This window comes from Phoenix dactylifera, unplaced genomic scaffold, assembly GCF_009389715.1.
Source record: "Phoenix dactylifera cultivar Barhee BC4 unplaced genomic scaffold, palm_55x_up_171113_PBpolish2nd_filt_p 001469F, whole genome shotgun sequence".
NCBI classification, from domain to species: Eukaryota; Viridiplantae; Streptophyta; class Magnoliopsida; order Arecales; family Arecaceae; genus Phoenix; species Phoenix dactylifera.
In genome coordinates this window covers 36,922-98,414 of record NW_024068783.1, presented here as the reverse complement: position 1 = coordinate 98,414, position 61,493 = coordinate 36,922, and the positions used below count along the sequence as shown (strand labels likewise).

The following is a 61,493-nucleotide window of genomic DNA, read 5'->3' as shown; positions in this document are numbered from 1 at the left end:
TTCTAGTAGTTTTGTCGTTGGAAGAGAGAGATCTCCCTGGAACATGACACCTACTGGAATTGTCAAGAATTATGAAAAAACTTCTTTATTTCGCAAAGAAATTGGATGTGCACTTTGGAAACATAATATTTGAAAGAAAGAAGGTCCTACAAGAAATATTATCTAAAACTTAAATGTTAAAAAAAAAAGACCATTCCTAGTAGTTAGGAATCATTGACTTTGTAGCCAAACACCCGTCATCGCATGTGCCAGTTATTTTCTTTTTTAAAATTTTCCACACCGAAAAAGTTGATTCCAAGACCGGCATTTTCCAACATCAAATCCAGAGTGGAGCCCACGCCATGTAGAAATTAAAGAAGCACGCCAGCGTTTCTAGCCTTATCTTTTGTTCTGATGTTATGTTTTTTTTTTTTTGTCCGTTACTTCAAGCACCGTTCCACGAAAGGACAGTTAGGGGCCTGTTTGGTAATTAAATGTAGGATTGCTGCTCGTTGAAAGATTTTCTATGGACCAGCAGACTTTTCCACTAGTGTTCTTGTTAGTGGTGCAGCTGGATATGCTTATACCAAAACTGTATAAATAGCTGATTTACTAAAAAAAATATATAGCATTAGTGGGGTGGCCCAGCACAAAGAGACAATATGAAGCTTGCTTGCCGGTTCAATCAAAAACTTATAACAATACTTATTTACGAGACAAGTTTTAAAAAAACATTCAACAAAATAAAAAATCTCTCTGAGCTAGCTTGGTCATTTGGATTGAAAATATTATTTTACTTAGATGAATCAGGATATCAAATAAACCATTGATCTTGTTATTTGATTCTATCTAAAAGAAAAGCAACTATTATTTGAATTCATATTGTCGAGTAATGGGAGGTCTCTAAAACTACATCCTTTAACTATCACATTTCGAACCTTTAGCCCCTCCAGTATTTTTTGTATAAAATAATAGCTACTAATAGCTGCCATTAGCTGATGAAAAATAATACAAGGTGATGAAGAGATAATGCTATGATTGATTGTCATTTTTCATCAAAAAATATTAAGTTTTATCTCTAGATATCCTTATTTTAATAAGATGCATGGATAGTGAACAAGCCAAATTCCATTTAATTGTATAATTGCTAAAATATAGCTAATATCCAAATATCTATTGTACATAGGCATAAATTATTAGACAATGAATTTTGCTCCTACACCCTATCCAATCCTAGTCATAGTGGCCAAAGTAGTCCACATCACGTCTGAAGATTTTTTAGATCAATATATACATCTATGAGAACCAACATACAAACTTTCCACAAGAAGAGAAGGAAGATGAGGATGGAATGATACCCAATGTAATCCCAGCATGATTGATCGCATAAGATAGCAGGTGTTTGATGACTCAAAATCATTATATTGTCCTAATGATATTCATTGTTTCAAAATTTTCTAGACGTGGCCCAAAAAAGATTTGGACATAAAATTCCAGTGTGGGTAAAGTAATTTCTGTGTGGATGTGTGTAGTCCCGAACATCTGAATATATGAAGTTTTTCCTTAATATATATCTTAACCTTGAAATTTTGTCTAGTTCATAAGTATTTATCTTAATAATATTTAGCCAACGATAATGTATTTTCTACATGGTTGAAATGCTTGTCTAAATTAAGAAAATAATTACGACTTATGTTCTTTCCTTTTTTTTAATGACGTGCTTTAGTTATCATTATGGTGCTGTTTTTCATATGTCATCACATGTATGTGCATCATCAACCTATCTTGCCTTCACATCTAACGTATGGCTGATCGCATTATCGTGCCACCTCGCTGCATGCATGTCTGCCAACTCGCTACATGCATGCCAGCCGAGAGAATTGAACAGTAACAAGCAATGGACTTGTTCCTTAGCTAATGTGTGAGTATACACCTAAAACTTGGCTACACTCTCCAGTAGAAATAACCTTAGCTTACACTCTTCTATCGGACCAAGTAACAAGGGGCACATATAAATTGGTGCGCTTTTATTTCAACGAAATCAATGGTAGCTTCTCTTGGGAGCCCAGAGTTGCAAGGTTCACATGTATTTCCTAGAACCAAGTTTAATTTTAAAGCATTCCCAATAAATGCATGAGGATAAGGCCAGTTACAACTATGGTGCGACTAAGCCAAGCGAATTGGAATAGTTAGAGGGCTCCCACACAACTCGATTCTAGACATCGGAGCTTGAAATTGACTCAAAATTGATTAAATCTTAATATCCAAACTCAAATATGATCCTATCAAAATAATAATAATAATAATAATGCCTGAGGTCGATTTGATTCGACTCAAATATCGACTAATCCATACTCACGCAGGTGTTCGAGACTTCAAGCCTTAGTTATAATTAAAAAAAATATAGTTAAAAGTTAGAAGTTAAATCAAATTAATTAAAAATATACAAATATTATAATTTTAAATATTAAATTAATAATATATTATAAATATAATATTATATTATTAAAAATATATATTCAACGAGATTCTAGAATTTTTGAATAAAATATTTTATTCAAATTCGACTAAGCACGATAATAATTAAATCGCGACCATGAGGCAACTCATAAACTACTCGGGCCTATTCACTTTTTCTTTTTGATACAATGACGGCTCACACCCGATAGGTGTGAGTGCAGCCAACAAAATAAAAAAAAAGGAGATTGCATAAGGGATCAAGCACACACACATGGTTCTCCTAGATAAAGCCTTCGGAGTGGTGAGCTGCATAGAAGGCAACTTAGTCAGCAGTACCGTTTGCCTACTTATAGACATGTGTGGCCGATAGGAACCACACTCTTCCAAAAGTCTAAGAATGTCGTGGATGAGCGGTTTTCTGCCAGTAGCGGCATTTTCGACCTCGAACCCACTCGATCATTGTGACCGAGTCTTCTTCGAGGAGAATGTAGTCCGCATCCAGCACAATTCTCGCATAGATGATATCCTCTCATATCGTTCTGAGCTTGACACTGATGATAGACATATTGAAAATTCATCGACTCCGGCCGCCACTAGCCTGGCATCATAGTCTATGATAATAAATTTTATATCTTTATTATTATTATTTTTTTTTTGAGAACACTGCCGTCCAAGCTCGCCGCGCCTATTCACATTGCTAGTCACGCCCAGTCCTTTAGAGTCTGCGTGCACGACACAGTCTTAGGGTCGGCGAGACCAGGCATTTAACGATCTGCCCCAAGGCAAGTGAGAACGCTGGGAATTTTCTATATCCGTCCTTTCAAATTCATTTGAGTGCATTACCATATAACGGCACGTCGGTATGAAGACAGTGGGATGCTTGTGGGCATGGGAAATCTCATAATACGGAGCATGGTGAAGGAACCCACTCTCGATCTCCTCCGCCACGGAAGGCTCGTTCGGTTCGCACAAAAAAAATACTAAAATATTTTTTTTAAAAAATAATTTTTAAATATATAATATTTTAAAAATAATTTTAGTATATTTGATTAATCATTAAAAAACATATTTTAGAGTAACCTATGCTGAGCATATAATTTTTTTTAAAAAAATTATATAAAGTACTTATTATATCTTTAATAAAGAGGAATGCATTATCTACATATTTTGATAGATTAAGAATATTTTTGAAAAAAAAAAACCCTAATTCCTAAGAAGTGGGAAAGTAGCTTTTTATATCTCTTATGGATTTTTCTTTTTCTTAAAACATGAAAATTTTATTTTCATGAAAATGCTCTACATCTTAAACCTTCTTGGGCCTGACCCATAATCTGATAGCCCAGCTCTACAGGCCCTACTTCCAAGTTCTAACCCTAGGTACACACTGAACACTATATCATATATTATCAGCATACCAACTAGAGATGAAAGTGGACCAAATAATATCTATCCGAATTAGTTTTTAAATCCGAATCTATCTGGATATAGATAAAAATTCGAACATCCAATCAATATCCGCATCTATATCTATATCTATAAACAAAATAGATATAGATATAGATAGACAATTATCTGATCCGTATCTGAATATCTGATTATATTTGTAACTTTATTGAATTTATATAGTAGTTATGAATTTTTTACCATATTAACGTACTATTAACTTAATTTATTATCAACTTAGTAATATCCTTAATTCTGTAGTCATAAAGTTTAATTATCGGACTTATATATGTATTTATATCCATATTTTTGGTATCCATTTTTATCCATATATATTTAAGATAAATATAGATTTAAAATTTTAAATTTCAATAATACCTATATCCATATATATATTCATCAAATAAACTAAATATAAATATAGATATCCATATTCAATCCCATTTAAGTTCTAGAACCAACAAACCATGTTTAAAAAAACATTCATCGTTTTGTAACATGATGGGGAAGAAGACACTAAAGATATATTTTTTTAAAAAATACATCTTTATAAATCTTTCACTTTTATTTTGCACAAGCGTGCCTTTTTACTGTTAAAAAACAGAAAAAGTATAAAAAGAAAAAAAAATGATGCTCCATTGGCGTTGCACCAAAGAGACGCTTTGCAACCTGCACACCCTAGAAGACCGTCACTCCCAGCCTTTGAGACGCTTTGCACCATCGAAGCCTTTGTGCCATCCAACGCTGTCATGGAGGCGAGATGGATCCTGCTTCTCTCTTTAATAATTTCGGATCCGGACCCACGACTGAAGCCAAAGAGAGCAATCAACCTTTGAAACCAAAAAAAATAAAAAAGCATTGCCATAACTGAACGACAAAACTAAAGGCACTCGTAAATTTTCAGCAAGTTGACTGAACCATAAATTCTGGATCATTTATTAATTAAAAAAAGATTCTGGATATCAATTACCTGGTATGTCTCTGTGGGTTGACAAGCTCCATTTGAGGCCACTGGATCACAGGCTTTTAGAGGTTTTGCATCCCATCATGGCGGACTTGAGGAGGGAGAAGTTGGTGAGGCCACTTCTCCTCGAGGGAAGTGGAAGCAGCCTTTCTAATTGAGCCTCACCAATAACTTTGGTGTTTGATATTGGAACTACAGCATTCCAGGACCTCAGCTGTGTCCATGGCCAAGCCCCCCCTTCCATCTCCCGCACCTGAATCCGGAACGAGTTTGTGTTTTAGTAATTTGGATGGTGGTTGTTGATGGAAAGGATTTTATAGAGCTAGGCAAACCTCATTAATTGGAGTGAATCTGACTGGAGATTTGGATATCAAATCTGAAAGATTGCATCAGGATATGAAAGGCAAGTTCATGGTCGCATTCCTTGGCAGATGAAACGAAGGCAAGTATATGTATAAATACTTTCTTTTGTTGATGTAAATTGGAGGAAGTGGAAAACTTTCCTAAATTTAAGTGTACATTTACGTTGCTGAAACGGTAGAGGAGGTTTATGAACGAAATCTTTCAGGATTTGGTCGGATCGGTTAGAATCTTATGGGTGGGATGCAGGGAGTGAGTTCATCGAAACCTTCTCGAAACATTTGCTGTCGTAGAGGCCAGTAAACACGAAACAATAAGGGCAAGTTTAAAATTTTGAGAAAAAAAGGGCTGATCCATAATTGCGGTCCTGAAACAAAGTTTCTATGATCTTTTGGTTAGATTGACAGAATCCCATCATAATTGAAAGGAATCTATGGTCCCTTACTACATTCGGTGCATGGTCCAGATATACCATTGTGCAAATTTACAATGTACCAATTTGTTACTATTATTTTCAGAGATTCCAAGTGCAAATTTGATGCTCCTCAAGAGTGGGTGAGAAGATTCTAGGCCATTAATCCAGGACACCACTGTCACAGAGTCCTATTCCAATATAATCCTCTCAGCTTGAAATTAAGTTGTCAGTGTTACAACCCTCCGGTTTGTCACCAGCCTCACATATGCACTCATCCAAATCAACCTCTGCTGCACAGCAAGCATCACACCTTCTAGCATCTTCCTCACATGGGAATTCAACAACTGAATCAGTTTTCCTTAACAAACTGTAACAGATCTTCCTTCCAGAAGATTCATCTTTCAGTCTATATAAGCATCTCCCCTGTATTCCATTCTGTACTACTGAAATGAAATAAAATTCTTTTCCTCCTCTTCTTCTCTTTCTGCTACTGTTCTAGAGGAGTATCAGTAACTGGCACCATGCCGTGCTAGTTACTGTTCACTAATGTTTCAGCTGTGAATTTCTCAGTTCCCTTATTCTATCATGGTATCAGAGCAGGTTCCTGAACCTGTGACGGTCAAGTTCCTTCCCTTCTTCCTTGCAGAGAGTTCATGACCTCAGAATCAATTGAGCTTGAAGTAGTTCTTCCCACCCTTCTTGACGACGAAATGGCGTCTCCAGGATCCATAAATAGATCCGACGAAGCAGCCCAAAGCTTTTCCAACCCAGCCATCTCCCCAAATCTTAAGTTTCTCATTACCAGGATTCAATCACTGGTTCCAACCCAGCTAGCAGCTGACAACTACCTCACATGGCGTTCCCAGATCATTCGAATCTTCAAGGCAAGTGGATTTCTTGGGTTTTTGCTTGAAACATCAATTCTGTCTCCTTCCAACTCGGCGGAATATGATGTTTGGTCATTTACAGACCAATTCCTGTCTAGTGCGCTAAATTCTACCATTTCCTCGCCATTACTACCTTTTGTGATCAACCTTGATCACTGTCATCAAATATGGTCCACTCTAGACAATAGGTTGAATTCAGCTACCAGAACTCATATAATTCAATTGAAAAACGAACTTCACAACATCAGGAAAAACAACTTGTCAATGCAACAATTCTTGAATGAAGTTCGCTCTAAAGTTGATGCACTGGCAGCGGCTGGATCCAATCCTGAGGTAGAAGATATCATTCTTCACATCCTCAATGGTTTACCTCCCTCTTACGACTCATTTGCTACTGCAATTCGAGTCCGGTCCTCGTCCATTTCACTGGATGAGCTATATGCTCTCCTGTGCAGTGAAGAAACCATCATGAACACAAAGGAGAAACAAACCTCTGCAGTTGATTCCTCCTTCGCCTTAATGGCTATCAGAGGACTAGGTAGTGGACGGTTCTCTTATGCAAATCGGGGACGCGGTCGGGCTCGACAAGAAGGATGGGGTCAATTCTGGACAGGCTAAAGAATACAGAACTCCTGTTGAATGTCAGATCTGCCATAAGAGGGGACATTCTGCAGTTCGATGCTGGTTTCGACTGGATACCAGCTATCAGAGTCTTCCACAGCCAAATTCTCGTCCTCAGGCCAATTTAGCTCAATCATCCTCCAGATCGTCCCCTGGTGAATGGATCATGGACAGTGGCGCCTCCATACATATGACACCGGACTCCTCCCTGGTTCATCACTCGACTCCATACTCCGGTTCAGAATCTGTCACTCTGGGCGATGGCTCCTCCACCTCTATCAGTCATACAGGTTCTGGTACTCTTCACTCTCCCTCTCACACATTTCATCTTTCCACATTGCTACATACTCCCACATCTCTCATAACCTGCTCTCTGTTCATAAGTTAGTCTCTGATAACAACTGTATTCTTACATTTGACTCCCATGGTTGTGTTATCAAGGACAAGACAACCTATCAGATTCTCTTTCAAGGACGATGCTCTGAGGGACTATACAAAATCCCTTTCGTTCAGCCGTGTTCTTCCCCTCAAGCCTACTCAGCATTAACTACTACCTCTCGCACTCTATGGCATCATCGCTTGGGACACCCAGTTGACGCATTGCTCACTTATTTGTCAAGACATCTTACAATTTCCAAGCCTTCCACCTCTTTCAGTCTCTGCGAATCATGCTGCAGAGCCAAGAGTCACCGTCTTCCTTTCAGTTCCCACTCTGTATCCACAAACCATCCACTGGAACTTATTCATGCTGACGTTTGGGGACCTCTCAGCAATGATAATAGTTTTCGTTTTTATGTTCTGTTTGTGGATGATTTCACACGCTTCTCCTGGGTTTATCCTATTGCTTTTAAATCAGATGTATATAATACCTTTCTTACATTCAAGACTCTTGTAGAAAAACAACTCCCTCATTCAATTAAACTGTTTAGGTCTGATGGAGGAGGTGAGTTTGCAAACAGCAAATTCAGATCCTTTTTCTCTTCACTTGGGATCATTCATCAATTTTAAGCTCCTTATACTCCTGAGCAGAACGGGTTAGCTGAAAGAAAACATAGACATCTTCTTGAAACTCTTCGATGTCTTCTCCTTCACTCATCTCTACCTGATAAATTTTGGGTAGATGCCTTACTCACTGCAACCTTCCTTATAAACAGGCTACCTACACCATCTCTTGGACATATATCACCTTTTGAAGCTCTTTACCATCGTTCCCCAGACTACAACTCCCTTAAAATTTTTGGTTGCCGCTGTTTTCCCTGGCTCCGCCCTCAAGCTTCCAGCAAACTCTCCCCTCGGTCAGCTCCTTGCGTCTTTGTGGGCTACTCCTCTCAACATAAAGCGTACCGGTGTTACAACCCAGCAACTGGCAACATTATCATCTCTAGACATGTACGCTTTGATGAGAGCTGTTTTCCTTTTTCCTTAGCCAAATCTAACACCTCAACTCAGCCTCCACTGCTACCCATTCCCTGCTTAGTTCCTCCATCTTTGTCTCCTACTCTTACCTTCTCTCATTCCACACAATCGGCCACTCCAGTCAGTCCATCTCCAGTCAATTCTCCCCCATTACTACCCCCTTATTCTATCAGTCAGTACACCGAATCCATGCCACGCAGCTATTAATTTTGCACTCGGAACAGAGTTCGTGAATAAAGGAATAGCAGCAGCATGCAAAGCCTTCCCTTTCCCCTGCAGTGTGAGAGTGAAGCGATCCATTAAAATTTATTTTAATAAACCCCAGTTGAGGGGATTGCCAAGGAACAAGGGTTTGAAACAAGCCTGCAAAGGATTGCAGAATGTGGCAGCCCCATATAACAGAGCCATGAAGCTAAGGCAAGTCATTAGTCTTAACATACTCCTTATCATTTGAAGTAGCAATAATCCTCCAACAAAATACACCTTTTTCTTGATAATTAGCAAACAAAATACACCTTTGATGCATGGCAAACACTAGGGCCATCTATGGACGCATGCCTCCAACAGGCTTAACAGAATATAACTTGGGAAAGCAGGAATGAACCATGGATAAGGTTTGGGGAGTTCAAATCTAGAACCATAAATTAAGTTCCAACGATTTTTTTTTTTCATAATAAACAAAAGAGGTATAAGTAAATAGAGAGAAAAATGCTATGAAGGCACTAATTCTCTATGCAAAAAAGCTCCATTTTCTAAACTGATGCTAACTTGGTGTTTTTTTATTTTAATTAATCATTCTGCACTGCACCAACTTCATATACTATTTTAATGAATCTTCATCTACAGCAATTGGATGGATTCAGAGATAGTCTAGGATGGCAGATCAACAATGGTGAGGAATTATCGCCTTGTGTGCCAGACATATCTACTGGCAGGCAAATAGGACTGCGGACTGGATGGTCTTCTACATGGCGGAGCACTCTAGTAAATTTTCAGTTAGGGACCGCTTCTTAAGAGTATAAAGGAGTGAATGTCGTCAAGTAATAAAAAGCTGCTTTTCGAGTCTCAGACGGAGAAGAGAAGAGGGAAGCATAATATTTAATACAAAGCGGTTGGAAGGTTGGGAATATTGTAGGCCAATTTTGCATCCGCTTCGGTTTCCCTCCGTGATATTTTATTTTCTAATTTTGCTGAATTTATTCATACTAGATCAGTGTAACTTGTCCGTCCTAAAAAAAAAAAAAAACTTTCCAGAGTCCTTGGCAGTTCAAACTGGAACTAAATCACAGGCCATCCGTGTAAATTAAATACTCCATAATTAAATGGGCCCATTGTTTTGGAATTGTTACAGTGGGCCTCCATTTTTTATGGCTCGGCTTCTATTGCCCTACTCTGCGGCCCAAGACTCACTGTCCTGTGAGGCGGTGCCACCGTGTGAAGAAATCCCGGCTCGGCGTCACCCGGCGCCACCAAAAAAAGCCCCTCTTCGTGGAAGAATCGAGAGAGCGCTCGACTGGAACTCGTTTTACCTTCTTCTCGTCTTCCCTCTTCATATGCTTTCTGGGTGGAATCCATGGCGGGGGTTTCTGGAAAGCCCGACCGGGATCGCTCTCTGGTAAACCCTACTCCCCTACCCTATATCTTCTTCATATGGATGATTGCGTTCTTCTTCTACTCCGGGTTTCGCGCATGGTTTCCTGTTAGTTTGGATAACTCTTGCATTTTTGATGACAAATATCATGGTTTTTTGGTTAAAAAAGAAAGAAAGATTGCATTGAGATTGTGATTGAGGTTTAGCGAGCACAGCAAACATTGAAATATCATGTAGTGGATTATGGAATTAAAGAACGGTTTCCAAAAAGATTTCTTTTTTGATTTTTTTTTAATAATGAGCAGGAGTTTCAAGGATTCCTGAATGACCTAGAAGGGTGGGATTACTTGCTTAAGGATAAAGGTGGGAAAATGAAGGGTCAATCCCATGAAAGCAACAAACCGGTAAGTTGATTACGATGTCTTTTATTTTTCCTTTGATTCTTCTTATGCTTTGATTTCAATTACAATGTGCAGCTAGCAACTGTTTCTTCTGCTGTATCATGTTTAATTGAAACTACCAAACCGAGGAGAGTTATCACGATTGTTACGACGTTCTTACTAAAATTGAAGCTACACTATATATGTGATTATTTATTTATTTATTTATTTTAACTATACATCAAGAAATGGTGATGCATCGGCTTAAATATGTCAAATAAAAAATAAGTTTCTTTTATTGAAATCGTTTTCAGGACGACCTTGATTTTTTGAGATTGATACCTATAACTGGGAGATAAGAATGCACATTTTCATAGCATCTTGTAAGAAAATTAGTGTCCTGACAGAACAACCAAATTATGCCATGCATAGGATTTGATTGTGCTGCACTATGGTTTGCCTGGTTGGGCATCAAATTTAAGGCCAAACCATAGCTTGGGCAATGCCTGGTTAATTGATCCACAAGAAACCATTTTCTGGGTTTGTTTTATTAACACTCCAAATCTTAGCTACCTTCCTTCATAAAGAAGAGATTGACTGTAAATACTTTTTCCTTTTGTTAGATCAAAAAGATACTTTACATATATTTTATGGAGACATGAATCATAGCAGTGGTGAGCACATGCATCTAATACCAGCTAAGGTCTAGATAAGAGATAAGAAGTCTGCATTGCTGGTGGGATTCTTTCATGCCTATGTATCTTAGAAGCAAGAGTAGCTTTTATTTCTCTTGCTGATGGTTAAGTTCCTCTGAACACTGCATGGTGTAATTGACCACCATTTTTGGTTGGTTTCCCCCCAGAAGGAGGTGACCCAAGGTAGCATTCTCTAAACGTTTTTGCTACACAAACAACTCTATCTAGTTTTTCTTTATTTGTCTCCTCATTTGCCCCTATTGCAATGATAGAAACTTGTCAACATCAATATATCCTCGAACTACTAAGACCAATGTAAAACACTGAACATGTGTGGTTCCTGAAAAATGCCTATGACATGTTTAGTTTCTTTGTAAAATTAATTACTTTCAAAAGCAGCAAGGTATGTGGTGCTTATTAAGCTTATGGATCTATATTGCCATTAGTTGGCATTGATTACCAATCATCCTAAACTTTATTTTCATTGAATACTATCGTTTTATTTACATCCATTATTTTGATCTTATCCTCATCTCTTCTAACCGATGAACCAAAATCAGCAGCTTCACCATAGACATATCTTTTTTCACATCATAAGTAATTTATAGTGGTAAAAGTATTGTTGAATATTAAAAATGTTCGTGTTTTAATGCATTGACATATTGACCTAGTATAGTACTATCGATTCAAGAGGTCATAATTTGATAGCATGATAAGTTATGTATGAGTCCTCAGACTCAGCTTTACACATACTGGCTTGAAGTTTCCTTTTTGCAGAGAACTCTGGAATGTAACTGCAAATGATGGCATGTCCACTTGTTTTACTATGTTATTCTTGTTTTGTTCTTTTATGCTGAAATGAATATATTTTATATAATATTATTTTTATCTGATATTGCATTCTTACATTTGTAAGTATAATTGAGTAGTTGATACTTGAGGGCTTTCAATCTTTTTTGTGTTCTCAAGAATACAATCTTGTTGAGCTGTGCTGCTTGTACGTTGTCTGTGCATGTTGTTTGAATTAGGAAAAAGAAAAACTTTGACTTTGTTCTGATAAAAAAGCTGAACTAATTTGAATATAGTACTGTTTATACAAAATAGATTCAATTTCTTTGAGCATTACATCTTCCAAAATTTTAAATGGGAGACTGTCATTATACTATCTGAATAATATAATGTGTGGTATCTGGTTTAAGTTTATGTTTGAAATAATGCAATGCTTCTTTTTGAAGGGATCCTTGAGGAATGCTGGAAAGGTCAATGAAGATAAGGGACCTTTGAAAAAGGTTCCTTCAGTTGAAGTTAAAAGTAAAACTAATGTTGTTTCAGAAGGTTCTTCTAGAAAAATTGATGAACGATACAACTATTTGAAATACTCAGATGCAATGAGCCGTATGCGTAGCAGCTTCTACAGCGAGGAAAAATTGCCTGATGCGGCTTCAGAAAAAGAGCTTGTAGGCATAAAAACTCTGATTATCTCTTGTTATATTCTCCATTTATGATATAGCTACATTATCTGAATCAAAACTGATTACTTCTATTCCTGCTTGCAGGGCAATGAGTATTTTAAGCAAAAAAAGTTCCCTGAAGCAATTGAGTGTTACTCAAGAAGCATTGCTTTATCCCCCACATCAGTTGCTTTTGCAAATAGAGCTATGGCATATCTCAAACTGAAAAGGCAAGTTTTTGTTTGAGCCTGATGTTTAGAACTGGCATATTACCTTTTGGCTCTGGAATCATGATGTACTTGATCCTTGTCTCTATAGGGGGGGAGTTCTTGTATATTGAGAAAAAATATTTTCCTTTCCATACAAAAAAATTTCCTCTGTTTCCTAGTAACTACTCATTGATAAAGCATTTCATTTCGGAACTTTTTCTTGAGGCAATTATCATATTGGCTTTTTAGTTATCTGTGTTGACCAGAACATACAGCTTATCTCAGGGTTTCTGGAATTTTTTGTGGCATGATGAGCTGGCTTTTTCGTGTTCTTTGAGAAGTTAGGCTGATAATAATTTGTTTTCTTACAGTGGATAATGGCCATCTTACTGTGAATAGACATGAGTTACAACTCCTTGGGTAATGATCAGGACTAAATAATCCAAGGAACAGGATTGTGACTTATCATCATGTATATATGACTGTATAATTCCTCGGGGAAGATACATTCAGCTGGGTTTTATTTAAGTTCCTCCTGCCAATGAGAATATAGATCTAATTATGTCCTTGTGGTTTGGTTTCTGACTGCCTTTGAATCCTTTAAATGTGTCAATTAGATTTGAAGAGGCTGAGAACGACTGCACTGAGGCCTTAAATTTAGATGATCGCTATGTTAAAGCATACTCACGTCGAGCTACAGCCAGGAAGGAACTTGGAAAACTTAAAGCATCCATGGAAGGTATCATGGATTCACACTTAATCTCTCAATATGTGAAGCCCAATTTATGCAAATAAAATTCCATCATCTTGCTTGGTGGCAAATGACATCCAAATTTTGATCACAGATTCTGAGTTTGCTATGAGACTAGAGCCTAATAATCAAGAGCTCAAGAAGCAGTATACTGAGACAAAGGCATTGTATGAGAAGGTGAGTGTTTTTTGTTTAATTGTAACTCTACAATTTTGATATTTTTCTTCAAGACCTGTTGAATCATGCCGAACTAGCCAATCTGGGGCATACCGAGCCAGACCGGTCAATTACTTGCCCGGTTCTTTCCATCAGTTCGTAACGGAAGCTCTGCCGCACTTCATGCTCCTATGGAGGGAGAAGGGAGAAGGAGAGAGAGGAAAAGAGAGAGAGAAGAAGGGAGAGGGAGAGGGAGGAAGGGAGGGAGAGAGAGGGAGAGGGATATGGAGAGAGAGGTAGAGAGAGGGCTCGAAAGCCCTCATTGATGAGTTGCCATTGTTTTGTTTCGAAATAGGGAGTCCCTATTCTTTTTTTGCCGATTTCGAATTGAAATCGGCAAATGGTTAACTGACTTTGAGTCCTCTCTCTCTCGGCCTCTCCCTCCCTCCCTCCCTCTCTTTCTTTTCCTCTCTCTCCTTCTACCTCCCCCCTCCCTCATCGGCTCTCACTGTGTTGGTACATCCTGAAATGGCGAGGTATGGATTTGTACTGTGCCGAACCAATTGCCGGCTGGTCCCCCCTCCGTTATCGGTTCGGTGAACCTAATTTTCTTATTTGGTATATGGAACTATATCCATGAAATGTTTTATGCACTTGTATCTCCCTGAATAATTTAACCATGATAAGTCTTTCTGTCATGTGGCATGTGTTCCTTTCTTAGCAGCATCTAATGCATATATGAAAAATACGGGGTGGTCTTGCCCGAGTTCTTAAATATTTAGGTGCTAGATATTTAGATTTAAATCAAATTGAGTTGTAACAAGCTTGTAAGATCGGTTGATCTCTTTAGCAAAGTACAATTTGTAGTCAATCTAGAGATAAGAAGACCTTGTCATTTGTTTATAATTGGGCTTCCAATGCACACGTCCTGCACTCTTAGCATCACATTTGCATGCAAGCACACAAACACACACATTCACATGGATACATGCATATTTACATAACTAAAGAGGTTTCTCCCAATTGTATCCATATGCCTTGTTTATTTATCTTCTAGGAATTTGCAAAGTTTTTTTCTTGGCATGACCAATTTAAGTTTACTGAAACAGGAAATTGATAAGAAAATTTCTGGACCCTTAAAAAAATCTTTTCAAGGAATTGAAGGAGTGAGTAATTCAGAGATGGGAACAAAAAATGCTCGTGGTGATCATTTAGTCTCGAGTAATTCTCAAAATGCAGCAGCGACTGCGCATGGAGCGCAAAGTAAGGTACAAAGAACATAATCTGGATTTTTCTTTTAATGATTGTTTGATGCTGATGGCTTTATCATCTGTAAATGGAGAAATGCAATTCATGAACTGCATGTAGTATTGCCAATGTATCAAATGGGAGTTACGTGGTTAAAGTATATGTATTAGTGGTGCCTTCTCACCCTCATAGATCAAGTTTACATGCAAGTAAGGTGTCCTGCTACCGGTATATCTTACTGATGTAGGACAGCCTTTATTAGGGAAAATTCAGGGATGCTTAATGGGTTATTTTGGACTAAAAGGGTAGGAAAATCGTGTAAAAAGCTAAGGTTTATGTTGGGACATGGATATGGAGCGATTTGGGTGCAAAATACAGGCAAAGAGATGAAGTTTTGGGGGCTTATATGAGCTGGTAGAAAAACAGGAATGAAAATTTGTTTGTTTTGTCAAATCGAAGGCTAATTGATGGATGAGTGGCTGCTGGTTTTGTTGCTTTTGGTTGGTAGGGTTTTGTGGGGATGGAATCAAATCTGAATTTGAGATTTTAGGATGCTGTAATTAAAGGAAAAGAAGAAGAAAAGAGAGATTTTTTAGGCATCACACCTAGAATCTTGTAGGCATCACACCTAGGGTTAAAATTGCATCACACAACTCCAAAATAAAGCATAATTGCTTAAAATAAATCTGAAATTTTAACTGCCTTCTGATAATGAGAGATTACATCCCTATTTACAAAGTTCTAATACTCCTATTAGGACTTGGACTCCAAATAACAAATCTGTAATTTTGACTCATAAAACCTAATTAAAGACCATAAATAAAATTCCAAAACATAAATAGACCTAACATATGACCTATGAACCATATGGCAACCTATGTCCAGAAAATATGGAAAATTACAAAAATACCTCTGACTCTAAAAACTTAAGAAAATATTAACAAAATTGAACCAGCATTATAGTACTGCTGATTTTAAGATTCTATAATGACTAATTGACCCTAAGCAAGAACCCAAGGAGACTCTACATCATCCAACACATTCCAAATCAAGGCGTGAGCATTTGAACCAATGCTACCCAGCTTCTATGCCTCAAGTTCTCCAAGTGCATGGCATGAATATTAGTGATCTCCCCTGGTACTCCATTCTCTGCTACCTCCTATCTCTGTGCATACACCTGCTGCTAGCCTGATGTACTCCTTTCTCCTTTGTCTAATATGTTCTTACACCTTCCTCTGTAACCTCTCCACTTGCTTTACTCTATCTATCCCATTCCTCCTCACCCCCTACTTCTTTATCTCCTCGTCATTGGTTGCACTGTGATTTGCATGATTTTTATAAATTTCTCTTTAAAATAGTTCTGAACTTGTCTTATGTTCTGGTAACATTATACAACTCAAACAGAAAGATCAAGATGTTGGCCGCAAACATGTGCTGAAAGCATCGATGCAGGATCTTGCATCTCGCGCTGCTTCTCGAGTGATGGCCACTGCTGGAAAAAGTATTGCAGCACCAAAGACTGCTTATGAGTTTGAGGTTTCGTGGAGGGCACTTTCTGATGATTGTGCTCTGCAAACTCAGTTGCTGAAGGTTTATCTTTTTCCTATTTGCATTCCATTTAGGGACCTCATTTAAGATACTGATGTTTGTTTATGCTATTTCCTATTATTGATTTCTATGATTAGTCAATCCCACCACCGGCTCTACCACAGATATTTAAAAATGCACTATCTGTTCCAATTCTGATTGATATCATCAAGTGCACCACCACATTTTTCAAGTAAGTATATTCTTTCTTAATGTTTTTTTCCTTCTGCGGTGTTGTAAACATCTAATACTTGTCTATTCATTAATTATTAAATTTGTGTATATGATTCTAGGGAAGACACTGAATTGGCTGTTAACATTTTAGATAATTTGGCCAAAGTTCCTCGATTTGACATGATGGTCATGTGCCTTTCATCTGCGGATCGTTCTGGTAATTATCCCCCACCAGCCTCTTCCTTTCCAATGTTAGGTATCATGACATGTGTTAAACTTAATGATCCTAGCTTTATGTTGCCTCTCTTGATAATGTTTTAATTCTTCTACTGCCAAGAAACTAACATGCCAAGATAGCCTGAAACTCGAGTAATATTTGATTGCATGCTTATCTCAAGGCAATTTGTGCGTCCATGGAAATGGTTAAACTTAATAGTCATTACCTTTTATGTAGTGTGCTGTTGTTTCCTCTGTCCGCTATACTGTTGATGTCCGGTCATGATACTTCAGACTATGCAAATCATCCTAGAGATGGTTCAATTCATGCTTCAGACCTTATTCATTTTTTTGGATTGAGTCTTCAATGCTTTAGAACTTTTGATTATTCACAAAAAAAAGCCATTGATTCTTGATTCATGAAATAGATAAGCAGACTGTTCTCCGAGTGTTAATATAATGCTGACAAAAAGGTGTAGCTTTAGTTTAGGAGAACCATAGTTTGTTTTGAAACAAGCATTTTTGAGAGTCCTACTTAGAAATAAAACCCAATAGCCATCCACCAAGATGGTGGAGCTTATCACTGTTAGAGTTTGGCAAGTTTATAACTACCAGAACTTGCATCTGGTGAAGCTAACCCACAATTACAATCTTTATGCCTGGTGATTGCACTGTAACTCTTAAAAGAGCTAATAGACATAAAATCTAGACAGATGTATTTAGCACATTCTTGTAATTTATGAGAGTCATGGTGTGACCACTGCATTCTGTGATATTCAAAGTGAAAAAGTTAAGTATGTCTTATGTAGTTTCTATTGCTTTTTGATGATGTGATAGAAGCATCTTTCTCTGCCTGAAGCATAACCACAAATGAAAACTGAGCATATCTTAATGTTGGTGAGTTCCACATGAAAGACATTGAGGCTAACAGTTGCCTGTTGCTTCTGACAGAACTCCAGCAGATATGGGAGGAAGTATTCTCTAGCAAGGACATTGCAGCGAATTACATCGAAACACTCAGTCGACTTCGTTCGAGATACTGCAATGGAAAATGACAGGATGACATACTTGGATCAAATGTTTGGCCTGAAGAGAAGTGATTCTATGAGTTTGTGCCAATAGAATCCAATTCGAAAGGAAGAAATGGCATGCGGATACTTGTTAATGCTATATTGTTTTATTGAGAGGGTCAATGTTGTATTCTTCAATTTGCATGCGAAGTCGTTCTCTTGAATCAACAATGCTCCTTTGTTTAATCTATCATTCTTAACCATGTTGTATAGTATTCCTGTCATGTGCTGATATAATGAAAGACTTTATGCATGCAACCCTACATTACATCCAATATTATATCTACATTCCCGGCTTGTCTGATCCTTGCACACAAACCCCATAAAAAGATATTTTATTTCACCCACAAAATAAAAAAAAAGAAATTTTCCTTGTGTATAACCTCGGATGTGCAAGGTAATAGATAACTGTGTGGACGAAACGCGGGGTGAGAAAATTGCAGTCTGATTTATCTGGTTGCCTAAGGTTAAATCAATATTATGCAGATGGTTATCAGGCAGAATCTTCTTAGGTGACAATTCTCTTGCATGCTTCCAAATGACATGCCGTGCTCTTATTGTGCATTATCCAGCACGGCGCTTGCCAAATCTTTTTTCATTTACTTGTTGCCTAAATATCTTGCTAAGCTTTGGCCCTTGCACGTCTTAATAACCTACTGCTGCTTGTCTGTTGCCTGAAGTGGATGTTACAGCAAGAATAATATGGAGGCTCCATTCGCTGGTTACTGTCATCTCTTGTAACGTTATAAATTTGTGTTTTCTACCCTCGATACTTTGTACTGGCTGTCATAAGCAGAGTATTTTTAAATTGGATATCTTCACTATACAAAACAAATCCAGCTTCTGTCGGAATCTGGATTTTCTGATGCTTAATTCTATTGGTTAACGTTCACCATCTTGTAACAAAAGGGTTGGTTTTGTGGCATTTTTTGCTACAGTATTTGTTTTCACCACGGTAATCTGTAAGCTGTCTGAGCCCATATTCTCTCATACTGCTCTTTTTGTTATGTTTGCTTTCATGGAGCTGATTTGTTGGATTAAAAAAAAAAAAAAAAGCGCATGTGGATATTGTAGGGATAATACTAAATTACAATATATTCAGGGGGACTGTTGCAGAGAGTATGCTGGATTTTGTCGCAGCATTTGCAGATCTGCTGCTTTCTTCGTACCGTCGTGAATGTTCCCGTATTTTAGAGGCTGTCGTTTTGTATTTTATTCCTCACTCGTCCTTAGTTTTGAGTCGTGTCTTGCAAATGTATCTAATGTGTTATCCTTCTCCAAATCTCCTTATCTTTATTGCTGACAAATAACAAATGCTAGGTTGATGATCAATCTTTATAAACCATCAAGGTCCTTTTTAACTATCTCCAGTTTGAGTCAAGGTCCTTTTTCCCTTGCCGCTTAAACCGTAGAAGTCTACTCCACAGATGATAACCTCTCATGCGTTGCATGATAGTTTGTAAATGCATGGATCCTATAAGGTCCATGTCATGCGTAGATCCGGTAAAGTTGATGAACTAGGGAGATCTAGTCCACTGGTCGTAACGATCACCATGATTGCATAATCCATGCATGATGATTTGTAGTTCGATGCTCCAATGTGCTTCATGGGGCCGGCACTATTGCGGTTGGCAACAGAAATATTGGAATAAGAAGAAAAAAAAACAAGTTTATACAATTGACTTATATCTATGAGCACAAACGGTGCAAATTTTCACTACTAAAAAGAAAAACTATAGAGTTCAAAATTATCTAACAAATTCTAGCCCCAGTACAAGCAATCTCTAAAGCAACCAATTGCTCTAGGCCCAGGAAATTACAAAATATATATATAATAGAGAAAATTGATTTAAATTCGAACAGATATCCTAAATAGGCTTGGATTTGATATTCTAGAACTTGTAAACTCAATATATAATCAACAACAAACGCATTCATGGACCATCATGCATCTCTAGATTTGTAGAATTTTTTTTTCAAGCCCTTTGTTACAAATACTGTTAGGAGGTTTGAAAAAATGGCATGAATCAAGAATTTTATCTTTTTATCATTTTATGTTTGTTATAATCCTTATAATAGAGATATAAGGCTCGTCACACTGCCATGGCAAGTTTGGCATATAACTCGAAAAAGTCTAAACCCATAAATAAACATCCATCTATGCTTGTTTATCTACGGACATGGCTATACTTAATAAGGCAAACTATATTGTATAAAAAAAAATTAAATGAATCAAATTCACCGTGAATCTAAATCTAGAATAAACTTATCATATTATTATTATACATACAAAAATAAAGATGAAAAAAATAAAGTGGTTTCGATCCTTGTTCAACTTATAGTTTCTCTCGTTGGACCTTCCTCCAGACCTTGGTGGGTGTGCGATTTGCCTCGGATTCTACCAGTGAAACAGTCCACTGCCACACTGTAGCAACTCAAGCTGTTGCCGCTACCGCTGGAACTTTCGATGGCTCGAGCATCTCGGAGTTCGCAGCCTGGGCTAGTTGATTTGTAGATTTAGCTGTTTGATGCTCGCAACCATACAGCTAACTGCCCCCGAGAAAGGTCTCGGTCTGAGAAAGCTGTGGTTCGGTACGTCACCACTCACCAACGTACAGTTTCATCATAGTGTTTCGTAGACACGTGGCGCGGATGTAATGGATAGCATGGTACGACCAATTCGAAGGAGTGGTCCTACGCATAGGAGTGGTATCTTTTCTTGTGTATCCTTTTGCGAAGCACTGCCATGGTCAAATTTTTAGATGTATGGCCACGGATGCTCTCGAGATTTGAACAAAAATGAGATCCAGTGAAGCAAACAAAACAAGTCAAAAGAGCATTTGTGTTACTATAAAATAATCCCATACTATTAACTAGATTCTCCAAAGGCAACTTGAGAGCAATCAAAGGCAAACAAGTGAGTTTTAATATACATTCCTTCGAGTGAAGACATCCATCTAATTAAGTTCCTAGGTTGACGAGATAACATTATTGATGCTGGCGGGCACTCCAAAAATAGGGAGGTTGGTGTGGGTTGCTTGTGCGCATCTATTACAAAGTGGTGGGGTCAAATCAATTGGATTCATTTATTTGGACATAAATGATTTTAAGTCAAATAATTAGTGGTTCCACCTAATTTTTGTATGGGTAATTTTTAGGATTGCGATATTCGTCTTTTTTCAAGTCAGATTTCATAACCACCGAATTTGGCCTTTCTCGACTCTTTTCCTTCCGCTTCTAATTGTTTCAGAGATGTTTGATCTTTCGGAAACATCAAGGAGTGTTTATCTGATTTTTTTTAGATTTTTTGAAAATTTTATTATTTCTACGATTGCGCTCTCTCTTTCTCATCTCTGCCGTAACCAATTGAAATGTGTGTTTTCTTTTCAATTTTTTTTATTTTTTTTTAGAGAGGAGGTGAGGAGCAAAAAATATGGTACTTTATCTTAATTTAACCTCTTGGGTTCAAAAGAACACCTTAGCTAAAAGGAGTACATCGGCGCCTATGCTAGGCACCTATTGACTGAAACTTGTAGATATTGTTTCGTTCTAGGTTTTATGAGAACTATTTTTCATGATAATAATTTTGCAAAAACATGTTTTGCTAGAACATGATTTATTGGATTTGTTATTTGGGCGGGAAAAATTGATATTAAATAAGATTTGGAAAGCTTTGAGAGAATCCATCTAAATCTCGCTCAACAACGCTTAGAAGAGTGCTGTGGCTTACAAGTTACAAGTACTGGAAAATAAATATGCTATGAGAGCTGAGGCATTTTGCATTAATTTATCATTTATTCTATAACAAAACTTAGTAATATATATATGCACATATAGTTCAAAAAATAATTAGCTAAAGACCAGGCATCCACTTGTCAAGTTGAAAAACCCAACAAAGATCCTTCCATTAGTGGTTTGGAGTTTGTGAAACATACAATGACAGCCAATTCACAAGGTCTCTCATAGGCACTCAATTGGTGGACCCTCTTCTGGCCATCCCACGCTTTATTCTCAAGCATTAGAGATTTCTAAGGCTCATGCCATTATAAATCAAATTAGGTTGCCACTGACCATGACACGCAAACCAATGCAGTGTTAGCGGACCTTACATTACATTACCAACTAAAACGGCCAAACTATATCTTAATTAAACTATTAAGCAAGATTACATTAAAGCAACCAATGTAATAAAATATTGCATAGATTACATTTGTATCAAAAAAAAAAAAAGGGAAAAGAAGATGATATTAAAGTAATCACATCTAGTTGCGAAAATCTATTAGATAGTGTAATAAAAATCTTTAAGAAACTTCATCCTCATTTAATTTACCAGGTGTACTCAATGAGATAACCAATATTATTAGGTAAGGACAGGCACCAATGCACCCATTCGGTAATCATGTCTTGGGTCCAAGTTTGGAAGGCTGGGGTTGGGAGCGACTTTAATTTAAGTCTAAATCAATCGCCAATAGCGGGAAAGCCAGGGAGAGTACTACAGGCCGACAGTAGCCTGCTGTCATAAGGAAATCTGAGCTTCCTTCACGTGGTCTGTTCCTCCCTGCTCTCTCTCCTTCTCTCTGTCTCAGATCTTGCCTTTTGCGCCGAAACCCCTTCTTCGCTGCCTACTCTCCCATCTCTTTGGTGGAAGAGAGCAATGGATCTGCTCTCCGGAGCACTGTAAGGCATCTCCCGAGCTCTCGGCGGGCGTTCTCTTTTTGCGGTTTCGTTTTTGTTCGTTTTTCTTGGATTTTCCCGGGGTTTTCTGGTTGTTTTCGCTTCCTGAGCTGCTTCGGCTTCTTGAGTTGGTTCGGTGATCTCTTTGTTGGGTTTGTTTCGTCTTTTGAACAGGTAAGGTGGGATCTTGGTGGGTTCTTTCTTTCTTCTCTTGGGTTCTTTGTCGAGGGTGGTCTTGGTTCTTGAAATGGGTTTTATGTCGAGAAAGATTCTCCCCGCGTGTGGGAATATGTGTGTTTGCTGCCCGGCGCTGCGGCCGAGCTCCCGGCGACCCGTCAAGCGGTACAAGAAATTGCTCGCGGAGATCTTCCCCAAAAACCTTGTAAGCATTGCGTGCCTCTGCTCATTTTTCAGTCAATCGGATGCTTTTTTGGTTTGTGCTTGTTTAATTTTGTAGGAAGTTAATGGCATTGTTGTGTTTTGTCGGGGTTTCGCCGGTTATTCGTTATTTGGGTAGTTCAAGTTCTAATTGAAGAGCGTGTGGTTTTTTTGAGGGAGCTGTGTTCTAATTCTCGCTTCTGGATTGAAAGAGACTGGTATAATGATTCAAAAAATGCGGTAGTTTTCTGGGTCTTGAAAGAAAAATAGATTCTTGGTTAAGGTTTATCTGCTCGTTCGGTCGATTTATTGAGTTACTCCATAATGAGTAGTTTCGTGTTGGATGATTCGATGTTCACTGAGTACCATAAAAGAGGAAACCTTTCCATAGCCTAGGCATGGGTTTAAGATTTCAAAATAAACTTCCCCAGTACTCAAGTGTAGTTTTGTCAGCCATGGAGGAGAGCTCAGGGCCTTCCATGCTATTGTTAATCCTATGATGGATACATTTATTTTCTCTTCAAACACGTAGAGTGTTGGTTTATATCTTCTAACATTGGATTTTCTATGTACGAAGATATGTAACTCCTGCATCATGGAGCATTTTGAGTTTTGTTTTTTTTTCCTTTTTCTTTTTGTAGTTTTTAAACCCCAGGGATATATGTCTTTTCAGTTTTCTTTGCTCCTTGACTTTCTGACTTCTTGACATTTCTCATTCTGTTTGTACACTTTCAGATTTCTTGGCAGCATCCTCTTGTTGGTCACATTTATATCCATGTGAAGATGTTAGAGCTAATAAATACCGGAGACAACATCTGTTCTTTTAGAGAGAAATCTATCCTCTAGTTTCTGTTGTATCTCAGTCTTGGTTTATCTTTGACCTAGTAGATCACTTTTTGGCCAGTAATATAATAGAACATTCATTTGAGGAACCTGCAGGATTCAGTGTAAAGGGTAAATAATTCCATGTAAGGTAACATGCACCATCTTACATGAGGTATACAGTGAACAATTCTTTGACCTGCATCTTCATGTGTTCATTCCATTTCAACGATGTATGTGTTTTAGTTTTTATACTACCTGCATCTAGAAAACACTAGCATAATTATTTGTTTCCATTTGTAGGATGGTACCCCAAATGAAAGAAAAATTATGAAACTATGTGAATATGCTGCGAAGAATCCACTTCGCATCCCAAAGGTATGGTGTTCTGGCTTAAGTATGAAGAATTTGAATAGTTACTTTTTGTGACCTTTTTTCCTGAGTAGATTGCAAAGTTTCTGGAACAAAGGAGCTACAAAGAACTGCGGTCTGAGCATATCAACTTTGTTAAAATTATTACAGAAGCCTACAGTAAATTGCTCTACATTTGTAAAGAACAGATGTAAGTTGTGGATTATATTGATACTGCATTTGAATTACTAATTTTAACCTTCTTGATTATTGGTCTTAAGCATATCTCTTGTTTAAGCTGGTTCAGTAATTGGCTAATTGCTTTACCACAATTTAAACTACTTCTTGATGCCACTCTCCTCCATATCATTGAAGAATTTGCTCGTGCTTTCCTGATTGCCTCAATCTCATGTAAAAGAAGCTTCACTTGTCCCTTTTTTTTTCACAAAATCTTTTCCAATATAATCCTTTGACGTCTAAAAAAGACAAAGGTCCCTATCTTTTCTTAGATTTTCCATCCCAAAAACACTATGTCGAACTATAAATTTCTTAGTTATTTCCAGAATGGCTTAAATAATTGGATTATCATAAGATTTCACAAAGAGTGCAAGCATTCATGTGTAATAGTGCATATTAAAGATGCGACTATTGATGAAAAACAACAGAGGCTTGTCAACAGTCCTCAAACTGCAAATGCATCGAACACTCATTCGCCGCTCAATATATCTCATTCCTCTGAAAGCGCAATATAATTGCAACTAGTTATGCAAGCCGGATGCTAATCCTTGTGCAGCTCCAGTTGGCTGCTGTAATTCCCCAAAACATAACATTTGGTTATACTAAGGATTTGAAACTTCCGTTTATTTTCATAGTTATATGCATTTTACTACATTTAGGTGATGAGATGTACTTATCCTTAAAATATAGCCCTTTTTTCCTTATATATTTTGTGATGTGAAAAATTGTCATATGATCTTGAGATATTGGAATGGCACATGCATCAACACATTTAATAAATCCTAATGTTCTGCCCTCTCTGTGTATTATACTGCTGTTATCATAAAATTGTGGGGCTTTCATGTGCATGTTGTTGCATGATTAATGCAGAGCCATTTGGTTATAAATCTTCACAACCTTTTCTTTACAGTATACTTGTCTTGGCACAGGGCATATTTTGCTATCAGCCTGTTGAATGTCATTATTGAGCTTCTGGACAACAAGCAGCGAGACAGTGTCCAAATTCTTGGATGCCAAACTTTGACGAAATTCATTTGTAGTCAGGTGAATTTTGATACTTCTCAGATGCTAGTTTCTTATATTATTTTAGATTTTAAGATCTTGCAATAGCTGGCTGCCAGCATGTACTTCGCATGTCAAGAAATGTCTCTAACTTGCTTACAGAAAGTTCTAACCATTAGGCCCACTGCTTGACTGCTCTATGAATTCCATGGCTAAGACATTAATATAAAGTAGAGATTATGGTATTGGTTTCCTTCCAGTTAGCACCTGTTTCTACTGTAATGCAGCATACATTCTCTAGCAAATACAATGAGACAAGTCATATTTCCAACTTATCAGACCTGAACTTCTAAACAAATGTTCTTTGCAATATTAATTTATTCGGTAGTGTTATGTTGATGTTATTTTGGGTTTTGTGTCATTGATATTGGTGGGGCATACATGTTCGGTAGTGTTTACGGACATCAAGAGCATTTATAGTATTATTCATCGTGCATGATATATTTATGTTAATATGGTGCTCACAAGATGGGATTATTTTGTTCTTAGCAGTAAAACGGGGCCTATATATCTTTTCATGCAAGTACATAGCGCAATATAATCTGTTTACCATTGTGTATGGGAAGTTTTTTTTTCTGATGGCTACCAAAATTTGTCAATTTTATGCTCCTAATTTGAAACGCCTTTTTGATTTTGCTCCATTTCTTTGCTAATGCTAATTGTCTTCAGTTATCGTATCTCGGTTTGACCATTTTACCTGTGCAACACTTCTTGTGATTTCTTTTTATGTTTTTGGTTTCTCATGTAATTCTTGACTAATATATGAACAGGCAGATAGTACATATGCACGCAATATTGAATGCTTAGTTCGAAAAGTATGTGTGCTCGCTTATAGGCAAGGGGAAGAACAGAAAAGTCTCCTGCAGGCTGCAAGCTTGCAATGCCTCTCAGCAATGGTTAATTCTTTTCATTTGATGCATATTTAGTGACTTCGTATGTTTGTTCTTAATGCTGTTGAATACATTTTCGATATCTCAATTACAGTTGTTCCTTCTTTTGCAGATTTGGTTCATGACTGAGTATTCTTACATTTTTACTGATTTTGATGAGGTGGGTGTGTTCTTTTTTTGGTGTCAATTAATTTTTTTGAAGATTTGTATTGATATATGGTTTTAATTTCAAACTATCTTCTAGACAATTGTTTTGATTTATGATTCTTATTTCTTTATGCAAACTGTCATTGTATAATTACCTCAGAAAACCACCTTGCTCCACACATAGGCTTTTCAGGAATCATCATTCAGAATTAAGTTTTTTTTTTTCTTTTTTTGGTTTTCGAAGGGAAAAAAGAACAGACAAATATTTGGTTCCCTTTGCTTCAACTTCTTACCCAGAACATTTTTCTGGGGATGGCTACCTTTTCATTTCAGTCTGACACTCGTGCACCTGTTGCTTTACACTTAGTCTGTTCTGGTTGAGCAGCATTTGTTGCCACATTTATCTTCACTAGCATTTACTTGGTCAAACGTCTATTTTGTTGCATTTTCATTTTTAATCCCCTTCTGCAAAATAAAATAACAAAAAGATGATATAAGGTGTATGGGCAGAGTGTTCAGGATAACAACTGCTTCTGTGGAGGCTGTGGTCTGATGCCTTAAAACCCTTAAGAAGCCATTTTGACCATGTCAATCAATTCGTTGTAGAGTTGATTTAGGTTTTTTTATATTTTGTAAAAATTCTGGTTTCTTGGTCTAAGCACAACAATAATACTGATGAATTCAGTTTTTTGATGCCTTGGCTCTGTTTCAGATCATCCATGCTATTCTTGAAAACTATCAAGCTGATGACCACATTGACATTGATAATGAAAGAAGTGACTCACACCATAACTGGGTTGATGAAGTAGTTAGATCTGAGGCAAGAGCTGGTGTAACTCTTGGGAAGGATGTCAACCTAAGCACTACAAGCTTAAGGCCACATTCAGTTCCTAGGGATTCTGCCATGCTAACGAGGTAATGAACTGCTAATAGATGTATTACCGTGGAACTCATCAATGTTCTATTAAAAAATTAAAGAGATATTCTTCCATAACACATTTTAGTTGCCTTTTTCTCATTTTTGTCCCATGCTGTTTTGTTCATTCTCATACCATTCGGCAGTTCTCTCCTTATATCTAATTGTAAGAAGAAATTACAAACAATCTCAGAATGAAATACTTGGGAGAAGGTACAAAAGGAACAACCCCCATGCAAGGGTGTATGTGTATGCGCGCCTGTGCAGGGGAAGAAAGTGGATTATCACCCTTTTTCCATTCAGTGTTGGCATGCATCCTTATGGTTTTGATAGGAATTCATAGGTGAGCACTGTTGTGTGCATGCTCACAAATTCACTTGCTCCATTTTGATGACACATCAGAAAGAATCTTCTTGTACCAGCTTTCTAGACATATTTATCATAATATGGATAGATCTGTAAATGATCATCTCCTTCATGCTTGCCTTTAACTTGTAACAGGTTAATGGTGCAGTTTCCTCATAATAGCAATGCTTCCACTAGGGGGCACAAAGGGAATAAAATGTAAAAAAGCTTGAAAATATTTATCATTCCTGCATCATCTGTCCTTGCTATACCATTTTACCTTGGAATAGATCTTCAAGACATTTTGTGCACTAGATGGCCCTTATTATGTTTAGAATAATGTTATACGAAAATAATGATATTCTGTCATATCACTTTAAATATTTTTTTATTCTTTTACTCCTAAAATAAAGTAGTTTTTATTAATCACTGTTTATGTAGGGAGGAGCGTGAATCTCCAGAAGTGTGGTCACAGATTTGTGTACGGAAGCTTGCTGAAATGGCTAAAGAAAGCACCACAATGCGTTGTGTATTGGATCCAATGCTTGCTTACTTTGACACAGGAAAACATTGGGCTTCTCGACATGGATTGGCTTTGTTTGTTTTATCTGACATGACTTACTCAGAAAAGAGCTCAGGTAATTTTGCTCGCATATTGTTTTTTACATTTTTTGGCAGGCGCTATATTCGTTAGAAAATTGAATGTGGTTTATTTTATAGAGTTGGCAAATTGATGCTTGTTGGAAACTATAGACTCCATTTATGAATCTTGATAATCTTCTTTGTGAAAAATGATAATGTTGTTCCATTGAGCATTTTGAAGCTTGAAACTTTTTGAGCAATGCACGAATAATGATTTGACTCTTTTCTTCACATTACTAAATAATCAACTTCAGTTTGTTGAGTATGCAGCTATCCCTTTATTCTGGTATTTTTGCAGCTGTCCTTTTCGTAACATCATTATATTAGTGGTCATAAAATACTTAAGTGGGAATGGTAGCTTGAACCCGACCAGACTTGATTCATAAGGCTGGTTTCTCCGGTTGGACCTGTTTGGATTTGGAGCTAGTTTTTCAATATGGGCGCTCTGGTTCATTTGGGCTTCATGCACCCTGTTTGTAATCATGTCTCAAGTCTTATATATATATTGTTTGGTATCTGGGCGCTAAATCAAACATCTTTTTTACTTTTAATTACTAGATATACGTTCCATTCTTGAACCTTGTTCAATGTATTCTATCTTCTAAATTGCTTTATTTTCCCTTTCGTAAATTTCTTTTCAAGTTCCTAATTATAATCTGTTTTCTTGAGAGAAAAGGAGGGAGGCCCACCTGCACTATAATTACTAAACAAAAAGATGCGTAGCATCAAAAAACTACAGATACATTGTTCTTGAAGGTTTCATATGATTACACTTAATGGGTTTTATTCCATGTACTTGGATTCGTGTGTGTATATGTTCTCAAACTTTTGCTGAACGCCCTTCAGAATAAAGATTCATCTTATATCATGCAGAGTGTTGTCTGTAAGACATGGAGGGATGTTTTCAGGTTAGCAGTGGCAATGGCCACCCCAGTATCCTTATTATCAAGCCACTAAATAGCCTCTTGACGAACATGTTTGATTCTCATCTCCAGTGTCGTTCAAGGAACAATAGTATTTCATTGAACATGGCCTTATAGTTAAATGTATCAGTTTTGACTTTGATCAACTAAATGCAGCCATCTCTTGGCAAGGGATCCTGCAAGGCCATTAACACTCTATAGAACATCTAAATATTGTTTTTTTTTTTTTGAGAGAGAATCCAAATTTTGAATTCTTGATGATCTCAAATCTTGTCTTCGTAGTTAAACCACCAGCATACTTTCAAGGTTTGTTTTCTCCTCACTGTTCTTTTGTTGCATTATTTGCCGTCCAAGAAATGATGCAGTGGGGGTATTCCTTGTTTATTTCATACTTATCATCACTTGGGGCATTTGCTTTTTAAGATCAAACATTGTGTTATACCTCATCTCTCATCTAGTTGGTGAAGGTGGATTTGCTTGGATATCATCAAATGGGAATAAATTATGTCATGGGCATCACACTTGGATATGGGTCCCTATTGGAGAAAATTCTTAAAAAGGATCGCGCATAGTCTTACACCTACACCCTACACTTGTACCGGGTTTGTGAACCATTGAAATTAAAACGGCAAATGCATGCCAATCTAATAAATTAGAGGCCTTGCTTTCAAGTGGGTCTTGTTACTAATGTAGACATGAGATTATGTGGAGTGCATAATACAGACTTTCTTTTCCTAGCTTATCCATCTATTTTTGTTGGCCCTTTTTTGACTCCCGTACTCTTTGCTCTTTGTTTTTCTTTAATAATATCGAAGCCTATAAAAGATAAATAACCGGAGCTTGGGAAGATATTCTAGGGAATCATCTCATACTTTCTTATTTTGATGTGAGCAGCCCTGTAAGGCATTGGCAAAAGATTGTAAAGTGGCGTATTCTCAACCAAACTCGTCTTTCATCTATGTAGTAGACATGCACAAATTGAGACTTTTTCGTCTAAGAATATATTAGGATTATTTGATATTATGTATGCTCCCCCCAGGATCGTCAAGACACCAACTTGCCTTGCACTAACACTCTTGGACAAGATTAGCGTCAACAGAAGTCAATTTTGAGATTTATCAAGTCTGTAACTTTTTCTTTTCATCTTTTTGCTGCAGTAATGTGTATGATTAAGATTGTTGAAGAACATAATTTTAGCTGTTAGTCTGTGAAAATCGTGCAATCTGAAAATAATTTAATGTAACCAACATGCAGAAAAGCTTAAATGTACTTCAGAATTTATTAATTGTCAGGTCACCTTATATTGCACCTGTTAATATTTTATTCGTGCAAGTACAGTGCTGTATTTTCTTATTGCTGGATTATCTTTTTCTCTCTTTGCAAAAGCACATGTTTCATTTGCAATTCCTGTTCACCCCTACCCCATCACAGATGATTGAAGAAATTTCTAATGACTTATACTGTCTACTTTGCTTATCTTCCAGGAAATGAACAGCTGATTTTGTCTGCTATCATCAGACATCTGGACCATAAAAATGTTGTCCATGACCCTAAGACAAAATCTGATATAGTTCAGATTGCCACTATCTTGGTTCAACATCTAAGGTCACAAGCAGTAGTTGCTGAAATTGGAGCAGTTAGTGACCTGTGCAGGCATTTGAGGAAAAGTCTGCAGACATCAGTTGAATCAGCTGGACCTGAAGAATCAAATTGGAATGACTCGCTTCAAAATTCTATCGAGGATTGCCTATTGGAGATTGTTAAAGGAGTATGTTTAGTCACTTTAGTGTCTTCACTACTTTTTCTGATTGTTAATTCTGTTTAATCCATTTAGCTGCTTGATTCTGTTCACGGAAAAAATGCAACAATGTTAATTTTCTAATTCATTTTTATTGTAATATTTATTGATGTATTTGTTTGTTTATTTTCTTTTTGGAATCTCCACATGCTAGATTGGTGATGCCCGTCCACTGTTTGACATGATGGCTATAACATTGGAGAAGATGCCAGTTATCGCAGTTGTTGCTAGGGCAACAATTGGATCTTTGCTGATTCTTGCTCACATCATCTCCTTGACATCCATCCGATCACATTCACAATCAGTGAGTTCATTGTCCATCTATATTTGGTATAACACAAAAAATGGATTTTTATATGTATCAAGTGCCTTTTGAGTTAATCCTCTTAGTTTTAGGTTATGTGTCTCTATAACCTCTTAGTTTTAGATTATGTGTCTCTACAAACTCTTATAAAGAAAATCAGGTTATGATGGGCATGCTTTATGCCCAAAACTACAGCCTAACACGAGCCAAATAGCTTATTCAGTCCTTTTGAACCCATTAGACCATGGAAGATGGATGGTTCCATTTGACTTGGTGTCATGATGCTTATTTGTGGGCCATTCAATTATCAGTTTCCAATGCCTTGGCATTTTCAAGATATGCAAGGGTAACAGAGTATTTCAGTGTTTACCAATAAGTTGCCTATGTTTGATTATCCCTGTAAATGGACTATCCCACACCTTACATGGATCATTCCTTCTTTTTTGCATTCGGTTTTATATGATGGTTCTTGAAACAGTTTCAAGACTCCAAACTTATGTTTTAGAGATATACAGTGTCTATAAGTGACATCTGTCATGTATATATTGTGATGGTTGTTGACACAGTTTCAAAATTCCAAACTTAAGTTTTAGACATATACAGTGTCTATAAGTGATATCTGTCGTATATGTATTATGAAAGTTTAGCTATAACAGTGCTTTATAATAATCTTAGTAGATGTAATTTAGTGACACCACAATTCCAGAAGTATAATGCTGTTTTTCTATAGCGATATATTGAAGTACGTTTATGGAATTATGATTTTAGTGTAAAAGATTCATACTGTGATACTACTATCTTGTACCTTTTTTAACCATTGCAAACGTTAATAATGCACTTAAACGCAATATAATCTTAATTTAGAGTGATCTCTCGAATTTTTGAATTCCATGAAATTCCATTATGTCAGTTGTAATAGCTGTGATGGCTTCAGGGAAGGCAATCATCTGCCAATAACTGATTATTGGAACCATTGTTTTGTTTTGTAAACAAAGTTTCGGGTTGAACACATGAGAAATAGCAGTCAAAAGATAAGCCCGCTTAGAGATTAGTTTAGAACTATAGTGTGGAATTCTCTATACTGCAAATTATAATGTATCCATGGCTGAAAAGCATATTCCATGTTTCACAAGCTCTAGAACCAGTTTATTTGTTATTGACCATGTAGTATAGGAAAACCAGTTTATTAAATTATTGACATTTATTTTACTGGTAACAGACTAAGGTCTGTTACCATGTTTTATTGATTTTTGCAGTGTTAGGGTAAAGCTAATCTTACAGCACTGCTGTACAGATGATGTTCAAATCTCCTATTTGAATGTGCCATTTACAGCTAGTACATAATACAGTATAGACTGTGAAACAGACCAGAAATCGAAAATTATACACCAGCTGTGCAACCATGCCCTGTGAGATTTTATTTCGTATTGAAGCATCATTTGTATATGTATTGCTTCCTTATTTGACCATTTTTATGTCACAATTTGATATGTGTACTAATTACAAGCACATCATACTTCATAGTCATGATATTTTGCATTTTGAAGAAGCTCGTGCTGAGAAAAGATAGTGCACTTGTAAAAAAAACATTTAGTGAGTTGACAGAGGGCCCCTCTTCCCCAAAATTGCCTTGCAAGGAAGAGGATACAAATGGATGGTGTTTTGTTTTAGGTTCATAATCGGCCAAGAAATGGGATAAGGATTGTTGCTCAATGTCAAGAGACTTACAGTGAAATGGAGCTTGTGAGGTTAACCTTTGATGCATGTGGCAAAAACTTGCGAGCTGTATTTATGCTTAAGTTATTTTTTCATTTCTTGCAATGAAGTTTTATTTTTTGTTGCTTCTGATTTTTTTTTCTGGATATTGTAGCATACCAGATATGGCCTTTCATTGGTTAATAATGTGTAGGTGTTTCCGGAAGAACTCCTACTGCAGCTTTTGAAGGCTATGATGCATCCAGATGTTGAAACCCGCATAGTAGCACACCAAATATTTTCAGTAACACTTGTTCAAAATCCTAATCATCCAAGACATGAATCAGAATATTTATATGAAACTAAGAAGTGGCAGTATCGAACTACATCAGTATTTGCCTCAGCTACTGCTTTACTCGAGAAACTCCGAAGGGAAAAGGGATGTCTAAATGCAGATAAGCATGCAAATGATTCCCATGAGGAGATCAAGGAAAAAAGCATGGGTGATGAAGAGTGGAAACATGGTTGGCCCCGAAAAAGTTCACCATACCTTTATAAATTGAGCTGTTCTATTATTGATAGAATTGCTGCTTTCAACCGTTCTATGGAGGCTGTAAGTACTTGCTATATCATATGTACTTGTACCACGTCACTTTGGTACCTCGGTTTGATGGTTTTCACATCAACTAATACTATTTGTGGCATACATCTTTTTTAGAAGTGTCTATGTCCAAATGACATAATTAGCTTTCAATGGGCCCCTAAATTTCTTGAATTGCATTAACTTTTACTCTTCTATAAGTTCTTTTAATTCCCTGCATTGTACTTGTTATCATCTGATGTGTCGATGTATTGATGCAGGAAACTAATATTATGGTGTTAACTGAAGATCAAACTGCCCAATTACTTTCTGCCTTCTGGATACAAGTCAATCAGGCTGATAATTTGCCTTCAAATATTGAGGCTATATCTCATTCATTCAGCTTGACACTTCTTTTTTCCCGTATCAAGGTAAGTTGCCAGCTTTATAGTTATATAAATTGTTTCATCTATTATAGATAACTTCCCAAAACTTTCCTTTTGTTTATAAGAGCAAATAAATTGCAAGTAACCATCAAAAAGTTTGCATGACAGGCAACTAGATGTGATTCATGATCCCGCTGTCAGAATTTTCCCCGTATGGATGAAAATTGCTGAAATAATCATAGTTTAAAAGTCACATTGTAAAATAGGCAAACTTTCATTCAACGGAGCTTAGAGTACATGGTTTCCATTAAGTAGAAAAACTAATATTTTAAAAGAAAATTAATATTATTCTCTTTTCTATTTCTTGGGTTTATTATTTATTTCTCTTTGTAATTCTGTTTTTGGTTTGTTGCGAGGAAGAAATCTTATTGTAACGGTATCAAAATATCAAGAAGAATATGAAATTAAAAAAGAACAAGAGGAAGAGAGATAAGAAAAGCTGCGAGAGAAAGAGGAGAGGAAATAGACATAGAAGAGAGAAGAAAAATATGCTATATGGTTTGCTTTGGTCTGTGCAGCATCTAACCTATTAAAATCAAGTGCTGGTAACTTATTAGGGCAGAAAAAGACAGTTCTGCCCTTAATAAGTGAGAGGTCATATATAGCATGAGTTTGGGCAAAGGCTCGATAACAATAAAACATACAATAGAAAATCCCAAAAGGCAAACACCCCCTTCAACCTGGAGCATATATATATATTAATCAAGCCCAACTTGACGCCAAGATTCTTTAGTTGATCTCCTCGGAGAGCCTTAGTGGGCAAATCTGCAAGTTGGGAACCAGATCAAATATGAGGCATAGTAATCTCTTTATTGGCAACTGGCTCCTGAACAAATGAAGATATAAAGATCTACTAAAATATTCTCAGTCCTCTCAAGGAAAACTGGATTAGTTGCAATGTGGATGGTAGCTTGGTTATCACATAAGAGGGGAATAGGATAGGAGATACAAATCCCAATTTCTACAAAGCCATATTAACTCCCATGTAGCTAATGCAATAGCTCTATACTCTACCTGTGCACTTGACTTGGCTACTACAAACTTTCTTGCTTTTCCAAGAACAATATATGCAATGAGAACAACCATACCATGAGATGTCTTCTTAAAAAAGAGTGAGTGATCAGCTTGACTTCTTTTGAATCCATCATCAAATAGAGCATGACTGAACTTATCAAACCGGGCATCTAGAGATTGTTTCAAATGATAAATTGATTTCTTCAATCGACAAACAAGTTTTGAATCTTTAGGTGAAGAAAACTTGGGGGTGTATCCATATAAACCTCTTCATGTAGGTCTCCATATAGGAAAGCATCTTTAACTTCAAGCTAAAACATGAACCATCCAAGATTTATAGCTACTGAAATAACAACATGAACAGAGTTGAGCTTTGCCACTGGAGAGAAGGTTTCAAAGTAATCTGCTCCATAAGTTTGGGTAAAGCCCTTGGCTACAAGTCGAGCTTTATACCTCTCAAGAGAACCATCAGGTTTATACTTAATTTTATACACCCAATGTCCAACTGTCTGTTTTCCTTTAGGTAAAGGCACTAAATCCCTGGTTCCTTTTGTTTTCTTTGGTAGTGCTCCCATATCATCTATTATAGCCTTTTTCCAACCAGGATGTGAGAAAGCTTCTTGAAAGTAACGAGGAGTATATGTGGAAGTAATTGCAAGAGAAAAAGACTTGTACATGAGATAAAGTGAAAGGTACAAGTCCTTTTTGGCTTTTAAAGAGCAATGTGTAGATCACTTTCAATGATAGGAGTATATGTAGCATCGATACCTATAAATTAAAGCTGATCATGGGCCTAGCTTGGGCACAAAAAATGTTAAATTTTACATAGACCCGGCCTGAAGCCTGATTAAAAATAAATAGAGTCTAGGCCTGAGGCCCGGCCCATGATCAGTTCTACTATAAATGTATCTCCAACCATGTTGGTTGATTGATTGAGAACTGTGTGTTCGGATGCCTTGTCTTCTTCCTCCTGGTGCAAACAATTGTCTGAGGAGACTCCTTGCCTTGAGATACACTAGATGGCTCAACCACAAGGAAAGGAGGCGTAGGGGGAGAAATGGAAGGTTCATTATTAATTTCATGAGTGTCCATAGAATGATTCTTCTTAGAGTAATATAAAGTATCTTCATAAAAGGTAACATCTAAAGCAATATTCGTTTTATGAGAGATGGGTCATAACACCTGTAGCCCTTTCATGAACGTGACTATCCTGGAAAATACACTTAAAGGATCTTGGATTTAGCTTTTCCTTACATGGACTTAGATTATGCACCGAGCAAACATAGCCAAAGACATGGGGAGTTGTTGGTAAAGTAGGTTCTTGAGGACGCAACACATAAGTGGAACTTCTATTACCTAACAAAGATGAAGGGACCCTATTATTAAATAACATGCAGTTAACATAGCATCACTCCAACAAGATTTTTGAACATTACTTTTAAATAAAAGAGCACGAGATACCTCAAGAAATGGTGGTTCTTCCTTTCAGTAACTCCATTCTGTTGAGGTGTACCCACACAAGTTGTCTGCAAAAGAAGTCTTTGGTCGAGAAGATCAAACAAAAATTCATTAGACATATTCTCATCCGTTATCGGTTCTTAAAATTTTAACATTGACATTAAGGTGCTTCAAAATTTCTTGTGAAAAAATTTAAACATAGAAAATAATTCATCTTTTCTTTTCATGAGATAGAGCCATGTCATCCTAGAGTGGTCATCGGTAAATGTAACAAATATTTAAATCCATCTAAAGATGAAGTGTTAACAGTCTAAACATTGCTATGCACAAGATTAAAAGGGTTTTGACTACATTTATTAGCATGAACATAGTTCTACGATGTTTGGCAAACTCACAAGACACTTACATATGGTTCCTGACATTTCTGGACCTGTAGAAAAATGAGATACAAAATAGAAAGTGGTGGATGTCCCAAATAACAATCCATCTAATTAAAGTCTCTTTATGGCTCAGTAAAGCTGAAGGAGAACCACCATCAAGATTGAGAAGATTTAGACCTCCTTCCTCACGTCCTCCTAATGTCCTCTTTGTATGGAGATCCTGAAATTCACAATGAGTAAGTAGGATACAATGTATCAGCACAATCCAAGGACTTAGTTAACTGGCTGATAGATAACAAGTTGCATGGAAATTTAGGAACATATAGAACTAAAGAAAATGATGAGGAGGGTTAAGTTTGGACCTCTCCTTGTCCAGAGACAGGAGATAGGATACCATCAGCCAAAGTAACATGTTTTGAAAAAGAGAGAATCAAGAGAAAATAATGGAGACGGGTGAGTCAGAAGCCCTTGAATCAATAATCCAGAGGGGTGAGCACTGAGATGCGTGGTGAGCAAACAGAGTACCTGACTGAGCAACAGTAACTTCAGATGAAGAGTTTTGCAAAAGTAGTTGGTTATATTTCTCTGAGAAATGCAGACCATATAACCTGTGAATCACAATTGGATGTTACAGTAAGCTCAGAAACAGCAGAAGCAGATTCTTGATTTGTACTTGTGGCATTAGCCCAAGCTGGCCTTCAATCACATCCCGGCAATGGTCCTTAGAGCGATTAGTGCACCCACCCTTGGTACATTTCATTGTGCTATTAACACGACTCCTGCCATGATCACTACGTATACCACGACATCTTCCACTATTTGACCTCCTGTACCTCTACCGGTGGAGACATGCAGATTTTGTCACCGATGTGCTGTGTAGCGAAGACGAGCATGCACACTGTTCAAGGAAGGAAGCTCAGTACTTCTCATGAATTGACCCTTTGCATGCTCTTAATCAGAACTAAGCCCTCTTAGAAATAGCAACATTGTACTCCTACCTTTGCTGTCTTTATTTTTCAGTAGCATCTGTGGGAGGCTGATTCACATTTTCCTCCTCCTAAAGACCTCTCAATTGACTATAGTATTCCTGAAATGATTTTATTTCCTTATTGAATCTGAAAAATCTGTTCGTGGAGAGATAATCTTTTCTGAAGAATTCACTTCTTTTGCGGTTTCCCAGATTTCTTTTGCTGTGTCCTAGAACATCAAATTACTACTGATAGTAGGCTCCATACTGTTCTATAACAAGGTCATAACTTGTTAGTTTTCTTTCTGCCATACTTTCACTTTATCATTACTTGATGGCAGGTTGTCAATGAGATAATTATGGTTTCCTTTTGCCTTCAAGAAGACTTCTACAGCTTTTGCTCATTGTAAATAGTTCTTAGTCCCAGACAGTTTGTTTGGCGTCATTTACATACCAATATATCATCCATAGAATCCATGCCTCAACGTAACTATCTTCTCCGCCATAATACAAATAACAGTAAATGGAAACAATATGCAGCAAGGAGTATAAATTGCTAGACGATGCACAACTAAGGATGAACACAATTATACCCCGGACAAGAAGATAATATGTAGACTCCCACAAATCAAGTCAAACAAGAACATGCTGATGTCTGCACCTACAGGATGGAAAACACAAAAATTCACTGATTTGAAACAACATAAGAGGTATTTTACCACAATTTGGTTGTCCTGGTATTGCATCTTGACGCTGCAATTACTTCTCAATGTAAACCAATTCTTATTTGATCATACACCGCATCCAACTGCCATCTTCCTTGGCATCATGTGCTTAATATGATAAATGAGGGCTATGATCAATAGACAACGCACTTGGGATTCACAAGAATCTCATACATGAGGAGGAAATAACAACAGCACTATCGAAATATTTCCTTGCTGCGGAGTTGTGACTTGTTTTCCATGACTGTAGAAACCTTGCAACAGAAACACAGCAGCTCTAAGATGGCTCTGATACCATGTCACGGTATCAAATAATCAAGAAGAATCTGAAATTAAAATGAATAAGGGGAAGAGAGAGTAGAGAATCTGCGAGAGAAAGAAGAGAGAAAAGACATGTAGAGGAGAGAAGAAAAATATGTCGCACAGACTGCTTTGGTCTGTGTGGCATTTTACCTATAAAAATTAAATGCTTATTAGGGCAAGAAAATGACAGTTCTGCCCCCTATAAGTGCAGGTTGCGTATAACATAAGTAATATTTTAGTTATCATGTCTGCTGGTTTAATTAGTTCTGGCTAAAAAATTGTGATGAGTGGTATGTACCACTCAAGTAGGGATTCCATTTGGAGAAGGTATCCAGATTGTGCTAACTTGAGGTTGTGTGACAAATTATGAACTTCACTTGCTTATTGAATCAGTTTATGAGCTGGATGGCTTAATTTCATTAGCTTTGATATTGTAACAATGTAGTTTCATAAAAGGGGAAAGAAAACCTAAAAGAGGTTCGTAAGAGTTAAAGACTTACAACCATTTACCATCAATGGAATCTAAGAAAAGCAAAAGCTACAATTCAATTAACTCCAGATTTTTTATAGAACTGAACTGTAGACCTACATGTTTTAGTCACCTCTTAACTAAAATTTTCCACATGATCCTGCAGAACTGGTATACTATGGTCTGCATTTCTTTTTTGTAATTAAAGAAAAACCTCAAGAAAGTCTGATAAGCTGATAGTTTTTCTGAAATATCTGCTTCATGGTTTTTTTGTCATGCTGTAGAAAGTTGATTTGAAAGGCTTCTACTGAATGCATTGGAAGAATGAAGAGAAACTGCCACTAACTTCTGCTTTGAATTTTTATAGTGATTCCAGTAAACCACATGTTTATTTTTCTTATGTGATGACTTTTTGATAAATAATTAAAGTTAGATATCATCTGTAGTTTTGACCTAATGCTGTAAGAAAATTTTCTTTCCTTGTTGCAGAATTCAAATCATAGCAACACGGTGCGATTCTTTCAGCTACCATTATCTCTAAGAATTGCCTCCCTAGACCCAAATGGTAAGATAAGCACCAACTTCTAGTGACTATGATTGATGATGCTTAAATTGCCTATCGTTTTTCCATGTGTTGGATCGATTAAAAGTGAACAATTTTAATAGAATGATGCTATGTCTTCGTTTGATCTATAGTCCAGAAGCATCCAAATCAGCTGAAATTTGATAGGTATATACTTAAATATTTAGATCAAGATCAACGGTTTGGATTTGCAAATTATACAATGTATAATATACTTTCGGCTCACTAGTTGTGTTGCTACTGTTCATTTTGTGCTTGTTTGATGCATAGGCATAAGATCTCTAAAATAAATGATTTTTAGTCCTAGTCTTTGGGCATTTATACAGCATAGATTGTGGTCAACAGTGTCGATTTTCATTTTGAGAGGTGCATTATTGAGTTCGGCTATGCACTCTAGTGAATTTGGCCCCAGTGCATTGTTGGTCAATATAATGGCTTTGCCTTTTCTGTATCCTCTTAAGGCATCATCTTTACTATCATCATTTACGGACTGCAATCTGCTATTGAACCTTTTATTTTGACAGGAATGCTGTCTCCTTCGTGTCAGAGATCTCTTTTCACTTTGGCAACAGGCATGCTAGCATTTGCAGGAAAAAGCTATCACATCTCTGAATTGACTAACTCGCTATTCTGTATATCTTCTGATGTAAGATTTAAAATTCAGAATTCTATCTAGTTCATAAGTTTTATCGGCATATTGCTAATCAGATAGTGCCAAATGTTAATATGCAAGAATTTGTGTTAAACACTCTTTCTGGGATTTGCTTTCTGCAATGCCACGTGCAAGGCCAAGCTCCCAAAAATATACACATTAAAATACCAGTAGTATTAAATATGCACCTTAGCAAGTTTCCTTTATTTGAATATGTTTTCCATTGTGTTAACCCAATTAACACCTTATATGTTACTCTTTATTATCTGCAAAAAACATGCACCATAGTGCCCCCTTCATTGGAAAAAACATTAACACATTTATAATGCCACCAGAACAATTGTCATTGCTCCAAAAATGTCCTTAATGATTTTAGTATGGCTCTTTGGTACATACACTTTCGACGTTATCAGTTTACTAAGCACCCAAGCGATTACCCTTTAATTGGCACAAGTGGTCTTATACTATGTTATAGGTTTTCAACAGGTAAAATATTAAATGCATTGCTGTATTTTCTCCTCTTAAACAATGAAAAAAGCTTCAATACCGGACCTCCCTACATAAAGCTACTCTGCTTCTAAAGTTTTTTTTTTTCTTTTTTTGTGTAATTTTTAGTTTTTGTTCCGAAGTCCTGCCTCCTCTCATAACTACATAATGTTGCTAGTACATTTAGTTGTATGGCAACTTTAATCTGCAACTATACCATCTGCATTAAGTTGGTTTTGCAACTGTTCTATAAGATAGGAAAATGTTTTGCTAACAGTTTCCTGAAAACCAGCGGGGATGTCTGGGCAACAGAGAAGCTACTACAGAAACCTGCAATGTCAGTTGGCTAACAGAAAATCTTTCTACTTCTATTGGGTGGTAGATTTATTTATTTATTTCAAGGTTTTAAGTATTGGTACTTGTACTGGTACACTGGTAACCCTTTTCGTTCGGTCAGAACAATTGTTGGTACAGTATGCTGGTCCAATACCTAATTTATCAGTATGGGGATGTACTTTGTAGTAGTTCCCCAGAAGCTTGTATGCTATGCCTGATACAGACTGGTACAGTCTGTAGCTTCAACCATGATTTATTTATTTCCTGTTGTTCTCCTTTTTGAATCTATTTGCTTGTACTAATTGACTAAATTAGTTCTGATTCTTTCTTTCTTTCTAACTAATAAAAATGTATTCCTTTTTTTTTGGAACTGACTCTACTTCATTTATCCAAATTGTGTGATGTTATACATTCATGCTTACTAATTATGGTTCTTCTTAGTCCTCTACTATAGTCCTTGTTAAATAACTTAAGATATGGCCTTTTAATTTTAGTCTTCATGTGTCCCTCTGGAAGTGCTGTTGATCATTCTTTATCAAGTTGATCCATGTTTTTAAGTGGGACAAAGTTTGTTGGTTACGAACTACTCCATATAATAATCTGGTTATTATATATTGAAACAAGGAATGAGAATGTATGGATATCACTTTTGAGGATAAATAAAATTTTAAGTGTTTTGGTTCAAAATACTTCAGGATACTTTATAAGATTCAACTTGTCTATCTAGTGTTCACTATGTAGAAATTTTCTTTCTACAGATTGACCCATATCTGAGGGTTGGGGACGACTTGCAAATTTATGTGAAGTCTCAGTCAGATTTGAATGTATTTGGTTCTGACATTGATCAACAAGCAGCTACATTGATACTAGCTGACTTGAGAAAAACAGTAGGCGACTCTGACCAGCATTTATTTGATATCATTGTTCAAGAGCTTTCAAGGATAACTGATGTAAGTTCTTAGTTGAGTGGGTCTTTTGACAATATCTGCTGCAACTAACAGAGTTTGCTGAAATTTAATGTGGCTGCATAATTGTTGCATATTTTCTTGTTTCTTCAGCTGGAAAAAGATGTCTTAGCCAAACAACTTACTGAAACTTTCACACCTGAAGATGTGCCCTTGTTTGGTTCAATGACAACTGTTGACTGGGTCAGCATACAAGCTCTTGCAGTTTCTGAAGAATCACTCTCATTTGATGAGGTATACTAATTTAAACTTCAGTTCCTTTTCCATAATAACTTGGATGGTCTTAGCTTTTCTGGTAAAAAAAGGTCATAATTTCAAATTGTTCTGCAGTCCCGCATCGGGCTTGTTGGTATGATGCTTATATTAATAATTTTATGGGACAATAATTGGTAGTTGTTCCCATATATTTATAAACATAATGAAACCTAACGAAAACAATCACTTCAACTAGAAGGTATATATTATGAAATGTCTCTAACACCATGGTTTTTGTTATCTGTGATGCCTAATCTCAGGGACTGATATTTAACGGCATCACTGCTAAAGTATACATAGTAATGTTATGATTATTCAATGTTTGATCATTTTAGGATCTCATCTTTAAAACTTCTAGCCCTTCAAATCGATTGATTAAAGTGTGTAGATCATTTGATCAATACAGATGCATTCTAGATATGATTTGTACAAGTATTGACCTATTGGATGATTTACATATGAATTTTTATCATGCGATTTTGTTAGCGACTTCTATTTGCAGAACAGTTAGAGTCACGGAACTTGTTCTGGAGTAGAGACCTATCTTCTTTATCACTAATTCACCGGGAAAAACTGTCATCTTCTCCAGAATTTTCTAGTTGCTCGTCATTTGCATATATTAGATCCACGTAGTGGATCATTATGGAGACAATGCGTACTTTATGGTGATAGTAGCTATTTGTGAGACATTAAAATGGTCAAATGACTGAATACAAAAGACAAGTTGATGAGGTTTCTGGAAATTGATCTATCCATGAATTGGCTCATCTGGAATGGAAAACTGAATGTATTAGCCCCTAGGCTACAGCAGTATCATTGGGTCATGATTGGTGCATATATGGAGTCTCTAACTGTACTATCAATGTTTCTGTTGTAACCCAGTTAAACCAAAAATTTAGAAATCGACCTTCAGACATTGATTTGAAGTAGTACTGACAGAAGATTTGGTTCTGGAAATTAATTGGGCAACACAAAAGAAGATGGCAGAATTGCTGAGCAGGTGCAGACATCTGTTTGATCTGTCGCAGTGTTGCTTCCCATTATGAATACCAGCTAATTTTTAGAATTGGACAGACGGCTGTCTGCAGTTCCTTTATGTACTTAGGTATAAATTTGTCATAGATTTTCAATTGATAATATATCAATGTTTACCCTTAGTAGGAATTTAAATTATGATTAGTGTTCATGATAGAATATAAGATCATTTCAATGGTAGAACATTATTTCTGAGCATTACCATAATTGATCTTATCGATAGTTCTTAAAAGTTGTTATCTTGCTTTGCTGTTTTCTCTATTAAAAAATTTAATGGAGTTGCGAATCTTGATGACCTAGTGAAAAGCTTGTTGGTGCCACTGTCCTTGCTTGGTATGGCTATGACGTGCACTGAAATTGAAGATTGTGTCTTTTGCATGATGTTACAGGAATGTTCAAGAAGTTCAACTATAGATGGTGATGTAGTTAGCGAATCTCCAGCAACCGATATTCACAAATTTATCCCCAGGATGCCTGCATCACCAGCCTTGCCCGATGTTATTAATGTTGGCCAATTGCTAGAATCGGTATGTTTTTCCTCTGAATAAAGCTGTGCTTATGCTTCTGATTCTGTAATAATTAATATTCTAATTTTCACAGGGTTTGGCATTGGTAAAGAATGATTGTATCATCTTAAACCATGTTTTCCAGCATTGCATGCATTTCGGTGATATTCTCCATTGTACGTTTTGGTCTTAGAAATATGGTTGGATATCAATCAGAAAACCTACACTATTAAGTTTTTTTTTCTTTTTAACTTGAATAAAATTGCTTACTGGCGCTTCTGCAATCCAGTCTTAGTGATTGCTGTGCTCGGATAATTAGACTTTCCAATTAAATATGCTAAAATTTATTGTTTGAATGGCATAGTGGCAGATCCATATAGATATGCAATAAAATATATAAGCAATCCATATTATAGGCCATCACAAGAAAGCTTACAGAATGATCATTCTCATCATCTTGTTTGCCTTAATTTTTTTAATCACTTTTCTTTTTTCTTTTTTCTATCTTTTTGCATATTACCAGGCCCTCCACGTAGCTGGTCAGGTGGCAGGAACATCTGTCTCAACCTCTCCCCTCCCCTATGGGGCTATGGCTAGTCAGTGTGAGTCCCTTGGCATGGGCACAAGGAAGAAGCTTTCAAGTTGGCTGGTTGGCGGTCATGACTTGATACCAGGCAATCCAGCGCCAGCTTACCCAACGGGTGAGCAGTTGGCAATTCGAACGGTAAGCCAGCAAAATGATCTGCCTCCGAATTACCTGAATTACCTTGTTGCAAGCGAAATTCATATCCGCGGTACCCATGCAGGTAAATGCTTATGGTTGTGAACAGCAAGCTTTGATCCCTGTGGAACCACGTCCGGCACTGAGACTGCCACCTGCTAGCCCCTTCGACAACTTCTTGAAAGCTCTCTACTACTGACCCACATGTAGTGTGATTATCGTGTATCTAGCTAGGGTTGAGAATTTGGCCTGCTGGTTCTTACTTCGTTGCTTTAGGGAAACCTTAGGTTCCCTCATCAGAGGATGCTCGTTTGCAGTGCCCGTAGCATATCAATGGTTTGTATGATAATATTCTATGAGAATACTTAATGTTCTGGCTTCCAAGCAGTCAACGGGTGTTATTTTGTGAGGGGATGTCATCATGGTCATGATGCCAATGGATGCTTTAGTACCCTCTCTGAAGAAGTATGAATTATGGATGCCATATTGTTGAGTCTGTGAAAGGTAAAATGAATCAAGATTCTCAAGACCAATCTGTACTTGTACAGGATTGGTATAGATTGATTTGGTGCACTGATATTTGGTATGCTCTCTGATTTGAATATCGGTTACCTGCATGGTATGGTATGGTATGTTGTGCATGAGGTGAATCAGGGTTGAACGTGAAATGAATCTTAAAATGTCAATGTTTTCAAGGTTTTAATAACTAATTGGAGGTCTTTTAGTTTTTCTTCCAAATTTAACAGGAGTTCGAGTCAGGAGAATGTGTTTTCCTTGTATAAGGAGCTCTTCTACTCCCTGTAATTTTCCACATCTTTCGGTCTGGAATGGTGTGGCTTGGAAGCTATTCCAAGAGGGAACTTCCACGACATCGTCAGCACTGTGGATTCAAGTTTGGGTGTCTGGCATTACATGATGAATTGCTGGATGCATCCACCGCCTAAGATATCATTTAAAAGATGGCAACGGAAGAACCGAGGCTGAAGTGTGAACTAGATGGGACGAGTGGGGTCGCCGATCTTGTAGCTATAAAATTTGGGTGTCCTCATAGTTGTGGGGGTTGCAATGACCATTGGGCAAATGATTTTTCTCATAAACTAAATAAGATATTCAACCATTAAAAAATCAGTTTACGGAGGGGGAAATTATATTCTTGTTAATGTGTTATAATGAATTTTCGACTACCAAATATTAAAACTCACTTGGAGAGAATGTGAAGACCTGAATTGGGCCCATCCTAGGGCCCAACAAACTGAAGTCGGTAAGGGATGCCGACTTTAGTTGGGTCGTCGTGGGGGTGACCAAGCCCCCCCTCTTCCCTCTCCCTCCCTCTCTCTCTCTCTCCCTTCGTGAACTATCAGAGGAACCCCTCCCTATTCTTCTAAAAAATCTAACATTTCCTCCTCTAACTCTTTCCCCTTCCTTGAGAGCCGCTGCCGCTGCCGTCGCCGGAGCTGCGGGGGATTCATCCGCTGACGACCGGAGGTGAGGAAGATATTTTTTTTTTTTGTTATCACTTTTTATGGATTTAAGGGGGAAAATGAGGGATATCAACCGGTTTTATCTTCCCCTGTTTCTGAAGATTTTTTTTTGTGAAGTTGGCTGGCCGACGGTGGCCGGCCGGGGTCAATCCGGCCGAAATGAGTTCGGCCGGAGGTGGGTGAACGGGGGCCGGGCTTCCAGCCCCGGTCTCCCTCTCTTTCCTCCCTTTCTTCCTCTCCTTCTTCTCTTCTTCTTCCTCCGCTCGGCTTGTGACAGTGGGATGGCCGAAAGCGGCGGGCCGAGCGCCGCCGCCGAGGGCCACGGTCGGCCGCCGAGGGCCGACCGGAGCCACCAGCCACCCCCCCCTTCTTCCTTTCCCTCTTCTTCTTCTTCTTCTTCTTCTCTTCCTTCTTTCTTCTTCTCTTCTTCTTCTTCTTCTTCTTCTTCTTTATTCGGCCTGGGTGTTTTTCCTCACTTTGAAATCCGTGCTTTATTTGGGAACCAGATCTTGAACCGGGTTTATATTGTGAACCGGTTCCACCTATTTCATGAATGGGTTTTGTTATGGTCTGATCAGACCTGGTTTGGGTTGGGCTAGGGAACTGTTTTTGGGCTGAGTTGGGCCTGATTGGATCTGTGGGCTGGGTTGGTTTGGGCCCGAGATCTGATCTGGACCTATAATCTGGTTTGGTTCAGTTGGGCCTAATCTGTGTTGGGCCACAATTGGTTTTGGGTTAAAGGATTCTGATTTTTGGGATTTAGTCTATTTATTCTTGGATCTTTGAACTTAGGAATTTAAGGGATTGGAATTAGTTTAAATTATGTTTCTAAATTAATTAAATAATTAATATTTATGTTTAATCAGGGGTTCGTGATATCTGTGACAGGGATTTTTAAGCGAACCCAGGTAGGTGACCTATTGCTTTAAAGTAGAATTTTAACATGTATCTTGCATATGTTGATGTTATGTTTTATTATTGGCATTATGTGTTAGATTTAAAATTAAATATTTAAATTTCATAAATTGTTATATGCTTTACTGATGGGAGTATGATTATGACTTTAATTTGGAAAGTTGATTTATTGATTTTTAAAATCCGCGTGACTATAGTCTAGGCCCCGCCAATGGGATGATACGTTGGCCTTGTCGACTTGTACTGAGGAACTAGTTCCGACACCGCGACCACCGGTGATAGAATAGTGGCGGCACAGGGGTGCGTTTTGCTCTTCGGAGCGGCTCAGTGGAGCGTGATTTTGGCACCAGGGGGTGCGGCACAGTGGTGCGTTGGCTCAGTGGAGCGGCTCTTCGGAGAGTTGTATTGGCACTTCGGTGTAACCATGCCACTGGGTGATGTGGCCGTAGTCATGCGGTGGAGTTATTTTGAGTCTCGGATCGGGTTTACGTATTGTCGTGTGGATTTTTGGATTTATGAGTTTTAGTTGCTTTTCATATGCATCATGACATGTTATATGATTACTTTATTGCATGATGTTGCCTACTGAGCTGTTAGCTCACTCCTACTATTTACATTTTTGCAGGTGATGATATATGATTATGGGGATTACGGGATGGAGTGATCATGATGTAGTTAGCTAGTGGATATTGACTTTCTCTTTTGACTTATGTATATATGGACATTTGATCTGAAAACTGGAATTTATTTTTAATTAGTTATTAATAGTTGATCTGATTTATCTGCCTTGCGTGCCTGCGGGGTCCGCCCTGCAGGTGCGCGGCGTCTGCTCGCGCCCCGGGCCCCCGGGTTCGGGGCGTGACAGATTTATTGGTATCAGAGCTCAGGTTTCAGATTCCTAGGGATTGTGTTTGAAATAGTCAAATGGAGCTTAAGTTTTAGGATCTTTTGGATTCATCGGAAAGTTTGAGAGATGGGTAGACATTAGGCCATTAGACGAAGGCATTTATTTGCTTTTGTTATTGATAAATTTGAGTTATTTTATCATAATTTTGAAGTGCTAAAATTAGAATGCAACCTAATTATGGTCGTAACCGAAGTGTGAATAAGCTATTCCGAGAGTATTCTTGGTAGAACAATTTGTATTTCAAGTTATGATTAATTAGATTTTGACTAAATTAAGTGAAGGAATGTTAATCATGGAATATTATCGTGCAATGTAATTATTTTGGAAGTTCAACTTGATATCAGGTATTGTGGATATTACTTCTAGTTTGAAGTTAATTATTTGGTGGCAAGTTAAGTTTCGTTCATAGGAAGTTGTCTAATGCTTGAACTAGGAGAGATTTTATGATATTCTTCGAGGTTAAAATATGTAGTCGGATCAAACATGAAATTGTTATATATAAGTAAAATATATTTAAGGATGAGACTCAAGAGTTCTTCTTTGGCTCTACTTGGGACTTGAAATTTTATATCTTTTCGTTTTACAATTAAGATTGGTATTTTGATGGGAAGTCAATTAGTACGTCTTGAGAATATTAGAGTATTAAAATATTTTTGGGTTGGTCGAAAATAGGTCCTCTTTGATTTGGAAAAGTTCTTGATGGTTTTTCTTGTTAATGAAAAATTTCGTTGTAAAGTATAGTGTTTTTGATTTTGATCAATATGGATATCATTGAGTTATTAGTAGATTCTTTTATCTGCAATATATATATTTAAAAAAAAATGGGAACTATTACTAAAGGGATGAAATAGTTAATGAGTTTGTGGTGTTTTGAATAGATTCTCTAAGTCTAGTAGTTTACAAGATTCCGAAATATTTGCAGTATTGCAAATAAAAAATATTTTACTTATTTAAGAAATTGATCTCAATGTAAAATCATAGAGCTTATATCTTGGAGGAATTTCTTATAAATCTTTGAACCAGATTATTAGATTTGTGTGAGTTAAATATTTATTAATCAAGGCTGGGAGTTGATTGTGGATTTTGTATCACCATATGAGAAATGCAAGTGGGATTTCATTAGAGGCCCAAATAAGTTTAGCCTAAAAGAAAAGATTCGGGATGATTGAGTAAGCTCCTGAGTAAGTTAATCTAGAATCTTTTAATTATCAAAGCTCAGAATAAATATCAACTTGTATAATGGAATTGCCAAGGAAAACTAGAATTGGCTTAGTTCAAATTTGGATCTAGAATGATTACTTGATAATGTGATGGTACAAATACGGCAACTATCTCAAGGGTTAATCATGACCTAGTATACTTGGGAAGCAAGGATAAAATTTTGCTTGGATATTATATATATATAAAAAAAAAATGTTGATGATATGGGATCATTAAGAAATTTTGGAGAATATTGATCAGAGTTGCACAGCGAAAGTAGGAATGACCTTGGAAAAAATTTGCAGAGTTTTACATTGAACAAATAGTAAGGTTGCATGGAGTACCCGTATCCATTGTTTCCGATAGGGACTCGCGGTTTGTATCTCACTTTTGGGGTAGTCTGCACAAAGCTTTGGGGACCACTCTGAGCTTCAGCACAGCTTTCCACCCTCAGACTGATGGCCAATCAGAAAGAACCATTCAGACCTTGGAAGATACGCTAAGAGCTTGTGTAATGAATATGAAAGGTTCTTGGGACTGTCACTTGCCTTTGGTTGAGTTTGCATATAATAACAGTTACCAGGCAAGTATTCAAATGGCACCTTATGAGGCTCTATATGGAAGAAAGTGTAGATCACCTATCTGTTGGGATGATGTTGGTGAAAGAAAAATTATGGGCCCCGAGATTGTGCAACAAACAGTAGAGAAGATCCAGCTGATCAGGGAACGCCTCCGGACAGCTCAAAGCAGACAGAAGAGTTATGCTGATATTAGGAGGCGGGAACTGGAATTCCAAATCGGAGACCATGTTTTTTCTCAGAGTGTCCCCTTCTAAAGGGGTGATGCGATTTGGAGTTCGGGGTAAGCTCAGCCCGAGATATGTGGGACCATTCGAGATCCTCGAGAGAGTTGGAGCTGTTGCTTATAAGCTGGCACTTCCACCTGCTTTATCGGGGGTTCATTCTGTTTTCCATGTCTCTATGTTGAGGAGGTATATTGCTGATCCCAGTCATGTGATCGAAGTGGCACCTTTGCAACTCCGAGCAGATCTTTCTTATGTTAAGCAGCCTATCTGTATAGTGGATAGGAAGAACCAAGTTTTGAGGAGGCGCACGATTCCTTATGTAAAGGTACAGTGGAGCAATCACAGTGAGAGAGAAGCTACTTGGGAGCTGGAGGAGGAGATGAGGGAGAAGTTTCCTGCCTTGTTCTCGGATTGAGGTATGTTTTAATTTCGAGGACGAAATTTCTTTTTAGTTGGTTAGAGTGTGAAGACCTGAATTGGGCCCATCCTAGGGCCTAACAAACTGAAGTCGGCAAGGGATGCCGACTTTAGTTGGGTCGTCGTGGGGGTGACCACGATGACCACGCCGGCCGAACGGCCAGCGAAATCACCGCAAGCCCCCCCTCTTCCCTCTCCCTCCCTCTCTCTCTCTCTCCCTTCGTGAACTATCAGAGGAACCCCTCCCTATTCCTCTAAAAAATCTAACATTTCCTCCTCTAACTCTTTCCCCTTCCTTGAGAGCCGCTGCCGCTGCCGTCGCCGGAGCCCCGTCACCGCCGGAGCCGCGGGGGATTCATCCGCTGACGACCGGAGGTGAGGAAGATATTTTTTTTTTGTTATCACTTTTTATGGATTTAAGGGGGAAAATGAGGGATATCAACCGGTTTTATCTTCCCCTGTTTCTGAAGATTTTTTTTTGTGAAGTTGGCCGGCCGACGGTGGCCGGCCGGGGTCAATCCGGCCGAAACGAGTTCGGCCGGAGGTGGGTGAACGGGGGCCGGGCTTCCAGCCCCGGTCTCCCTCTCTTTCCTCCCTTTCTTCCTCTCCTTCTTCTCTTCTTCTTCCTCCGCTCGGCTTGTGACAGTGGGATGGCCGACAGCGGCGGGCCGAGCGCCGCCGCCGAGGGCCACGGTCGGCCGCCGAGGGCCGACCGGAGCCACCAGCCACCCCCCCCTTCTTCCTTTCCCTCTTCTTCTTCTTCTTCTTCTTCTTCTTCTCTTCCTTCTTTCTTCTTCTCTTCTTCTTCTTCTTCTTTATTCGGCCTGGGTGTTTTTCCTCGCTTTGAAATCCGTGCTTTATTTGGGAACCAGATCTTGAACCGGGTTTATATTGTGAACCGGTTCCACCTATTTCATGAATGGGTTTTGTTATGGTCTGATCAGACCTGGTTTGGGTTGGGCTAGGGAACTGTTTTTGGGCTGAGTTGGGCCTGATTGGATCTGTGGGCTGGGTTGGTTTGGGCCCGAGATCTGATCTGGACCTATAATCTGGTTTGGTTCAGTTGGGCCTAATCTGTGTTGGGCCACAATTGGTTTTGGGTTAAAGGATTCTGATTTTTGGGATTTAGTCTATTTATTCTTGGATCTTTGAACTTAGGAATTTAAGGGATTGGAATTAGTTTAAATTATGTTTCTAAATTAATTAAATAATTAATATTTATGTTTAATCAGGGGTTCGTGATATCTGTGACAGGGATTTTTAAGCGAACCCAGGTAGGTGACCTATTGCTTTAAAGTAGAATTTTAACATGTATCTTGCATATGTTGATGTTATGTTTTATTATTGGCATTATGTGTTAGATTTAAAATTAAATATTTAAATTTCATAAATTGTTATATGCTTTACTGATGGGAGTATGATTATGACTTTAATTTGGAAAGTTGATTTATTGATTTTTAAAATCCGCGTGACTATAGTCTAGGCCCCGCCAATGGGATGATACGTTGGCCTTGTCGACTTGTACTGAGGAACTAGTTCCGACACCGCGACCACCGGTGATAGAATAGTGGCGGCACAGGGGTGCGTTTTGCTCTTCGGAGCGGCTCAGTGGAGCGTGATTTTGGCACCAGGGGGTGCGGCACAGTGGTGCGTTGGCTCAGTGGAGCGGCTCTTCGGAGAGTTGTATTGGCACTTCGGTGTAACCATGCCACTGGGTGATGTGGCCGTAGTCATGCGGTGGAGTTATTTTGAGTCTCGGATCGGGTTTACGTATTGTCGTGTGGATTTTTGGATTTATGAGTTTTAGTTGCTTTTCATATGCATCATGACATGTTATATGATTACTTTATTGCATGATGTTGCCTACTGAGCTGTTAGCTCACTCCTACTATTTACATTTTTGCAGGTGATGATATATGATTATGGGGATTACGGGATGGAGTGATCATGATGTAGTTAGCTAGTGGATATTGACTTTCTCTTTTGACTTATGTATATATGGACATTTGATCTGAAAACTGGAATTTATTTTTAATTAGTTATTAATAGTTGATCTGATTTATCTGCCTTGCGTGCCTGCGGGGTCCGCCCTGCAGGTGCGCGGCGTCTGCTCGCGCCCCGGCCCCCGGGTTCGGGGCGTGACAGAGAATGATTAACTTCTTTGTCATACTATCATGGTATATACTATTCATTGAGAAAAATTCAGCTAAATGCATTTCCCATAAGTAAAATCATTGAATCAACAGCAGTCTCCATGGTGTCTACGTGTTAATAACATGTTACCAACGTGCTAAGAAAAGAAATTAACCAGGCCTGGCAACGGTGTTAAGAGCTTAACATAATCTCAAGGAACCGGAGATGTTGCAGGGTGCGTAGATCAAACGGCTCTTAACTACAAACCAATGACATCTAGAGCCGGGTAACGGGAGATGTTGCAGGGTACATAGATCAAACGGCTCTTAACTACAAACCAATGACATCTAGAGCCGGGTACTCGAGGCTAAGAGCATCATCCTGGAGGAGGACTTAGCAAAGGTGATTGAGCGAATTTCACAGAAAGAGCCGGAGATGTCCAACCATCCGTTCTAGATGACATTTGGAGGCTGCTGAGGAAGTATGATGTCTTTTATGTGTTTCGAGAGGCGAATAGAGATGTTGACTACATCGCCACTTTTGTTGCTCACCATTCTAGAGAGGTTTTCTGGACTGTTTTTTATCTGTTTCTCCACATCTGTCTTTTGACTCAGATGGCACGAGGCTGCCGGTGTACTAAAAAAAATAAAAAAATAATAAAATAATAAAATAAAATAAATAAAAAATAAAATAAAGAAATCTCCTTCCTTCTTCCTTTTTTTTTTTTGCTGAAAAAAAAAATCTCCTTCCTTCACCGAGATCTTTCCGGCGAAGGCAAAGAGCCAAAGCGCGGGGTCGTAGCTCTCCGCCGCGTCTCGTCTTCTCATCGGATAAGATAAGCGAACTCGAGACCCGAAGAAAAGAAGCAAGGAGATGGCCATGGCGAATTCCTCCTGCGTCGCGGCGCCCGCTGCTTCCCCCCTCAAAACCCTCGCCAGAAACCCTCCGCAAACCCTCCACCTCCCCTCCCGAATCCGCCTTCTCTCCTCTTCTTTTGCTTCTTCCAAGTACTCTTTCCTCCTCTCTTCTCTCCTCCCTCTCTCTTTCCTTCTCTTTTGCACGGTTTCGTCTCGATGCTTGCTCTCTCTCCTTGCAGGAAGTTTAGGAGGCTCGTCGGCACCTGGAGCTCTCCTAAGGCCGTCTACTCGAGCGGCTCCTGGGCGCCGGATCGATCTCACAGGAAAGGGGTTTGGTCTATTAGGTATAAGCTACTGTTTCTCTCTTTCTCTCTTTGCCCGTCCCCATTTCCTCTCTCTTGATTGCTTCTTGGTTTTGTGCAAGGATTCCATTCTTTTTAGTGTTTTTGGTGGTGATTCAGGGATGATTTGGTAGTGCCGTCGTCTCCCTACTTTCCAGTGGAGGCCCAAGGAGGGCAGGGGCCGCCGCCCATGGTGCAGGAGCGGTTCCAGAGCGTTATCAGCCAGCTCTTCCAGCATGTATGGATTAATGTTTTTTGGACACTAGGGATTGGTTTTATTTTTTTTTCTTGAATGATGAGAGAGTAAAGATTTGGTCTTTTGTAGAGGATTATACGTTGTGGTGGACCTGTGGATGATGACATGGCGAACATTATTGTGGCGCAGCTTCTCTACCTGGATGCTGTTGATCCTACCAAGGTCTCTGCTTAGTCTTGTTTGCTGTTTCTCTTATGATTATTAGTAACTTCATCTTAGGTTTTGTTTGGTTGCTGCGAATTAATAGCATAGCATAATCTCCTTGGTTTTCACCCGTTCTTTTCATTTCTGGATTCTTTCTTCTGTGGTGAACAGAGGTAGTATTGACTCTGGTTGCATGGTTCTTCTACATAAGGAAAATGTCTCCTTTAGCTGGAGGGCCTACAGGGCACATACTAGATGAATAGAGTAGCCTACTACTTTGGAACCTGATACTTCTTGAGGTTTATAGATTTTTAATTGCAGTACTTGTTGCCAGAAAGAGCTTTCATGGGTTGTTCTGTTTTGAGTTTATAGAAATAATTAATAAAAAATGTGATGAAATGCTCAAGGCATGTTCTTATGATTTAATTACTGTCGGTTCTTTGTCTACTTTTATTACTTTTTTAAGTTAAATCTGGTATTACTTAGTGCTTGTTGAGTTAGTTGCTAGGGTGTTTTCAAACACTTTTCAGAAATCGGAAAGAAACCAGCCATGCCATCCCAAGTAACTCTTTTTCAGGTTCATTTTCATGACCTCTAGGTTGCCTTTGGCTGTTATCCTTTCATGAGCTACTCTCCTTCTCGGGTCACCCTTAGTCCCCACTGTAAATGGCTATTATCATTTTAAATTTTTAATTACATCTCCACAACTCTACATTCAGTCAATATAAATCTTCCTTTATTTTAATCATTTGAAATTCTACTGTTCCTAAAATAAAGTGCCTTAATGTTCTCATTTTTGGGATGCCCGTGTTACTTATTCGACAATCTCTACTAGATAATGCTTTGACCCATGTGAAATTTGTCAACCTTGTTATTGCCTGATAAAAATTTTCTTTTAGTCTTGCTTGCTTGTTGAAGCATATATTTTCAGCCACTCTGCAAATTATTGAACATGTTTTCATCTTTCATTTCATTCAATGATGTAAAAGATTTTAGATGAGAGAATAACTTCATTGTCATTTCATGCCCATAAAATTTACCAAGGTCTTGCACCCATATAGTATTATAGAAAAAAGTTTTCGTGGATCTGAATTATGTAAATTTATTTATGATTGCATACACAAGATAATGCTGAGATGGAAGCAAATGAATACATTATAAACGAACAGAAGAAGTATAACAGCTTTTGCCCATGCTTAAAACTAAATATGAACAGTTGGCATCATTTTTTTTTTCTTAGTAGAGGTTGGATAGGTAGTCTTAGAAAAATGAGGAGCTTGCATGTCCAATCATTAAGCTTCAATCTATAAAGGCGTATTATCTAACTAGTTGAGAATAACTGTAACCATGAACAAGTGTTATCCCAACTAAATTATTTTCAGACTTATTCATCTTTGCTACTATTGTTGATAAAAACTTGTTTAGATGCTTTCACATAACATCCGTCTTCTATTTGGTCTTGTTCTATTATGCTGCCCTTCTGTTCCTATCAGATCTGTCTTAAGTCTTGCTTGTGCATGCCTAATGGATCTGAGTTGGATCGTTGCTCATCGGTGCAGCTCCCGTGCTTTCTTTTGAGGATACAGGATTACATTCTTTTATCTATTGATTTTTATCCTTCGAATCTGTATTTTTCAGCTGAATGCAGAACTCTTCTAGAGTTCAGATTGTATGATCTTATGGTTGGTCACATCATTCTCAACCACAATATAGTGTAAAAAATCATAATAAATGACTATAATTCTAAATTGATGGCTGTGATGATGACCGAGCTATTGTAATTTGATGAATCACTGTCTATCATCAGTATGTAATATGAATAAACTACTAAAGTTTTTTCCATGAAATTGTATGATTGAATTTGAAATTTCAACTTTGAGATAATGGAGAACTACCTTAAGTTGGCAAAGAATATGGTAAACTTAAAAGGGGTTCTAATATGTCAGTTGGTTTCTTCCTCTTTAAACACTAATGCATAGGAGCATGCAAAAAGCTATTTATCATGTTCCTGTCATGCATCTAACTTCTTGGATTGAGCTGTAAATAACCATCACTTTTGGACCTGTACGCCATTAGAATCTTAAGCTGGTGCTCTGATCTTTGACTGCCTGAATATCTTATTATTGACATTGGAGGTTCTTCAGAAGAAATTTGATTAATGAAGTTACATTGGAGTTTGTTAGAATGAGAAGCAGTGTCATTTCACTACATAACCTTGTTATGTTGACTCATCATATTGGCTTTCTTCAAATAAGAAGAATAAACATGAAAATGCCTAAGGAATGGATGTGCGGTGCAGTTCACTTGGTAATGCATGTCAGGTTTTAAGGAGGTGAAGCTAAAAAAATACATTGAAGCATTGGCAATACACGACAAAACCAGATAGTCCAGGTTGGCAGCCACGCTTTTTAGTTGTCATTCATGGATAGTTCTAAGTAAATCATGTGTCGTCATTTGTCATGATTCAAGGTATAATAAGTACACTGATGTTTGACTGGACAGAAACAAATTGAATGAGGATGTTATTAGGTCCTGTCAAACTGCTACTGATTTTTTTTTGCTTTCATGAAAGTATGCAAGTGGGATTATAAGATGCAGTGACCAGAGTGAAACTCTGAACTATTTATTCTTCTCACACGGGCCATTGTTTTATAGATTATCAAACATTTCTTCTTCCCTTTCTAAATCATATGTATTCATGAGAATTTTGTTGCAATTAATGAAAGTCTATTTCCTTTAAATAAGATAGTTAACTTAGTTTACAATTTATAGCTATTTGTCATTTATGTGAATTCTTAGAATCTAGCTTAATTTGTCACCTAATATTTTTGATAGGATATTGTCATATATGTGAATTCTCCAGGAGGATCAGTTACAGCTGGTAATACCTTCTGTCTTTATTCTTTTTTCAGTATGTCTTATATATCAGGCATTTTTGTTACTGAGGCAGTGGGATTTTGTGCTTCCCTTTAGGCATGGCAATTTTTGATACGATGAGGCACATCAGGCCTGATGTCTCCACTGTTTGTGTTGGACTTGCAGCTAGGTAATGACTTTTAATAGTTTATCAGCTTTTGTCATTTGGTTAAACAGCTGAAAGTGAGCTTGCTTTTAAATCAGTCTTTAGAACTAGTTCTACCAACCAAATTTTCTCTTTTACAAAGTACTTTGCAGTTATTTAATTATTACCTTGTTTGTATTTTTACATATTCATGAATGTCTATGCAGTTGCTCATGAATTTTGTATCATGTTATGGTTAAATGGTTACAGTGACATGCCATGATTAAGGAAACAGGAATTTGTGATGAAATATTTTGGACTCTTGAAATTCTTTATTCTGGCATAATCAAGCAATTACAGTGGTGAGCATGTAATTTTTTTATATAATTCAATGGTCGGTGCATTTTGTTGTACTGTGATTATTACTATAATTTTCATGAAGTAAAAGGTTGAGGAAATGGGACACACTAAACTTGGTCGCCATACTGCATCAAAAAGTTTTCCATCGGATTACATTGTATAGGAACCTGCATGTCATAGCATAAACTGTGTATTATCATTCACAATAACATCCTCTCTGTACCCTGCTCTTCTCTTTGACTTTGTCTTTTGTCTTTGCCTTCAATAGTAGGTAGTGTAGCATTCTAGACTAAATTTCTCTACACTAAATTTCTATTTGATTTTGTCTTGTGTCTTTTCAGAACCCCAGAAAAAAATTAATGTAAAATTTATATTTTATGATAGAACTGAGAGACCATAGAACAATTTCTTATAAACCATCTTGATGGATGGTGAGTTGGTTGTGACATCACCTTGATAGTTTTAAAAGCTTTTGCAAGATGATAGGAAGGGGTTGTAGAAGTAGGAGGTTTTTGTAAAAATTGCATGGAGATTTCATGAGTGTGTATACATCTAAAGAAGTAGTTTTGAAACCTAAACATTGGCTGAAGATTATTGTTGAGAATGTTAAAGGTAGGTACTGTTATCATACTCAATGTGAACCACATCTGAGGATTGATGTGAAGAATATTGTACTTTCAATTGCCATGACCATAACCATCCAGTCTTGTTCAAGAAAAGGGACAATTTTTCTAATTAATGTTTAGGCTTAACCAAAGTCCATGTGCAGCTTTATCAATCTCTTTTTTTCTTTTTCCCTGAGTCAAGTCAAAAAATGAAACGTGGAACTGAAGCAGCAAGGTTAGTCATATACTTGGGATCTCTTTTCCTGGTTTTCATGACTGGAACGTATCGTGGTTTTATCCTTCTACTCCCGAAACAAAGATACTATCCCTCATTGCCCTGCAATTTTCCTGACTGAGATGATAAATGGCCCTGCCTAAACTATATGCTCGAAGTATTCTAACATAAAAATGGTACTATGTTAGTTCCTCTGTGGGTCTCTAAAAATGTTAGGCGAGTGGCCTTTCCAACATATAGGTGAGAAGGAACTCAACCTCTATCTGTTCTTAATTATAAGAATAGCTTGATATTTTTCAAGATTCTCCTTCACCTTCTTGGTTCTGCCTTTTTAGATTATTTTTTCCAGTGCATACTTTTCTCTTATTCTAAATATCCAGGTCTTGTAAAGATGAAATGGATATGTATAGATAGTTATTCCATTGTTTCATATAAATAAGGTAAAGGGAGTGTGAGGGGAAAAAAGTGAACTGTGATTTAATGCTTCTAATGCATGTTTTGAAAGTAGCATGATAAGAGTCCATAACTATCTGACCTTGATCCGAATGAAGTAAAGATGGGCTAAAAAACATTGACTTACGATGCTGATCTTAGAGGGCGTATATATTAGGAAACATGATTCTCTTTATCTGCTACCCTTTGGATTGAACAAAATAAGAAAATGAAATATGCATAGTGACGCTAGATGCTGTCAGGAGCAAAGAATATAATATATTAAAAGAATTAATGTATCAACAGTGAAACCTAGGTATGAAAGAAGAGTCTTATAGGAAGGTGAGAAAAGTTTTATTGATTGAGACTGATTATTTGAGAATTAATGACAGCTTTATGATAATAAAAATGGGGATGCATAGCAAAGTTTATGGATATAAGCTCATATGAATGGGTATGTGATTCCAGGTGGACTTTTTTCCTAGAATATAATGTCAAATACGAGTCATGTCAGTTTCGCTAGATGCAACTTTTCAAAATTCAGTAGTTTTTGTTGGGCAATGATTTTATGCTCACTCCCATGCTACTTAGGTTCTTTACCCTCAACGCAACTTGTTTTTTCACATGATGGACATTACATGTAGAAGTCAAACAGGCTTCTAGTTCTTGCATGACTATGTGAAGTTGGTTGATAGGGATTAGGCTTGGTGTGGCTAAATGGAAAATTTAGGGCATTCCATCTACACCTATCATTTGGGAGGGATGGAAAGGAAGAAGTAACTGATTGCTCAAAGCCTTCAGTGCTGGACAAAATTCGAGGAGATTGTTGGATATCGTAGAAGTTTTTAATACACAACCTAATGTTCTCATGTTCAGCTTCACCCTTGTTTCACCATGTGTTAACAGTTTAGCACCATTATAAAATATCTTGCTTATGCTTATTATGCCATGTACTTTCTGGAGCTACATTTCAACCATGCAAAATATTGCAAATTATCAAGAAGTAACATTTGCTCCAGTCTCATTGCAAAATGCAAACCAGGCAAAATATTGCAACCCACCAATTAGATGGGATGATTTTGTTGGTTGTTGTATTTTTTTTGAGGAAAAAAATAGGTACAAAGTCTATTCACTTTCATATTGGTTATGCTTTTCATATTTTCTACATGTGCTATACATTGCATTCCAGTACAGATTCTTGGGGGGAAAAAAATGCACATGTACCTTAGAAAGTAAGGGCCACCAAATATGCCGTCGAATCCATTCCAAATTGCAGTTAAGCAGTCATCGTTTTTGCTACTTTGAATAGTCTAACAGCAAAAATTAGCTCTCCCTTCTCTCATTCCTAATTCTGCTCCCACTCCTAATACCAAAGATACGAAAGGCTGCTAATTTTTGAGAATAATTGGTGGGAGTACTACAAAATCATTTCATAGATATGATGGAAGAACTACATGTAGTAATAATTCAGGGGACACGTTCTGTAGTTCAAATGGGGACAGTGGGCATGCACCCTCGATGCCATAGCCTCTTTGCATGGAAGACAAGAATTTGACTTATTTTTATACATTAGACTAGTAATTACAACTTGTCTCGTCATTTGGAATTTATTATTAAAAAAATGAGCGGTGAGATATATTCTATTTAAATACTTTGCAATCACTGCTGTAGGATGACTTGAATATCTGTCTTTGAATGTGCTCTTCATGTACTTGAGAAGTAGTTATGACAGTTCATTTTCACCTGTGCTTCAGTTCGTCAGTGATGATCTTATACATGCACCCTTCTCATCATGGCTTCTTGTTAATTATAATGCTTCTTCTTCCATCCCTTGGTCCAAATAGTCCTCAGTGTCTGTTTATATTTTCCGTTCTATTTAGATGCTGGATTATTTCTAATGCACATTAAAGTCACTGACTTTTGTTGTCAATGTTGCTTGGCCTTTCGAAAACAGCATGGGTGCTTTTATTCTGAGTTCTGGCACCAAGGGTAATTCTTCTGAATTTTACTATGACTACACTTTCCAAGATCTGGCCTCTCGAATAACTTGAATATATTGTTTCTTAAAATTACATCCTTTTCTTCTGCAAACCAGGGAAACGGTATAGTTTACCAAACTCCAGGATAATGATTCATCAACCGCTTGGAGGAGCTCAAGGTGGACAGACTGATATTGACATCCAGGTAAGGTCTGACTTTGATGTTGTATCTGTTAATCAAGTTTGTAGATGTTTCTATTTCATGATGTATATCATGTTTGGCTGAC

At 37.5% G+C, this 61,493-nt stretch overlaps 3 protein-coding genes across 8 annotated transcripts in view; all 3 read left to right on the top strand.

Moving 5' to 3' along the window:
• Window positions 1-9,950: 9,950 nt before the first annotated feature.
• On the top strand, window positions 9,951-18,348 carry LOC120103692 (RNA polymerase II-associated protein 3-like). Of its 3 annotated transcripts, none has more exons than XR_005509923.1 (11): window positions 9,951-10,160; window positions 10,442-10,540; window positions 12,447-12,668; window positions 12,768-12,892; window positions 13,489-13,610; window positions 13,717-13,799; window positions 14,888-15,046; window positions 16,431-16,616; window positions 16,712-16,806; window positions 16,939-17,004; window positions 17,955-18,348. XR_005509923.1 is itself a non-coding variant. In XM_039122329.1 (11 exons), exons 1-11 carry the CDS (start codon window positions 10,119-10,121, stop codon window positions 18,056-18,058), a joined length of 1,287 nt encoding a protein of 428 aa, XP_038978257.1. In that variant the 5' UTR covers window positions 9,951-10,118; the 3' UTR covers window positions 18,059-18,348. The 3 variants fall into 3 exon arrangements, 2 of the variants coding, with proteins under 2 accessions (XP_038978257.1, XP_038978256.1); XM_039122329.1 differs by having other exon boundaries at window positions 16,479-16,616; window positions 16,907-17,004; XM_039122328.1 differs by having other exon boundaries at window positions 16,907-17,004.
• Window positions 18,349-22,575: 4,227 nt separating this feature from the next.
• LOC103698675 (protein SEMI-ROLLED LEAF 2-like) lies at window positions 22,576-45,715 on the top strand. 4 transcript variants are annotated; one of them, XM_039122331.1, is made up of 21 exons: window positions 22,576-22,750; window positions 22,922-23,129; window positions 24,251-24,325; window positions 24,394-24,509; window positions 25,465-25,579; window positions 26,368-26,493; window positions 26,600-26,647; window positions 27,347-27,549; window positions 28,337-28,533; window positions 30,945-31,228; window positions 31,413-31,562; window positions 33,472-33,870; window positions 34,119-34,268; window positions 40,089-40,164; window positions 40,707-40,828; window positions 41,598-41,657; window positions 42,415-42,606; window positions 42,715-42,855; window positions 44,301-44,438; window positions 44,941-45,141; window positions 45,224-45,715. In XM_039122331.1, exons 2-21 carry the CDS (start codon window positions 22,995-22,997, stop codon window positions 45,335-45,337), a joined length of 3,042 nt encoding a protein of 1,013 aa, XP_038978259.1. In that variant the 5' UTR covers window positions 22,576-22,750; window positions 22,922-22,994; the 3' UTR covers window positions 45,338-45,715. The 4 variants fall into 4 exon arrangements, with proteins under 4 accessions (XP_038978259.1, XP_038978262.1, XP_038978261.1 ...); XM_039122333.1 differs by having other exon boundaries at window positions 22,578-22,755; XM_039122332.1 differs by having other exon boundaries at window positions 22,578-22,804.
• Window positions 45,716-53,734: 8,019 nt separating this feature from the next.
• LOC103700979 (ATP-dependent Clp protease proteolytic subunit 5, chloroplastic-like) overlaps window positions 53,735-61,493 on the top strand; it is an 8,602-nt gene continuing 843 nt past the window's right edge. The window contains exons 1-8 of the mRNA XM_008782891.4: window positions 53,735-54,003; window positions 54,093-54,197; window positions 54,315-54,432; window positions 54,520-54,612; window positions 57,430-57,475; window positions 57,568-57,640; window positions 61,182-61,216; window positions 61,323-61,411. Of these exons, the coding sequence (XP_008781113.1) occupies window positions 53,870-54,003; window positions 54,093-54,197; window positions 54,315-54,432; window positions 54,520-54,612; window positions 57,430-57,475; window positions 57,568-57,640; window positions 61,182-61,216; window positions 61,323-61,411 (693 nt within the window). The 5' untranslated portion in view covers window positions 53,735-53,869. The remainder of the gene's footprint in view (window positions 54,004-54,092; window positions 54,198-54,314; window positions 54,433-54,519; window positions 54,613-57,429; window positions 57,476-57,567; window positions 57,641-61,181; window positions 61,217-61,322; window positions 61,412-61,493) is intronic.

Bases quoted from the DNA above. Each gene is read 5' to 3' on its own strand.
- LOC120103692 (XM_039122328.1), top strand. From the start codon at position 10,119: ATGGCGGGGGTTTCTGGAAAGCCCGACCGGGATCGCTCTCTG. The intron at 12,893-13,488 runs GCAAGTTTTTGT...TGTGTCAATTAG, and splicing joins GCATATCTCAAACTGAAAAG to ATTTGAAGAGGCTGAGAACG. The intron at 16,807-16,906 runs GTAAGTATATTC...ATATGATTCTAG, and splicing joins TGCACCACCACATTTTTCAA to GGAAGACACTGAATTGGCTG.
- LOC103698675 (XM_039122331.1), top strand. From the start codon at position 22,995: ATGGGTTTTATGTCGAGAAAGATTCTCCCCGCGTGTGGGAATATGTGT. The intron at 27,550-28,336 runs GTAATGAACTGC...CTGTTTATGTAG, and splicing joins GATTCTGCCATGCTAACGAG to GGAGGAGCGTGAATCTCCAG. The intron at 31,229-31,412 runs GTATGTTTAGTC...TCCACATGCTAG, and splicing joins TATTGGAGATTGTTAAAGGA to ATTGGTGATGCCCGTCCACT.